We start from the raw sequence: 70,423 nt of genomic DNA on the forward strand, positions 1-70,423 counted from the left end.
ACTGTGCAAAACATTATACGTTTTTTTAATTATGAATAATTTTAATTTAATCATGTTTATGTGGAGGAATCCATCTTGGTCAGGAATAGTACTGTCACCTCCCATTTTTACACGTCACTCGGCGGACCCGCGGTTGAGCAAGTTTCAACGCTTTGTTTGTCACGGCACACTATTTTCCAACATGGTGACGACTGGTGCTCTGTACGAAGCAGAGAGTGATGAAGTACTTAGTGACAGTGAGGGGAGTTCTGTGGAGCTATCATCATCTGATAGCGATATGGATTTTTTTAGAAGAGTTTCTTGACAGAAACCGGACTTTTGACGGAATCCAGCGTACTTATTTCCAGTGCAAACTCAGTCGGGTCCTACAGTATATATGTATACACGCGTGTGTGTGTGTGTGTGTGTGTGTGTGTGTGTGTGTGTGTGTGTGTGTGTGTGTGTGTGTGTGTGTGTGTGTGTGTGTGTGTGTGTGTGCGCGCGCGCGCGCTCCGCCGCAGCACGGCTTTGCCGGCGCTGCAGCGGAGCGCGCACACACACACACAGCGGAGGAGAGATCGCGCTGAAGTGACTTAAGTTATATATTTGCCCTCTAGTAAATAGGGCAGGTGGTCATTATTGTATAAATATTAAAATATAAAAGCGTTCCAGCACATGCTGGGGCAGAGGGATACCACATCACATGTGGTATCCCTCCGCCCCTCTGCTCAGTGACCATCCCCGCAAATTCTAAATAAAAAATTCTAAAATAAAAAATAACTTACCGAAAATCCTCGCTCTCATGTCATGTTCAAAACATTCTTCTTCAAAATGGTCGCTGCATATGACGTGTTTTCTCTCTGGCCAGAAGTTAGATGGCAAATCTGCTCTCTTCAAGTTGGCAATCCAGCAACGAGCCCGGTGGCTCATGAATCGGGAAGTTGAAATAAGCAATGTTTTTTCCACTTTTACCAGTTGTGTTGGAACATCCGATGGCCATGCACGTGGGCATTGTTGCTTCAGCAATAGCTCTTGGGAATGTCAGTGGTGAAGTCCTCTGGAAATCCGAAAAAATGATTGATGATCGCAGCTATGTAGAACGGCTCCTATTGACTTTGCATGGAAAGTGGAGAGAAATGCTGTCGCTGCTTCCGCTTTTCCACGCCCCAGGATGTGATGTCAAACGCCCCTTACTGCCCAAATATGGGCAGTAATGTCAGCCCCCATACACAGTGATCCAGACGACAATTTATGTTTTTATTTTCTTATTGATTAAAGATAAGTTCATTAAATAACCACAAACGTATTAGTTTTAGTTATAGCTAATGATACCCTGATTTTTCCTTGTTGACCGGACTTCCCCTTTAAAGCTCCTTAAACAGTCTAAATGACTAATAATTGGTTTATTTTTTGCAGCCAATGTTATGTTCATAGGTTGTTGTTTTTTTTCAACTTAGAATACTGAAATTTCAACATTCAGGTACAAACAGAAAGTATCGTACCTTAGCCCAGTTACCGGAGTAAATTAGTGTAACCGTTTCTTTGTATGAGCCAGACTGTAAACCCTCTCAATAATTAAAATAATAAAAACCTTGGAAGTCAGGCAAATACTGCTGTAACTGTTTGGTAAGGGGGCCAGTAGAGTACGGGTTCAAGCCCATATTCAAGAAATGGCTGAAACTTAAACTTTTTTCTGAAAATATGCTTTATTTCTTGCTAACAGTCTGACAGTTTTCAAAGACTGTTTATTGTCACCGCATGTTACTGTGGAGAAATGTTTTTTACCATTTGTTTTTATCTAAGTATCACAAGTAAGTTTTGTTATAAGAATTCAAATGTCCAAGAAAAAATAAGTTGTTTTGTTTTTGTAAAGAGCACAACAAAAATTCTGAAACTAAATTATTCAGTTTAACAATAGCTGAAAATAATAGGTTGGATGCAAATGTTACGAGGAAACAGATTTGCATTCCCTCTGCGACAAGCACATGAAGTGTTTTGCCTTTGAACAGGAGGGGAGCCAAAGATACAGCCTTGAGGAACTCCATGTGTAAGTGGGGCTAAAACTGAATAATGTTAATTTGTCTAAACTTTAAACTCCTTTTTTTTATTAGCATATCATCTCAAGGCTCTTTCCAAAGTCAGACTCCATCAGATCCTCCAGGTTGGTGAGAAAGTTTCCTCTCTAAGGAAACCCAGCAGATTGCATCAAGTCTCTCCAAGCAGCATTCACTCCTCCTGAAAGAGCGTAGAGCCACAGTGGACAGTCGTCTGCATTGTTGATGGCTTTGCAGCAATCCCTCATACTGAGCATGCATGAAGCGACAGTGGAGAGGAAAACTCCCCTTTAACAGGGAGGAGAACCTCCAGCAGAACCAGAACCAGGCTCAGTGTGAACGCTCATCTGCCTCGACCCACTGGGGGTTAGAGAAGACAGAGCAGAGACACAGAAAGCACAGAAGCTCACATTGACCCAGGAGTACTTTCTATGTTATATGGTAATAGTGCATGATGTCACAGCTAACAGAACGTCAGACCAGGTGTACCTTCTATGAAAGGAAAAATTACAGAACATGAAGTTAGAAGATGAAATGACAACAAGCAATGCAAAACTGGAGAACAGTAAGAGAACTCAGCAGAGTGAGAGAAATAGACCCTGATATCCTCCAGCAGCCTTACCCTGCCTGTCAAGTACTGTATGAATCCATCTTTAGCAGAACCTTTTTCTGCCTCCACTGCAGCGGTGAAGTTGATACGACACCTAAACCAGCGGTTTGGTCTACAGCAGGACATGAGTTCCTGATCCCTGAACAGTTAAAGGTTGAAACTTTTAAAGGAGATTTTCCTCTGCTTCTGTGTTTAAGTTGTACTTAAATTCACTTTTCATCCTTAAAAGTTAACAGTTTAAATCTAACTTTAGCTAATACAACAATTTAAATCGTCGCACTGTCTCCCTGTTTGTCAAAGAGCAGATTTTAGGATTCTGCAATAGAAAAACTACAGTCTTATTCAATAACTTAGAATATGTGATCCGATGATGCGGCCCCTTTTGGAAATAACCTTAAAGCAAGCATTAAAAATACTTTTCATTAGTCCTACATTTACAATAAACAATAAAATTCTTTTCATTGATCTGATGTTATATTCTAATCTCAAACGTCGTGTTTTTAGGAGCTATAAGCGGAAAATCATTGTAAATCAATGAAATCAAGGCTTCAAAACATCAGCCTGCGTGTAATTAATGCAATATTTTAATTTATTGAATATGACTGTAGATTGTCTTGAGTTGCTTGTCATGAGCCACGTAGACTCTTACTCACTGTAACCAGAACTAAACATGTGGCATCATTTAGCTCTTCTGCTCCTCAGATGTGCAGAAACTGTAGGTTCCTAAATCAAGACTGAAAACTGAAAAAGATGAAAGATTGAAGCCTACATTGAAGATTAACTTTCTATTTTAATATTTTTTATTGCTTTTTATGCTCAGAGTTTAAAGCTTAAATGTTTCTAATACTGTTTAAATCTCTTCCCTTTGATTTCCTGTAAGGCACTTTAGATCGCCTTGTCTTGCTGTGAAAATATAGTTGTCTCAATTAAGGTGATTCCTGAAAACTAACAACATCTCATTAGGTTTTACAGTGTGAAAACAAGAATAAAAGTAATTCTTAAAATTAAAAAACATAGAGTGGAACCTATGTTAACAACAAGGCTGTACTGCTCTGCAATCGGTGTGCTTTTTGAAGAATGTTTATTGTTTCTTTGGTTTAAAATGGCTTTTCTTGCCCAATATAGAATCAGAAAATCAGAAAATAATCTAAAATGAGGATGTTAATGGCTAAAAATGCAAAAATAATGTGCTTTTTTATAACAAAGTAATAGAAAAAATGCTTTTAAAACAAAACAGAGTACAGGAATAAACACAGTCACTTATATACAAGAATGAATATTTAAAGTAGGCCTAATAGACATAAATAGAGCAATGAAACATTGCACTTTAAAATATAGAAGAGATTTGTGTACTTTAAGGTTTATTTATGTAATATTTTCATATTTAGTCTTTCATCCAAACGTTGCTTTAACTTGTTAAGTGCAAAAACGGTTCAAAAGATAAGTAAAATCTTCTTAAAATTAGTGTTTTTGTCCTAGATTTGTGTAGGTAAATAATATTATCTGCCAATGGAATGAGTATTTTGACCCCTAAAATAAGATAATTAGACCTCTTGCACTTCAAATAAGATGAAGATGAATTGTTCCTATTTTAAGTGCAAAAATCTTATTTAATTGGCAGATTATTTTATTAATTTGCTCATCAAGAACAGATACGGTCATTTTAAGAACATTTTACTTATTTTTAGTTCCGTTTGTGCAGTATTCTCGTCTCTCTTTTCTCTGTTGGTTGACAAACTAAAAAATGAGCGCTGAGCAGGGGGGGCTGCTGGAGGCTTTTATTGTGAAGGGATGGAGGAGGAGAGACTCAGAGGCAGGACTCTGCGTTTGAACTTGTGTTTTTATTCTCTTTGCTCGGACTCACTCACACGTCGAGGGACCAGAACATGCTCTGCTTTAAAGGTGAGAGGACAGTTTAAAGAGTTTTATGCGTTTTATTTTCTGCGTAACAGCCCTGCGGTGCGTTTATGGGCGGATAAGCGGGTTTTGATGGAGGGAGTAAATCTCGATGGGCTCCAGCGTTTTTTTTTCAGGCTGCGGCTGCTCATACCGACGTTGCCGTGGATACCGGTGTGATGCCGCCACGGAGGCCGCCTGCGTCCGCTTCAGCCGCCGGGACGCTGGCGGCCTCCGTGGGTCAGGAGACGTGTGCATTCCTCGCTCCGCTGCGCGTGTTTGTGTGGTTAATGAGGGGCGACCTGTTGAGGCAGGCGGAAACATGCCATGCTGCCTCTGAGACGCGCACACAGGCGCCGCTGCAGCTGCGCCAGAGCAACAAAAACCAGGTTTTACGCCACGGTGGGGAGCGTCCGCCGCGCGTTTTCTGACTGCGGCTGTTTGGACTGGACCTTGGAGGCTGAAGGCTGAGCTGCTGTTCTTGTTCAGACCTTTTCAGATTCACGTCTGTTGTTCTTTGATAACTTTGTTTCTTCTGCAGAAATGCACTTTCCTAACCCTAAAAATGCAGTTTTCCATGTTTTTCTTCATGTATTAATGATCATCTTTGGTTTCTGTGATGATTTTATCCCCCTAAGAAGCATTGCACGTCAATTCTTCTCTATCTTCAGCCTACTCATTTTCTTTTATCCTTATTTATCTTTCCTGTTGCTTGTTTTTAGTCTTTTTATATTCATTCGGTTGCTCAAACACACCTTATTAAATAACATAAGTTATTTTTACATTCCTCTATTGTCTTTTAGGTGTTGGTTTTCACACTTTTGCAGAGCTTTGTGTATAATTTTATGGTGTTTTAGCATATTTTACATGTTTTCCCTCATTTATATCTTATCTTCTTCAGTTTCTATGATTATTTTATCCCCCTAAGAAGCATTGCACGTCATTTCTTCTCTATCTTCAGCTTACTTATTCTCTTTTATCCTTATTTCTCTTTCCTTTTGCTTGTTTTGAGTCTTATCTTCATTTGGTTGCTCAAACACACCATGTTAAATAAAACAAGTTATTTTCCTTTTCACGTTCCTTTATTGTCTTTTAAGGTGTTGGTTTTCACACTTTTGCAAAGCTTTGTGTATAATTTTATGGCATTTCAGGGTATTTTACATGTTTTCCCTCATTTATATCTCATCTTCATCAGTTTCTAAGATGATTTTATCCCCTTAAGAAGCATTGCACGTCTCTTGAATAAATTTAGTCCACATTTCAGTGCTTTTCTCATTATTTCTTCTGTATATTCAGCTTACTTATTCTCTTTTATCCTTATTTCTCTTTCCCGTTGCTTGTTTTGAGTCTTTTTTATCTTCATTTGGTTGTTCCAATGCACCATGTTGAATAACACAAGTTATTTTCCTTTTCACATTCCTTTATTGTCTTTCAGGTGTTGATTTTGCACATTTTTCCAGAGCTTTGTGTATAATTTTATAGTGTTTCACCGTATTTTACATGTTTTCCTTCTCATCAGGACGGTTTTGAATGCATTTAGACATTTGTTGTTGTGTCAGATCTTTGGTGCATCTAAAAAAATTAAACCCCTTTGCATCTGTGTTTGACAAGAGTCATCTCAGGACTACTTTACAAGACACACAGATCCAGTTCATAGTTCAAGCAAATGCAACTATAACACCAGACTTAGATGAATTTACATAGAGTTCGATTCAGGTCCACCTGTAACACCAACTGATACAAAGTTATGCATGGAAGGCCTCATTCTGAGCAAGCATGTGGCAGCAGTGGGAGGAAAGGACTCCCCTTTAACAGAAGGAAACCTCCAACATAACCAGGCTAATGTATAGACTCATCTGTGAAGACCAACCAGGGGTCGTGAGGACAGAAAGACAAAACAGGGGGGCAGGTGCACTTTCTGTGGGACAGGAAAACAATATACAAAATTAATATCGGCAATAGTTCACGCAATGGTTTCATCTAAGAGAGAAACACAGTTATATGGCGAATCAGTGAGCCAGGAGTACTTTCTATAAGAAAGAAAAGCTGAGTTAGGGTGGCGCTCAGAACAGAAACGGTTCCAGGTTGAAACTCCCTACAGAAACACTGGGCCAGGTGTACTTTCAACTAAAAAAGTTAAACAGCATAAATAGAAAGGCAGTAACATGTCTGCATTAGCTGATTCCTCTAGAAAAGGCATTTCTTAAAGTTCAGAAGCACTGGGTCAGGAGTACCTTCTATGTGGGGGGAAAAACACAGAGTTAATGGCAGCAAATGATGCATAAATGTGGCGTATCGGCAGAAAATGGCTGCAGTGAAAGTTGCCACCGATTCCCCCACCACTCTGACCCGATTTAATTCAGTTTGGTCGTCTCGTTTGTTCCAGCGTTTCGAGTGTTTTTAGAGATATCCCCAAAACTCTTGTTTTTGCTGCTTCCTGCTGGCAGATTTATCTGCAGGTAAACCAACACCAACATTCTCTGTTAGCTTTTAATGTCGGCAAAACACGAAAGCCTCCGTCCTTCAGTCATGCTTCAATAAATGCAAAATCTACAGAGAAATCCCCCTAAAACTGTGCAGGAAAATAACCGTAGTTGTTCACATCCAGCAGGTTAACAGTATTCACAATGTTTTGGTTCAGTTTGAGAAGTTTTCCAGATTCTCAGAGGACTGCAAGACGTTTGACTGTAAATTAGCTGCATTTTATCAATTTATCCGACAGAGCATTTTTCTCTAAAGTAATTACGGCCAAACGGACTCAGATAAAAGCTCCTGTGATCCATCAGATTTAAAACTTCGCCTCCAGCTGAAGGTTCCTCGCCGAAGCGAGATGCTGCCTCCCAGAAACGGGGATTAGGCTGTCAGGAGGAACGGGAGCGTGCAGGAACAGGCTGCAGACTAACGATGGGAATCGTGCTCCCGCGTCGGTCAGGTGACCCAATCAGCTGATAACTGGGTCAACGTGACTGACCCTCAGACAGGAAACTCCTCTGTCTTCTCCCTCCGAGGGGGATTTCATCTCTCTCTGCTCCTGCTTAGGGCGCTGGGAAGGTTTAGCGCTCGCCTGGAGGAGCGTCTTTCACCTCCCCTCGGTTGTTTCCTCCCCCGCGTGTCTGTCAGTAAAACAATCACCTCACAGAGCCTCACTTTTCCCCCGCAACCCAGACCTGCTGATGGATTCTCACGCAGGCTTCCTGGCAAACAGCTGCCGCTCATTCTTGAAGATAATCAGGTTGTCGTTTTAATGTCAGCGTTTTTAAACTCAGACCTGAAGTCATGTTTGGGGTAATTAAGGTTTCCTTTCGGCTGTTTTTGGTTCTGTTTACATGGGAAAAGGTGAATATATGGTTAACGAGCTTCTTTTTGATCCGGTTTGTGCTTCTTGCTGCACCCACAGACCTTCTTCACGGCCGAGAAACACGAAGGGAAAACTTCTGTAACACGACAAAAAAGTTCAAGGGGTGTGAATACTTTTTCCAGGGGCTGTAGTTCCATTTCTTCTTCCTTTTTTAGTTTCATTTTGTCAGATTTTCCATATTTTATCGTTTGTTTTTGCATTATTCATGTTTGTTGTTGGTACTTCTTTTTTCATTTTCTCTGGCTTTCTATAGTTTGTCAGTTTGTTTTTATTTCATGTTTGTTGTTGGTACTTTTCTTGTTTTTTGGATGCTTGTAAAAACAGAACAGTATTTTTTGTTAAGTTTGGTTGTTTTACTTTAATAACTCTCTTGAAGGAGGAGATAATTCTTTAAACCGATGGTTTCTCTCAGCGGTGAACTCACCAGGGTCTATTTTCAGCGGTGGATTAATCCATGTTTGAACTTGTCGGCCTGTCAGCTCGTTTAGTTTTTTTTTTTTTAATCTTCCAGAAGATAAAAAAAAAGTTGAACGTCAGCAGCTCTGAGCTGAAATGCAGATGCTGGCCTTCTGGTTCCTGGTTCCGAGGGTCAGAGATGACCCGGTAACGCGGCAACATGTGGCGGTGAGCGTGGAGGTGAACACCTGCTCAGCGCCGGGCCATCTGCAGACCTGGATAATCCCCGTTAGCAGATTAAACCTGCAGAGAGGAGCTCGGCCCACAGAGCCCGCTTCCTGCTGGGTTCGTCCTGTCGTCGGACCCGAGGAGACGGAGGAAGGTTTGGGATGTTTGGAGGTCTGTGGTTTGTCCTGTGGAGGAATGAGAAGAAGCTGCTTTGTAGGGAGCTGGATGTTTTATCAGGGGAGGCGGCCAAGAAGATTTTAATCACGCCTGCAGAGAAAAACAAGCTGAGCCAATTATAAATTTTTTTTAATCGTTTCTGGAAATCAATGAGTTGGTTTTCACTTTCTTGGGACGGATCTTCTGGATTAATTCAGTGTCTGGATGAACGCTGAAGAATGAAAACCCTCTTTTTAACGTCATTCTCACTGGTAGCTGCTGGATTTTTACTTCATTGAATGCAGCGTGACCTTTTTTTTTTTTTTTTTTTTTTTTTTTTTTTTCTCAGGACGGTTTAAAGAGCAAAGGCGACATTTTTAGTGTATTATTGTTGTAGTTTGAGCAGCTAAAGAGAATCTAAAGACCAAAGCAGTCGCCCTGTCCTAAAACAAACGTGGTTTGGGTGTTATGGGCTGTTATGATGAAAAGTTTGTTAAAATAAATAAATCTGTGCTGATATGCGACGTTTAATTGGCATCTAGCCAATCGGGACGCAATGATTTCCTACGTTGAATGTCTGGGGGGCGAGGGGGCGGCCCCCGGGGTTTCCTCACAATGCTGGAACGGGGGACCCGACGAAGAGCGGGACGAGCTTCTTCCACGCAAGATGGCCGCCCTCCAACCAAAGACGGAGGGCAGCCTGAGGCGGCGCCTGCTCAGCGCCAAGATCTACCAGCAGCAGAGCGCCATGCTGGGAATGAACGGTGCAAACAGGCCAGCGTCGCCTTCAGCAGACAGAAAGCCCCCACCGCCTCACCTGCAGTGTAACCCCTGGATCCTCCCGCCGCGACAACACGTTCACCCTTCTCTCCCGCCGGAGGCTTATGGGAAACTCTTCTTCTCCCCTGAAACCTGTGAGAAACCTCAGGTGCAAACCTCGGCCCTCCAGGTGCAGCGGCCCTCTTGCCCCATCCTCGCCCAACGCCGTCGAACTAGTTCCTGCCCCCCGTCTCCAGAGCCCCGCCCCGGCTACGCCTTACCTGTTCCCTCCTCTGTGGGCGTCGTCAACCCGCCAACGGAACCAGAGGTGCCCCCTCAGTACCGCTACCAGCCCACCAAGAGGCGGAAGACCAGATTCTCTTGGTTCAGACGCTGCCAACGGAGGAACTTGCAGCAGGAGGCCTTGGCCACCACCCCCCTCCTACAAAAAGGTACTGCTTTGCGTTTAGAGAATGGTATTTTAACCTTTTTGTTGTTGTACAACGCGTACCGGGTTCTCCAGGATTCAGTGCATTCACTGATGCCATCCTAAGGTCCAGCATTGCCTTTTCAGTCGTTCTCGTCTCCAGTTTGTTCCAGAATGTTTTCAGTTCCTCTGATTTGGCTGATTTTGCTGGCATTGGTTATCAGAAACATGTCTGGATGGTCTGACCCGCCTGCGTCGGTTCATCCTTCTCTTTATGCAGTGAGGAGTCGCCCCGTTTGGTCCCAAACACCACAGCCTGACCAGCTAGCCTTCTCGCCTTGGTCGCAGGCGTCCAAGGTGACCCTACTGGTATCGTTACGGTGCCGGGGACCATTTTTAAAGTCATGTTCTGGGTGTCATCTCAGTCTCGACTGCATATTTACCTGGTATCCTCTCACGACAATGCGCCCCTTTTTTTACGTAACTCCCAACTTTCAAAACTTCCGAATTGCCTTCAAAAGTTTGCAGCATGACTAGATTATCAAGATTACAGTAATGGTCCATAAAATGTCCCTTGTTGGTGTAGTGGGAAGCGGGTCTTTGATACTGCAAAAACGGATCTAAAAATAAGTAAAATGTTCTTAAACTTAATGTATTTATCTTTGTGTTGAGCAGTTAAATAAGATTATCTGCCAATGGAATGAGTATTTTGACCCCTAAAATAAGTAACTTAGACATCCTGCACTAGAAATAAGATGATGAAGATGAATTGTTGCTATTTTAAGTGGTAAATCTTATTCCATTGGCTTTACCCGCTAAAATCAAAGACAAATACACAAATTTTAAGAACATTTCACTTATTTCTAGTTCTGTTTTTGCAGTAGGGGACCTGGGTTTGAGCCCTTGTTGCGTCAGGACAGCATCTGGCACATCTGGTGAGTGTCGACAAGGAGGGATTGAAAGGACTCACCGTGGTCCTGAAAATGGTCCTGCACTGCTTTGAGCTCAGCTTGGTCTTCCCTTCCTCAATCTTGGTTTTGAGTTGGTTTACGTGGTCTTGACTACTTGGTTTCTCTGAACTTTTACCCATAATTTTATACTTCTGTATGAGTTACCTTGGTATTAGTGCTGACTGCCTGATTCAGTTCTGGCTGAACTAATGTGGACTACACATCGTCCTACGGTTGGACCCAAGCTGGCCTAGCTTTGCAGGTAGTTGATCCTGCATCATTCCAGAAGACAATGGGTTCTGGTGATGTTGTTGTTTTTTTATCTCTTAGACTGAACTGGCAATGCTTAGGGGGACCAGAAAGCTCACTGTTTGCTCCGTTTGGCTTCTCCAGGTAAAGTGTCGCCTAATCAGGAACGTTTTGGTCTCAGCTAGAGGCAACATGACAGGATTGTTTTGGCCTTCAATGTGACAAAAGGAAGAAACACTGTGGCTTCAATAAGGAAAAACCAAGAAAGTGCATTTACTCTTTTCCCCCTGCAATCATGTAGAGAGAAGTCTGTTCTATCTGTTAAGGGTACACGTCTGTTCCTACATTTAAGGCTTTCTGAAAATAACTGGATGGTGTAAATTTTGGAGCTCCTAATGAGGTAAATGATGCTGCAAACCTCGGAAATCCAAACTAGGCGCCGGGAACGAGGTGAACTCGAGTAAACAGCATTAACACAGTTGGAGAAGATGAGAAAATGCAAACAGAAACAGCAACAGAAGTCCAGGAATCTAATGTGTTGACTGCCAGGAAAGCGGCTTTGTTTGTAGTAGCTCTGATAAACGTCCTTTAAAGCTTTCCTCTCTGCATGGAAACACTTCCTTTAACTTGTTGGGTTCAGAGTTGCAGCCTCTACATGTCACATTGATTTCAGACGCCCTCTTACTGCTGTGTCTTGTTAAATAAATAGTTTTATCTCATCTTATTGTTGTTGATGGGACGAGCTGCCATGTTGGGATCCAGGAATCGGCCTTAAAACATTTCTCCGACTTTCCAAAGAAAAAAGTCCGACTTTAGCCGCCGTTGATTCGTTTGATTAGAAGCTGGGATTTCCGACTTCTGACTCTAACAGGAACGCATAATTAGATTGACGTGTCACTCTGGGCAAACGCCCATATTTGTAAAATACTGAGTCTTTTAGAAGCAAAGGCCTTCACAGACGCTCCGTTTTGGCAACATGTTGGAAAATAATTAACCCAATCAAAAAAAAAAAGCGGGTTTTCAAAGATTTAAAGTGGATTTGCATATTTTCTCCCTGTAAACTGCAGACCATTTGAGCAACAGAGAGGGATTTCTGCTCTCTGATGGCGAAGAGTTGCTTGTTTTATATTTCTGTGACGGCAGTGCTGATGTAGAAAAAGGAGCACACGACGCATTCAGACACAAGTTGTTTTAAAACCACTTTCTGCACACATTCATAGCCGAGAAGCAGGTTTCATTCCTCCAACAGGTCTGACCTGTAGAACCGAAGGAGAAACGCTCGTCATGTTTAGCCTCATCAGAGCAGATGGAGATTATTTAAACCAGGATAATCTGCCTTTCCTTCTCTTTGGCCCCAGCGGACCTTTTACTTTTTCTACCTCCTTTATTATTGATCATTGCATCATATCTGCTGTCTAGAGGGTCCGCTTGTGGAAGATGTTCACGCCAACCCGAACTAGAAGGATCTGAGTCTTAATGTTTGAGTCAGAATTAGGACGGCGTGCAGCTCCGTTAACGGCCTCTCGCTCGCAGCGTCCGATCAATAATTCATCACAGGTCCAGTCCGCTGTTCTTCTCAGATAACACGCAGGAAGTAAACACAGCGGCTCTCCGTGTTTGCTCCTAATGACCTCCTGCGGGCGTAATCTTCTCCTGGGGTGTATTTGTGTGCCTGGATTAGCAGCAGCAGCTTCATACGCTGAACTGGAGGCTAATTCCTGTTCCAACAGGTGAGCGTATGGCTGCAGCAGCTGCCGCCTGTCAGCTTCGCCCGACACACCTTCAGCCATTTTGTTCGCCAAGTCCAGGTAAATACCTGGGGAATAGTGATTGCACCCTAAACCCGGCAATGGGATTGGTGACTTTTGGTGGTTTTGTGAAATCATCTCCTGGGGGGGTTTTTGGCCCTCTGGTCTTTGCAGAATCGTTTTGATTCAGCCGTGTTGGAGGATTTTGGCGCTTTCAATGTCTGCTAAGATCATGAAACAGCAACTCAACTAGATGCGGGCCTGGACTTTGACTAGGACATCCTGAATCCTGTGATCTGTTGATGTTTTTCAAGTCGTTCTGAGTGTGCTTGAAGTCCTGAGCTGGTGGCCTGACATTCTCCTTCAGGATTTTCTGCTAGGCGCCATTAGTTTTACCCCTGCCCAGCGTGCTTTAGATGTGCCTCTGATCCAAATGATCGCCGGACCTCCTCAGCAGCCACAGAGGCTGAATCAGGTGTATGGCAGCATGGAGACACCTAAAACCTGCAGGACAGCAGTGCTGGTGGACCAGGGAACCACTGATCTGGGTCATGAGGCAAACCATCATGCTACCACCGCCATGTTTGATCTTCGTTATGTGGATGTGTTTCTGAAAAGATTTAACGGGGCTCTAACCCTCTAAAATGTTCCACTTTTGACTCTTCACCCTACACGCTGCAAAAAGAGAACTTAAAGTAAAGTTTTCCTGAAATGAGTGTATTTGTCCTAGATTGGAGCAGGTAAATAATTTTATCTGCCATTGGAATGAGTATTTTTACCCCTAAAATAAGATTATTAGATAAACTGCTCTTGAAATAAGATGATGGAGACGAGTTGTTCCCGTTTTAAGTGCAGAAATCTTATTCCATATGCAGATAAGATTATTTACCCGCTCAAATCAAGGACAAATACTTATTTCAAACATTTTTACTTACATTTTGTTCCCTTTTTGCCGTGCAGAACGTTTCCCTAAAGGTCTGGGGAATCATCAGGAAGTTTATTTAGTTTTTTTTGGTAAATGTAAGATGGGTCTTTATGTTCCTTTAGGCCAGCAGAGGTTCTAGTCTGGGATTTCTCCAGTTTTTGCCCAGTCGTCTCTCTTTCCTGTTGCTGGACGGTGACCTCTGACCTTCATTGAGGCACTGAGGCCTGCAGAGATTTAGCTGTCGTTCTGGGTCTTCTGGGACCTCCTGGAGGAGTCGTTATAAGCTCCTGGAGTAGTTCTGGTGGTCCAGCCTCTCCTGGGAAGGTTCTCCTCCGTTCCAGGTTTTCTCCACGCGTGGACAAAGGTTCTCACTCTGGTTCAGCGCGTCCCAAAGCCTCAGAAACGCATCTGTAACCCTTTCCAGACTGATGGATGTCAACAAATATTCACTTCTCATCTGTTTTCCATTTCCTTAGATTGAAACATGATGTGTTAATTCATGCAGTCAGACAGGTTCCATTTAAGTAAAATTGTGATTCAACAAGATTTAACCTAAAAGCCCAAAAATGTGCTTAATCAGAATTATCTCATGACTCAGCGGTTTTGACGGCTCTTTTCCTAATTCAATTTGCATTTACGTTGGTTATCTTTGTCTGCACGGCTCAGTCCTTGAGAACATAGTCCAGAAACCTTTAGACGGAGAACTGGATGACAACCGTAAATCAGAGGCTGAATTACCTCCTCGTCAAGTTCTCTATGCGGGTAATAATCCAGGTAAACTGTTCATAAATGGTAAATGTGTTAAATTGCTAAATATCCAGATGTAAAGAAGCCAGGGTTTTTGTATGTGTTGGCGTGACCCCCGCCCTTCCTGGCTTTTAGTGGGAGAACGACGACGGTCCCAATTTAAGCCCCTTGGTGCTAAATATAGCCGAGTGAGCTAATGTGTCCTACTTGGTGTCTAATTAATGGAACTAATTACAACAGCGGGACGTGGAGATGAACAGACAGCGACTCCGTCAGCCTTCAGCTCCGTATTTAGCCGCTCCTTCACGGCCCACATAGTCGACACATTTTCCAACTGGAACTGGCCCAGTTTGACTGGTAGGATGAAGGTGAACTCAATTATCCAGGTAAAGGCTGATCACAGCGGCTCCACGGCTGAAGGACAGGTCCTGACCCGTCAGGCAGGACTGACTGGTTCGGTCGGAACAATAACGGAGACGGCGGTGCCTTTAACGTCCACATGCCTTCTTAGGGTCCAGCTTCATCAGCTGTAATCTAAAAGGTCTCTCCAGGGATAAAACGTAACTACCTGTGGTGCCTGTGGTCGCCGTTTCAAGGACAAACTGGACCCCGTGTTGATTATTCATGCCGTCTTCTGGCTCTTAACGCACAACTTTGAGACAGATGGCGTGTGTAACTACAGAAAAGATCAGAATATGGTTGATCTCATAATCAAATAAATAACAGTAACTATAGAGAGACACAGTATAATCTCAAAAAGATGAAAACGGTTAAAAAAACGCTATTTAGTGCTCATGAGACACGCAGGAGGTTATAAACCTGCTAGAAGCCCACAAGACAAAAAATTAATAAATAAAAACACAGAAACTCAAATCTAGGTCAACAAGGCACAAATAAATCTGGCTTAAATTATTCAAATTTGACCAGTTCCCAATAAATATTGTGAGACTGATTGAAAAGGGCATTAAAACAACAGGAGAAATGGGTAAAAGTCTGCAAAAAATATAAAATGTCTGTAAAATCTCTGAGCAGATCTGCAAAGCGACCCATAAAAAGGCATAAAACGAGACATAAAGAGGCATTTTCATTACTCAACCGATGCCAGCTGGGCTCATTATTTCCTGTATCTGGATTTTTTTCCCCCTCTTATTACGGTTTAATAAACCCTGAGGATGAGCCTGGTCCTTCGCTGATGAGCTGCCCCCACAAAGACAAAAACACAAGAACACAGAGAATAAAAGATAAAGCGTCTTACATCAGACCCACACACACACACTTTCCCTTCATCTTCAAAGCAACACAATCCTGCAGCATTCGCAGGTAACCTTCGTCACCTGGTGACACTCATGAAGGGCGCGCACGTGCGCTGGCGTCCTGCCAGCGTGGCAGGTGTGTGCGTGTGAGGAAGTAAGACAGGGAGACTGGGGCGAATAGGAGAGAGAGGAGTGGGAGGAGAGCAGCGTCGCAGCGAGCGGAGCTGCATTACTGCTGCTGCAGCCTCCGGAGTGAGTGAGAGTGTGTGGTGGGTGGGAGGGGGGGCTGCTGTGTGGCGTCGTTATGGTTCTGATCGGAGCGGCCATCAAATCCGTCCTCAGATACCTCACCAGGACCACAGGTGAGTGGCGCAGTATTGATGATGAGTGGATTGGAAACTGGGTCAGAGAGGATCAATACTGATCAGTTCAGGATGTAATCCTGCTCTGTGATTGGCTGTCGGGTTGCATGCATGGTGTCAAACATAGTGGAGGTCAGCAGTTTTACCTGTTTGAATTAATCTGTCCCGTGAAGTACGTGAGTGACGGTGCAGGGAGCTGATTGATGGGCCCCTCATGAAGGACCCGGTGTTTAGTGAAGCGTCGCTGCAGCTGCTCTAGGAGCCAGGAAACCTCGTCAGGGACTCTGGGTCTTCCCAGGGGACCAGGAGCCCACATAGACAGGGGCGTGCACAGACATTTACCAGGGCGGGGGCTCAAGCCCCCAAAAAGGGTAATTATTCATAAATTAAAAAGAAAAGTAGGATGTCTTGAACTTCTATATTTATTATTGTTAATGCAATCAACGCATGTCTAAGAAAATGAGAGACTGCAGTTATCAGATTAAATAAAGTAAAAAAAAAAAAACTCATTTAAGATCTGCTTCTAAATCTGAAAATCTGGGGGGGGGGATAATTTAATATATTTGTCCATTTTTTGTTTTGTTTGCTTTTTTAATTTAATGCAAGAAAGTTGCACAGTTCATGCTCTTTTCTGCTATTCTCATTAACTTTTAAATGATTCTCAAAGATTTCACAACGTAGCCTAAATGTACATGTAATGTACACCCATATGTCTGGAGACGTGTCCAGGTGGAGTCCCATCTCTCACCTTTGGGCGTTTGTCAAGCTTTAGGCTCAATCTGAGCACCGTTACAGATTCAGGACTTTAGCCAAAGCAGAAGTGTGTCGGCGGCCGCCATGATCAGTGCCGTCCAAATAGTGCAGTCAGTAAGATAGGAGGTAGGAAAGGAAGCCTGGATGTTTCCCTCTTGTGGCTAGTTTAGCCTAGGAACCCAGCGACGTCCCTTACTGGCACTAAGGAGCTATAAGGAATCCCACAATCCTTTGCCTGACATGACATATAAGCACAGCCCCCTACATGGAAATCAACGAAAATGTCTGGAGAGAAGAGCGAGCGCTTTGTAGTTCATGTTCAAAAGGCTGTAGGCCTGAATTTGACTCTCATCGTCCATGTTTCCATCACGCAACGATGTCGGAGTTAAAGACAGTAGTAGTATGAGTAGTAACAGTAGTAGTATGAGTAGTAACCGTAGTAGCAGGAGTAGTAACAGTAGTAGTATGAGTAGTAACAGTAGTAGTATGAGTAGTAACCGTAGTAGTAGGAGTAGTAACAGTAGTAGTAGGAGTAGTAACAGTAGTAGTAGTAGTAGTAGTATGAGTAGTAACAGTAGTAGTAGGAGTAGTAACAGTAGTAGTAGTATGAGTAGTAACAGTAATAGTAGTAGGAGTAGTAACAGTAGTAGGAGTAGTATGAGTAGTAACAGTAGTAGTAGTATGAGTAGTAACAGTAGTAGTAGTAGGAGTAGTAACAGTAGTAGGAGTAGTAGGAGTAGTAACAGTAGTAGTATGAGTAGTAACAGTAGTAGTAGTACCAGCAGCAGCAGGAGTAGGAGTACTAGTAGTTGTAGTAGTAGTACCAGCAGCAGCAGGAGTAGGAGTACTAGTAGTTGTAGTACTAGTACCAGCAGCAGCAGGAGTAGGAGTACTAGTAGTTGTAGTACTAGTACCAGCAGCAGTAGTAGTAGTAGTAGGAGCTTGTGTTTTCTACAGATCAGGTCATGGCAGAATCTCACAAGAACTCATTAAATGCCCGTCAGATACCAAAATCCTTCTGTTGGAATGTTTTATTTGTTATATATTTTTAAATATTGATGAGTAAAGAAAAAGGGTTCTTTTCTAATCTAGGGCAAAGTGGTGCCACTAGGGGTCCATTGTTGCACTGCCTGCTCCTGAGATTACACATTGATCACAGAAACTTTTCAGGAAACACATGGAAACCTTGAAAACTTTGCAAAGGCCCAAGGCCACAGGAACCTGCTGATGGTTCTCAGATTCTCCTGCTTTTGTCTTTTAACCCATCATACCTCCTTTATGTTCCCATATTTGGCTCTGGCGACAAATATTTACAGCTTTTGAGGATCTACAGCACTGGTTGCCCAATGTGGGACTGAGACTTTATTATTGGTCATTAATCACCTAGTGGAGGTTCTCCAGATGGTCTCAAAACACCAAATCTAAGTTTTATAATGGGGACCAGTCGTGTGGCTCTGCCATAACTGTTACAAGGTCTTGGGTTTGTTGAATTATTAACAATATTTGTATATTTAAAACAGTAATAGTTATATTGCTGCTGTAACAGACATGCATCACATTGTTTAGTTCTTGAACAACATTTTTACGTCTTTGCACCTGAACTCATTAAATGAGCTCCCTAAAAAAAAAAAAAAAACTTTGGGACTCCACGAACCTGATCTATAATTGGTAACATCACTTTATTGTCCCACAGTGAATTCTACAAATGTTTGGCTAATCCTCTTAAAGTTTCCTGGAAAAGGCTTCAGAACTTGTGGTCTTATATTTTGGGGATCTCTGTAACTTCTGAAACATTCCTGGAAACGTTGAGTTTCTTTGTGGAGTTGTTTAGGGCGCTCTGACAAGTGTCCTTCCTCGTCTATGGCCCCTAGGATCTAGTCAATTCTTCCTGGACCTTCGCTAAGAACAGCTGAAAACAGTCCATAACGGCAGTGCTTCTCCTCGGTGAACATCCGGGTCATCTCAGACGGGGTCATTGCTGACAGTAGAGGCTGAAACAAGCGCTGACGAGGATCAGAACCTTAACTGGAATAAAATCGTATTAGATTACTGCTCGCTTTACATTGGATTGATTTTTACACGTTTTTCTCTCATAAACTCATAAATTCTGCTGAGGTTACCTCAGACCAGCGGCATGTCTGCAAACTGTGCCAGATATGACAAGCTAACCAACATTGAACTCTCAAACGGAGCAGAACCTATAGGTGACGCGAGTTTTAGGGTGAAGCTGGGGAGTTTACATGGACACCTTCGGTCTGCGTTGTGATTTGTCTCTACGGTGGTGATGGAGGATGTGGTTGTTCAGCAGCTCCTGGTAAAGGGACAAGTCCTCGGTTTCAAAAACACAAATCTGTCCATCCAGGCTTCCCTGGTTCTCCTTGTGACCCGCTGTTTTTGTTCTGGCGCACCCCAAAGTAGAACTAATCCACGTTATAAATTGAGTTAAATTGTAACTGGATATAGAATGGATTAATTTGATTATTCTTCCTTAGTCTGGCTGGATTGGGTTTAATTATGCTGCCCATAAAACCAGAGCTATCAGGACCCAAAATGGTGGAGGGCCTGTTAAAGCAGCTGGTAATCCTGGGGAAATCCAAGTGGTTATTTACTTTTATGCATCAGTATTCTGGCTCTGACTTGCAGCGAACCGAAAGCTAAAGGCCACACGTTTCCACACATCTGTCCACTCAATCGTCCTGCGAGTCAAACTGCTTTTCCTTCAGATTAAAAGCCCCAGAACCCGAGGTCACCTTGAGGAGTGCTGAGAGCCGCAGCTTCCCCTCTCGCCGTGTGGGGGGGAAACCTGCAGAAACGAGGCGAAACGCACGGAGGGGCCTTCATCCTGGCTAATTCCCTCTTCCTCTCCGTCTTTGTCTTTTGTCTCTGCAGCGGGGGACGGGGACGGTAAGTGGTCCGTTCACTACAGTACCCAGAAGCCTCGGCAGGGCCTGCGCTTCATCCCCGGGAAACGGCGGTCTGGCAGCGCCGATGACCTGCGAGGTAAGGTGACTGACTGGCCGCTGGTACAAGTTTGGTTTGGCTGAGGTTTCAACCTCTGCTGGCCTTCTGTGTGGACAAGACATCATGAAGGCGTTTTTTTACCGATAATATATTAAGAACCAGATGCTCCATGTGAGGAGATGACGTCTTGCAGGTTGGACGAGGGACGGCTCCAGAGTTTTCTTCCATCCTGAAGGGAAACGATTCAAGAAAGAAAAAGAGTTAAAAAAAAAAAGTGCAGCTTTCATTTAAAAATGAAACAAGCTGTGTCTTCGCCACAGGCAGCACAACACTGTTTAATCCCCGGAGTTTAAGAGCCTTTTATGTCTGAATGACTCACGTTATAGAGCAGAGGGATTTATAGATGGGTAGCAGCATGAAAAGGTGCTGCATAGGAGAGAAAAGAGGCTGAAAAGCTGTAAAAAATAAAGCGCCGGCAGCACAGCTGATCAGGACCTTTTTTAAAAAAGACTGAAAGAAATCCGTCTGCTTGGCTGGAAAGTGGTAAGAAAGGAAATCTGGAGCGGTGCAGGAAAAGAAACATTTTATGATGGATCTCTGGGGGATGGGGGGGAAGCTATTGGTCAAGGTTTCATGAGGAAGTTTAAATGAACGGTTAATTGATCTGCAGACATAGGAGATTGGACTGCAGAGGGCTGCAGCAATGCAGTCCTGCAGCTGCTCCAGCGCTGCTCCCCCCCCCCCGTCTGTGGACGACACTGATTTACTAACCCACTGATCGCCTCTTGATTCCCCCAGCTTCCTCTTCTGTCTCCACAGCGTGCAACGGCCTGACTCAGCATGACACCTTTAAGCCCCGCCCGCCGAGTCCCACCTTTGCTCAGTACTCCGGCTTCGACCAATCCGAGGGCAGCACCCGCAGAGGGTGGCGGGGCAGAGGCAGGAAGATGGTGAGCGGTGCTGGTGATGATGTGAGGTTGTGTTCCTGCTGGAGACTCATGAATATTGACGATGCTGAGCCGACTGCGGGGGGAAAAAAAGACCCTAATGAGTCATGAAGTGGTGACTAGCCCTGCAGGGCTTATTTTATAGGAAACACAACCAGCAACACAATTAATTATTAATTATTCAAACACAGGCCCTCTTCTGCAGCTAATTGGGCTTTTAATTAGGGCTCTTCCAGGTCAATTAGTGGCTCCTATTGGCAGATATGTGATTTAAATTTTACATTAAACTTTTTTTCAACCTGGTTCTTTGACATATTTCACGTTAAAGGCTGCGAAGCTCTGATTTCAATCATTCCCTTTGGCTGCCCTCCTTTACCCCGCAGCTATGCAGATGTTTGGCCTCTACCGCCCCCTGCTGGTCAAACACTCACACTGTTCCTGCACCATTGTGCTGCATCCAGGAATCTCTAATTTTATTTTTATTTTTTTATCCTCTTTCTCACACTTTTGTCCGTCCCGCTCGCCTGTCCTCCTCTCAGAGGTCCAGAGTCCGGGACTTTCTCTCTCAGACTTGCTTTTCAGTTTGTTTCAAGTTTTCACTTTGGAGGAGAAAGGTAATTAGGAACCAAACCTCTTAGCTGAGATAGATAAAACTATACCCGTAGCTCCCCTGTAGTCCACGCTTGAGCAGCAAGCCCAAATAAAAGGAACAAACCAGTTTCTGGTCACGCCGAGCTCCAAAATAAACCCTTTATTTTGTTCGTCAGTCTTCAGCGTCTTCGGATGAAGATGAGAAGTTCTTCCTCGCCCACCCGCGCCCCATGACTCCGCTGGTCCTGAATCCCATCAGCCTCACGTCCGGCTGGGATGAGCTGGGATCGGCCAGCGAACAGAGCGCCTACGTGGAGACGGAGCCCGGCCAGCGGCTTCCTACGCCGGAGGAGAAGATGAGGCGGCAGGCGGAGGCAGTCGCAGCCGATATAGTTCCCATCAACGTCACAGGTACAGCTGCTCAGCTCAAAGGCACTCTATCTAAATCGTAGCCTCATAAAGCAATACCGTGAACCTGACTTAGATGGTCCAGATGCTCCCTGGCAACCGTGGGGCGAAAGGCAGGCAGGGTCTTCCCTCCCTTGGCCACAGGGAGACCCCACACTGCAAAAACGGAACCAAAATAAGTAACATTTTCCTAATATTTGTGTATTTTTCCCTTGATTTAAGCAGGTAAATAAGACTATTTGCCAATGGAATAAGATTTTTTGCTCTACAAATAGGAACAATTAATCTTTATCTTATTTCAGGTGCAAGGTATCCAATTATCTTATTTTAGGGGTAAATTTACTCATTCCATCGGCAAATAGTCTTATTTAGCTGCTCAAACCAAGGTAAAATACACTCATTTCAAGAAAATTTTACTTTTAGTTCTTTTTTGCAGTGCAGCTGGGATTCAAACCAAGAACCTTCTAGCTGCAAGGCAACAGCAACACCACATAGTCTCTGAACGTAACGGCTTGTTTTTATTTACTGAACCGAATCATTTGTTTCTTGAATTACTCAAACTTTATGGAGCAGAGGGGTTGTCACTTAAACTAAGCAGAGATTATGTGACAATTCGCATTGAAAATGAAGGTTTCAGCGCTTTATTCTTTGCTTTCTTAACAAACTACCAAACCCGAACCAATAATTGTTGATACCTAAATAAAACACAAAACAAGTAGTCTATACCTTGAAGACAAAGAGTTGTCCTTCCTGTATCTAAAACAAAATCGCAAAACTTAAAGAAGTAGTTGGATTTATTCAGCGTAACAAATCATTTTGATTTGCAGAACGCAATAAAACAATCTAAACCTGCATTGTAAAAAGGGAACTAAAAATAAGTAAACTTTTCTTGAAATTAATGTATTTGTCCTTGGTTTGAGCAGGTAAATAAGATTATTTGCCAATGGAATGAGTATTTTCACCCCTAAAATTAGATAATTAGATATAATGCAATGGAAATAGGATTAATTGTTCCTATTTTAAGTGCGGAAATCTTATTCCATTGGCAGATTATTTAAACTCTCAGCTCAAATCAAGGACAAATACACTAATTTCAAGAAGAGCCTACTTACTTTCGGCTCTCTTTTTGCAGTGTGATCAAAGATGGAGGGAGAATTGACTTGAAGATGGACACATGGTGACCAGCTTCCTTGTTTAAAACAATTAAGTATTTTTTTTTAAATAAAGATCCAAAAAGCCTTTGGTTTCTGAAATGATCCTCAATCTGTTCACTTCTATTTAATCTAGGGGGGCCGGTGTGACTGAACAGCCGTTTAAGTCTCAGTCTCAGTCACAGTTCAGTGTGCTGACGAAATGCTGAATAAGCAGCTTTTTCTTTAGGTTTCTGGGTTTCTCTCAACTATGAACTCCAGTTTCTTATGTGCCAGACTGGCTCCTGATTTTCCTCCATGTTCTCAGGGGTCTGAGCTTCGTCTCTTTTAATACACCAGCAACATTCACTGTGCCCTGACCTTACACCAGAAACATGGCTTCCTCTCTCAAGCCTTCCTTAAACTGGTGGATTCTCTTATATTTTACACTGAAATTAGCACAATTTGACGTGGACTCGTACAGTTTTGTCTACAATTTAACAAAGTTTAAAACCCCGAGCCTTAAGTCTGTGTTTAATGTCTCATTTTGTGTTTATTTGCTTTAAGGCGAGAGTTTTGACCGACAGGCCAGTTTTCGGAGAACGCTCTCCAACGCGGACTCGCTGAGTCGAAGACCTCACAAGCTGAGCCGCCGTAAGACCGTTTCCGCCATATCAGACGACGTCATCCCCAAGCGTTCGGTTTCAGCCGGTCTTCCCGGTCAGTACGCCACAGTGGGTCGCCCTTCCTCCGCCTCCTGCTCCCCGTCGCCTCGGCACAAGAGCAGAGACGTGGATTGGGAGGAGAGCGAATTAAGCAGGAAGGAGGGCCAGGGTACCTCCAGGAGAATCAGAGCTCCAAGGGGAGAGGGCCTGTCCAGCCTCATGGCTTCTCTCACCTCCTCACCAAATGTCTCCTCCAGCATCCACAGTATGCCCACCGCCTCCTCCCTGAGCTCTGATGTCGGCTGGAACAGCCCCGACTGCAGCGCGCTCAGTGCCTCTTCATCTTACAGCCAGGTCAGTTCAGGAAACGCGTAAATCACACCGAGTCAACTAAGGATCGAGCTTAAGATTGTGTGTTTGTTTTCCTCTTCAGGATCAGCAAGGTTTCCCAAGCGACCTTCAGCCGCTGTTGCCCTATGACCCCAATGCCAGAGTCATACCCCAGTCCCCTTCCTCCTCCTCGTCTTGTTTGCCTGCTTCCCCTGTCAACTCCTGCATCTCTGACGCGCCCAGTCAGCTGCAGTCAGAGTGGTCTTATCCCAGCGATGGGCCTTTAAACGAGGACTCTTCTCACTACCTCTCCTCCTTGTCCATAGCTGACGCTGTGTCCCAGTTTAGTTACCAGACTCTGGAGGAGCAGACTCAGCAAAATGCCCAGAACCTCTCTGATGGAGACTCCTGCAGTGGAGAGAGCTGGAACTACAGGCCTCTTTCTCCTTGCTCCAGCATCCACAGTGGAACCGCCCAGGACCCAAGATGTGTCTCTGAAGAAGGCTGGAGCTGTGACCCTCTTCTTTCATCAGGTCGATCCACCCCTTTCTGCGCTGACAACACCTCTCTTTGCTCAGAGAAGATACCCTCATCGCCCCCGGCGAACCGGGAGAAAAGGAAGTCCGGCACTTCAGCCTTCTACTCCCGCACCGTCACGCGTAGCATCTCCCTACGCAAGTCCAAGCGTCCACCTCCGCCACCGCTGCGCTGTGACTCTTTAAGGCGCCGGCCGAGTCGCAGCAAACCCCCTCGTTCCTCAACAACCCCGCGTCCTGAGCGGAGCCTTCGCGTGGATGGCGGTGCATGCCCCGCACCCATGTCATCTCCTCAGACCTTCCCTGACCCCTGGGTGCCCCGGAGCAACGCAAACAGACGTCAAGGTGATCTGAACTGTGGAACAGTCACAAGCTTTGAGCCTTTAGGTCCAGACTCCAAGAACGAAACTACTACTGACTCTGACCCTTCCGGCACCAACCAGATGAGCCCCAAGCACTGCTACATGGTTAACCCTGGATCCCCGGGCTCCAATGACAAACAACTTAAACTTGCTCTCAACCATCCACCAGACTCCCCAGCTGCAGGGCTTCAGTGCCTTGCCTCTCCATCCAGTGGTTACTCCAGCCAGTCTAACACCCCCAGTCCTGGTACCCCCATCTCCTCACCCCTCAATCCTTCCTCCCCTCTTACAGCAAGCCCTGGGGCATTTTCCCTTCCTCCGACTTCCCCTTTCTTTACCTCATGCTCTCCAACCTTTCCCCATTCCCCCTCAGCCTCTTCCCTGCCCAGGACCAGGTCTCGGGGCAAAGAGAGGACAAAGCCACCAGTGCCACAGAGGAAGTCATCACTTCTCTCGTCCTCATTCTCCTCCACCTCCTCTCTCTCCTCTTACACCTCGTCTGATTCCTTAGCAAGACCTCCGCTTCTACCCAGGCCACCTCCTCCTCCTCCGCTTCCACAATCCACTACCCCCACCCACACATTCTCTGTCCCAGTGTCTCATCTTCCTCCACCACCACCACCTCCTCCACTTTCATGGTCCAGTGCTTCAGTTCCTGACTTCGGCCTTCATGCTCCTTGCCTTCCACCTCCTCCTCCTCTTCCACAACCCAGTCCTGCAGGCACTCAGTTCTGTCCACCTTCTCCTCCTCTACAGCAGGCTGCTCCTCCAATCCCCGGGTTTTTCCTCCCTGCCCCTCCAGCCATCACTTCCAACCCTTCACCTCTTCTGCAGTCTTCCTCTTTTCCTCATCCCCTTACCACTACTTCCATGCCTGGGTTTTGCCTCCATGTTCCTCTACCACCACCTCCTCCTCCTCCTCCTCCACTTCCAAGGGATCTCTCAGCTTCACCCCTACCCCCTCCTCCGCCTCTACCTGTCTCCACCCGACCTCCTCCTCCTCTTCCCAGTGATCTCCCAACTTTATCTCTACCCCCTCCACCACCTCTCCCTGTCTCCACCCGACCTCCTCCTCCTCCCTACTCCTATGCTGTCAGGCAGACCTCGTATTGTGCTCTGGCCTCCACAGTACTATCCAGCTTTGATCCTCCGCCAACCTTCCCACCACCTCTCCCATCACTCAAATTATCTGACATGCCTGACTTACCTCCTCCACCACCTCCACCTCCTCCACCTCCTCTCCCTGCTCTCCCAGAATCATCCTCTTTTATTCTCCCAACGACTCCAGGCATATCACTGAGGCCCTATTCTCTACTGATCACTGCCCAAGCATTGCAGCATGTCAAGCTTCGCTCAGTCAAGAACCAGGGAGTACTGCAAGACAAACAAGACCCCGCTGACATCCAACTTCACACCGAAGTTAGCGCATCAATAACTAACAGCAACCAAAGGGAAGAGACTCTGCTGGACTGTGATGTATTGAATGAGGTGTTTCTTGACAGCCTGGCTAACATTGATACAAGGATGTCGGTACCAGGAGCAAAACACACTGTCTGTAATGTTGCCAGCAATGAGGCAAGTCCTTTAATAGCTAACAGCAGTACCCAAGTCAGTACTGAAGTGAAACAGCCAGAACCTCATTGCAAAGACCCAAGAACAAGTGAGAGTGGCAATGTCATTACAGAGTCAGGTGAAGCTAAACTTCAAAGACTGCAAAACAGCTTGGCTAACCAGAAAGACCATGGCATTAAACGTAACAAAGAAGTGACGCAAAACACACAGTCCAATGGGCAGAGTAAAGACTTTGACATGGATCCCCCTCTGGCAAATGTCAACGTCTCCAGTCCTGAGAGCCCATGGGTAAAAATGTGTCCAGATGATGACGAGACATATCAAATTAACATTAGTAGCCCGGTTCTCCCATTGGAACAGCATTCTTCAGAAGACAACTTTGCACAGCATATGGAGAGATTGAGAGAAAACGAGACCAAGATAAATGAATATGATAGAAATGAACAAAATAAATCTGATTCAATGATTCAGACTGATGTGAGAAGGAATAAAAGAGATGTTCAGTTAAGTAGCCCAAGGAAGCTCTGCTCCCCAGAGAAACCTGTTCCACCTAAGAAGCCTGATCTTGGCATACTGGGTCTCACAAGCTCCCCAAAGGCCAGAGGGGGACCAGGACGGCCAAAGAGCCCTAGGGAAATCACAGAATCTCCCCCTATGCTTAACACTTCAGATTCCTTTAACACACAGTTGTTTACATGTTCAACTAGCAACATGCCACCGCCAAAGCACTTGATAAACGGCTCTGACCAAACAGAAACACCCGGATGCTCCAACTCACCTGCCAGTTCCCCTCAACGACAGAAGCTTCAGTTTTTACACAAGAAGCCTGATCTTTTGTTGACCACTCCCAAAGTGGCAGAATGTGTTTTTGCATCCGAAAACACCGGATCTATAGCGACTGCAGCGACCAGCGATCGTTTTGAAACCCAGACCCCAATGGAAACCAGAAATACCTTAGAAACTATGGGCAACTCGAGGTCTGGTAATATTTTCAACAATGCCTGCAAGTCTCAGCTGATCAGTATCTATGACACCAATTGCTCTTCGGGGTTAATGGGGATGGGTCCCTCAGGAATCCATGAAATAACTCCTACCTGGACAGAAGGAATCCAAACTGGGGTTCCTGGTCCCTGTTTTGGTCTGATCATTGGGAATAAGCAACAGGATGATGAGATAACCAATCATAGGAGGATTATGAAGTCTTCGCTTGCTGAAGAGGAAGAAGATGACGAGCAGGACAGAGAGGAAGACAAGGGGAGGAAGAAAACAGTCATGATGGTGATGACTTCTTCCAACAAAAAGGGGAAATTAAGGAGGAAGAGGAGGAAGAGGCGTCTGGGCAGACAGTTGTTGATGATGTCACCAAAAACAGAGCCCGCTCCCTCATTATCATCATCATCATCATCATCATCATCCTCATCCTCTTCTTCATCATCATCTTCATCATCAGAAGATGAAAAAGATGTGACAAAGGAAAACAGCGTCAGGCGGATGAAAATCAAAGAGTCCAATCAAGAGACAAGCGACTCTGAAAGCTCCTACACTCTGATTGGTCAGAGCAGGTTTTCACTCAGCAGCTTGCTATCAACAGAGAGCCTGCGGGGGGAGCTGTCACTGCCAGACCTCCTGATAAAGGAACCAGATGAAGAGGAGGAGGAACCAGGAAAGGAAGGGCACCGGCAGACGGGTGATGAGGTCAAGGAGACGAGCGGATCTTCAGATGGTGAGTTGTGGACATTGTGGTCACGGTTAAGAACCCCACGGAAGTTCCCCCATCATACCTCAGTTTGTCATGTAACAGTGGAGTGGTTATTTCTAGATGGAGGTGATGTACTTATAGGATTATGATGTTTTGAGTAGATGTAAGGTATGTTCTGATGGTTTAATGTGACAGCGGGTGTTCTAGATCTGTCACTAGACGGATATGGCAGATTTTATATTCATGAGAAAAATAATACAAATACTGCATCATCTTTTTCTTTTGTAGAGAAGTGAATTTTACATTTGAACCCAATAAATGGCTTCTCTGAAGTGAGCCAGGGCTTCACATCTACTGTTTTTTTTACCAAGTAAAGACTTATAACCACAGAATAAACCCCTCTTTTACTTTTAATAAACCGAGAACCTTTAAAATAGCTGAAAATGTGAAACCTTGTTCCCAAGTCTAACTTCCAACTTCGAAGACCATCAAGCCCGACACTGGGCATATGTGCTTGGTTTAATTCTGCATCAAGACTGAAACTGAGCCAAAGAGACCCTAAAGCACTAGAGGAGCAACCATACAGTGAAAGTACATACTTAGAAGTGACTATAAAATCAGTCTACATCATGGGTCCCCAAATTGGGGGTCGGGAGCCCCCACAGGGTCGCAAAGTGCCTCTTGGGGGGTTGCAAGATGATTTGATGCTCATGTGCCAAAAAGTTTTAGTATTTCCTGCACTATATTTGAAAAAGTTCTTGTTAAAATATGACTTTGTTATAATTTTATAACTGCCCCCCCCCCTTAAAAAAACGGGGTTACCAGTCTCTGGCGCAGTTATTTTGGGGGTCGTAGGCTGAACAGTTTAGAAAGCCTTGGTCTTCTGGCTCCCCTTAAACATTAGCCCTGCCCTTTAATAATAAGAATAGTCCAACTACTTTAGTCCTCATGTTTTCTAGGTCCATGAACCGGTTGGTAAACAGCCAGTGGTTACGGTCCATAATCGTGAATCTGCTTGTCCTACTTGATCTTGAACCCATGGCCTGGTCAGAATCTTATGCATAGGGAGTCTTAAGGATCCGTGTTGCACCTGGTAGAGAAAATGACATGCAAGTCACCTGGTGATCAAGTTGACCTGGTAACTGTGCAGCTGCCCTCATTGTTCAGATAAACTGTAAAATCTGTCATTTCGGTGCTAAATAGAAGGTTAGAATAGCTGCTTTTGTAGTTTCTACGGTTCTTCTGTAGCGGTAAACCCTTTGAGACTACCTCTTTATTAAGTCTATTTTAGACGTGATAAGAATAAGGCCTAAAGAAAAGGGAAATAATAACCAGCTAGAGTGTTTTTCCCCCCAGACGATGTGTTTGTCAACGTTTCGGCGGATCAGATGTTGGTCTCTGGCCGGCCCCGAACCACAGAGGATCTGTTCACCATCATCCACAGGTAGACTTTAACCCACACTGTCTGTCTCCTAACAAGCACCAAGGCACATCTCCTCATATCTGCTTGGTCCCTTCCTCTGCCTCTGGAGCAGTGCAGTCTGGGAAGGCACAGCCTGAACACGTTGGTAACCAGGTCGCAGGTAAACCTCCTAACGGGGCAGTGAATGTCTAGATGGCGCCGTTCTGACTCCTGGTTCCTGTAGCCTAGCACGGTGACGTGAAGGTAGCCCTGCTTAAGCCCTTGTTGCCTAAACATGTCGCTTACATAATGTAAATATACCCTTCTTCCTTCGAGGTCCATTTGCCTCCAGTCTTGTTCCCTTGCCTCCTTTCCCTGTCACCTGTGGCTTGAACTTGAGCCCTTATCCTCCAGCTGGGATCCTGCATTCAGACATTTCTCAGGCGTGTCCGTTTCAATCCGTCCGGCTGAGCGACCGTAAAGCCGGGCGAAACTCCCCAATTTGGCGTCGATTGGGTCCAATTTGGGGCGGTGAGAGTAAAGATTCTGCCTGTGATCTGCTAAATGCAGTCCGGTTGAATTCACCCGAATCAAACCTGGTGGAAACAAAAACCCGAAACTAAATAAAAAATGTCGGACACGCCTTCTCAAACGGACCAAACCCAAGTATCTAACTGTTCCTTTCTGTCTGACTTTCTTAGATCAAAGCGAAAGATGCTTGGACGAAGAGACTTGGGAGAAGAGACGCAGTGTGTCCCCTCCTCCTCCTCATCCTCCTCATCCACCTCTTCCCCCCCGGAGACGCCCACTGATGCCCCGTCCTGCCTGACCCGAGCAGCAGGCTGCAGGAATCCCCGGTCGGCCAGAAGCGAGAGCTTCAAGGCTCTCCTGCTGAGGAAGGGCAGCCGAGTCACGTCATCCTCCAGAATCTCGGCGGTGGAGCGTCTTTGTGTCGGTCAGCTTCCGCCTCCTGTCGCTGACCGCCAGAAGACGTCTCCTGATCGGCTCACAGCTGGGAGCTCCTCCCCTGCAGCGGGCAAGCCCAGCCCCCTGCTGACCGTGAACCTCCCTCCTCTGTCTCCCTGCACGCTCTCCGTGACCTTCGGTTGGAGGCGCCGGGATCCGAAGTACAGCCAGCTCCTTCTCACGCCCTCCTCTTCCTCACCCTTCCTGCTCCTCTCCTCCTCCCACCTGCGGCACCGGTCCCTCGCTCCTCCCTGCTCCAGCAGCCGGCGGTTCGCCGCCCGCTGCCGCCTCTTTGCCGCCCCCATGACGGCCATCTTGGAGGCGGAGGACGAGGAGGAAGCTGGGGAGGTTTTCCTTCAGTCCAATCTGGTGCCGGCTTCTTAACGGAGACGTTTCCAGAAAAACTCTCTGAAATGTGCCGATCTGCCACAGAAATCTGGACCCGACTGAATTTCTCCAGAACCCAAGCTCATTGTGCGCTTTTATTTTGTTGCCCTCGTTTAGGTTGTTGACTGTTTTTGCACTTTACTGTTAATGTTTTTGTAACCAAACTCTGGAGGATATTGTAACTTTAACTGAAAACTGACTGGTGTCCCTCTCATAAAGTATTTGTTTTCCTTGAAATTATGTAATTATTATCAAAGTAGGACTAATAACCGAGTTAGAAACGAAAGCTTTCCATTAAAGTCGTGTCTAGCTGCATATAACGAGTGTCCACCGTTGTCTAGGGCGCCAGGTGCAGAAGCTTTAAAGCAAACACGACTATTTACCGTTTCTCTCTATTTTTTTTTTCTTCTGACCTTCCAGTCCAGGTTTTAGTTTTGCTGCCTCTTCCAGAGCGGGATTGAGCCACATATTTTGATATGTGGCTCAATCAGGAATACGCTGAAAGCAACACATTGCATGCTTTCTACAAATCTGGCAACATTTCTCTCCCACATTTTAAGTTTTACGTTTTTGTGTAGATTTTATAGCTAATTAACTATGATTACCCATTGCTTCTTCTACTGCTGTATGAGTTATGCGTTAACAGACTGGTGCTGGGGGTCGCCATAGCAACGTGGTTCTCACATTATCCAATGGGAGGACAGGAAGGTGATGCATGTTGCCGCCTTCCGGCATTTCCCCTGAATTTTCCCAGTTTACAGTAAATAAACCTCAAAGCTGCTCGGTGTCAACAGAAATGGTTCATATTTAATTAACCTGGAGGCGGTTAAATCAGAGCGAATCTATCACGTCGTTAAAGCCAAATGTTTTAATGTTAGCATTTAAGGGGGGTAAGAAACTCACTATTAAGCTTTTATTTAAGACTTGAAGACATAAAAAAACATATTTACTATTAGTGTTTTACTCTTTTTATACATTGTCATATTTCTAAAAGTTAAGAGTGTATCAAATGAAACATTTATGCCGTCAGTCCGTTAAGATTAGCACAAAAAAGAGGTATTTTTAAGCGAGATACTGTAATTAAAGTGTTTCTGTGTTGTTTTTCTGTTGTAATTATGTTTTATTTGGACTTTTTACAATTTTAGACATTTCTAAGCTTGCTTTCCTGCATAATCTTCTGCTTGAAGAAGACTGGAATCAGCCAGGTCTTGTTTTCCGTTCTGTATATAACCCCGTTTCACTTCACTTTCTTATCTTGTTTCCATGTTTTTACCTCATTTCTTTTTTGTAACATCCTGAAAAGTGACGGTTTCTGAGCTGGAAGACAAACAGGCCTGGACACTCGTTTGTGTCCTGGGTGCGACGGTAAGCTGTGGATCAGATGTAGTAATGTAAAGGAAAGAGGAAGCACTGTGAGACAAAGCCTGAAGTAACAGGAGATGGGAGCTGAATGTGTTTAGATGGAGGACAGAGACAGCAAAGAAAGGAAGACTTTATATGTAAGGCCACATATTACTGAAAAAGGAAAACTGAAGCAATAAAGAAAAAACTCTGAAGACTATTTGTCTCTTATTTCCTCACAAATCTGTCTTGTTCTGATTCTGCTTCCTGGTCTCGGTTCTGCATGTCTCAAAGTAATCATTTTAGTCGTCTTGTCTTTATCTCGTCCAGTTAAATCCCATCGGCAGCGATCTAAGGTCGGCTTTAGTTTCTTCAGGCGTCATTGCTGCCAACGATGGGTCTCCCCCCAGGAGGTCCGATCCGGGCGATATTTGGTGCCCACCTCCAGACCGGGTCGTCCAGAACAGCAGAAGTTGTGACAGCGTGGGAGGAGAGGTTGAAATCAGACCCTCCTTCTGTGGCTTCTTATTCATTTCTCTGCATCTCTCATTATCATGTAGCTTTTACATATTCTAAAGGAGTAACGCGTCTTTTTTAAGTGTTTTGCATCCGTTTCTTTCACCTGTTCTGTGAGTCTGTGAGTTCTGTGGGTCGTTGACGGGCTTCTGGCAGAACCTGCAGAGATGAATCGATGCTCTGAATCAACTGGGAAGCCTTCAGGACGCAGGACTCTGCAGGCCTGGTGAAAGGATGCGCTTCCTCTCGCCGCTCACTTGGTGGCGATCTTGAGCCCTTTCTGCTCTGCAGAGACTTCTGGCTGGTTTATGCAAATCCAGCATCAGGGAAAATGTTCGTTTTCTTTGTGTTTTCGGCCTGTTTTACAGAAGCTAAATCTCCCGAGGAGGTCCTGCGTCCCGGTGATGGAAGCTGACTTTATCTTCAGGCTGTTTAACTTGAGAGCAGAGCTAATCTAACGGGTAGAAGCCCAACTATCCAACATCTTAGAAAGTGAAACCAGAGCAGTCCTCTGACCTCCTGACGAGGCTGAGGAAGTGTTTGGAGGCTGCTGGGGGTTCTTGGACGTAGTCCAGCGGTTCGTTCTGACAGGCTGAAGGGTCTGGAGATGGTCTGAAGCGTGCTGAATGAGGTTTCCTCTTCAGATTGTTTGACTTCAGCAGGGAAGGTTTTGTGGATTTTCTTCTATTTCAACTCCAGGTTTCTCTGATTGTTTCCAGAGAATGAAAGATCTCTGGAAGATGCGAACGTTTAAGAAGAAGAACCAGGAGGAGCTGGAGGTTTAGCCAACATCTTGATCCTTAAAGCCGGTCCCTGGAAGAGGTTTAACAGAGTTTCCTTTTATTGCATTGTGTTAGAAATAAAGGAAGAGTTTCTTTTTTTTTCAGAGCGGCAACAGAAACTTTGGGGTTTGGCTTTCTGCTGCTGACCTTCAGAGATGGACGCCTCTGCAGCGATGATGACGACGACGATGGGCGCCAGAACCCAAAAATACAAAGGGAACACTTGCCGTTGTGCACTGAAGCTTTTTGCTTCATCTGTCCTTCAGTTTTTAGCAGAAAACCTTGGAGTTTGAAGCAGTTCTTTAAACGGACGAGGATCTGAAGGTGGAGCCATGGAGAGGAACGTCTCTGTTCAGATGACGCGGTTCTGTTTGCGTCTTCCAGCCGGACTGAGAGTCGGAGCATCTTGGAGTCTTGTGCTCCACAGATGGTTGGATGCTGCCTGAGACGGACAGACAGACCTGCCTGCAGTAATACTTCGACCCTCATCTCTGGATCTGAGATATGGATCAAGCAGAACCTTGATAGAAACAGATCCAGATTCAGATTCCTCTCTTTGGAGGTTCTCTCGGCACACAGAGACCCAGAACTTTCTAAATATAAAGCTTGACCCTGCAAGGTCTGGAGTCCCCCAAGAGGAGCAGTGCAGGGCTGCCTTTGGACCTGGTACCTCGGTTTTTAAAGGACTAAAGAGACTGAGAGATGGATCAAACCTTTTAACGTGTCATTTTTACCGCCTCCAACCCTCAGCCTGAATCTTTTTACGGTCCAGAACATCTGAGCTGCTTCCTGCCGCGGCAGGAAGCGTCCTGAAGGCTGCATGTTTCCACCCGGCCGTCTGGGGAACAAGCAGCGTCTGTTCCTCTCGCCGCCGCCGGCCGTCTGCCAGGACCTGAGGGGGGTCAGGTTCAGCAGACAGACCGCTCTCTGTGTCGGCGTTGGGAAGACGCAGCGCTGCCGTCGGTCCTGGAGGCGAAGGCAAACAGGAAGCGTTATTTGTCGCATCGCGTCTGGCCCCGCGGCCTCGGCTCCGGCCCGACACAGGAGACGGTATTGATCCGCTTTTAAACGCAGGGGGCCTGTGCGGCTCGTGACTGCGGGGACTCTGGGGCTCCCTGGGTGGACGTTGGGTTCTGAGGTCCTGGTTCTGCCGGGAACAGAGCAGAGAACCAGCGTGGAGCCACTCATCCGCAGCTGCAGACGGGTTTATTGGGCTGGACACTGGAGTGCTGATTTTGCCGAAAAACTGAAGTCACTGGCCGCCATCTTGCTACTCCCTACTCTCGCAGAATCCCATAGGATTTGGTTGCAACAACAAGCAGTTCTCTAGCTGAGTGAAAACGTTTCATAGGTAATTCTACAGTCAGTGGATGTACTAACACTATCAACTACTAGGAAATTATGTGCTGAAATATTTTACATGTTATTCATATTAAATATATATATATATATATATATATATATATATATATATATATATATATATATATATATATATATATATATATATATAATATATACAAGTACGTGTATATGTATATATGTATATATAAGTATACACATATGTAAATATATGTTTTTGTATATTGTTATTTATGTATTTATAAATGTTAAACATATATATTTAAATGAATAAAATGCAAAATATTTCAGCACATGACTTTCTCAGTACTTGATAGTTTTAGAACATAACATAAAAGTATATGGCATTTGACATTTTAAAAGTCTTAAGCCCCCCCTGAACATGAGAAAATCCTCGTTATTCGATGCTGTAGCGCACATATTCCCTAGTTACTGGGGGGAAATAGGGAGTACCAATATGGCGGCTGGTGGCTTCAAAGCGACTCGTTCTAACAGACGGTGATTAGCACTCCAGTGTATAATATAGCTCAGTCATGTCCGGGCGTCTCTGGAAACTAAGGCCCTGTGAGCACGTAGTGTACCACGGCCTCTGGTGACCTTTGACCCCGGCTCTGACTGATCGGGCTTCGTGCGCGTCGCTGTGAACGCTCAGAGCTTCGCTAATGTCTGAAACTTGAGCCAAAATCATCACGGCCTTTTGTTTTTGCTTCATCCTTAGCTCCTCCCTGAAGTCCAGGACGTTCTGACCGGGGCGGTTCTGGCCCGGTCCTGCAGCGCTCCGAACCAGAACCTGCGAGCCCGCCGGCTTCCTGTCTGAATCGACTTTGAGGAAATCTCCTGTGAGCGTGTCTGTGCGTTCCTCCTGTCCCCATGGGAACATTTTGTTGATGTTTGCGGAGCGGCGGCTGGCAGAACGGAACGAGTCCCGAGTCCAGACAGCCACACGGAGTTTTGGTCGTCAAGGAGCATTTTAAGCGACTGAATCAAGAGAACTTTGAGGTTTTCGGAGGGTTCCTTCACCAAAAAGGCGGTGAGAACATCTCTGGTGTCATGCAGAACCTCCTTGCAGCCACTTACCAGCTCTACCCTGAGCTGCAACTAGCAGCGAAGGGAAGGTTGCCTTGTTTTATCTGATAGCTGCCTCCACGGTGCGTTAAATTCTCTTTTCATAATCACTGGCAAATGTAAATATCTCTGATGCTCTTAAAAGCCTGAAGGATGCCGTGGAGAGCAGCCAATCAGGTGAGGACACATGCTCCAGGTATTCAGAAATGTTTGCAGTGCCGGTCTGAGATGCCGGACTGCGTTTGGGCCGTGGATAAAGATGAGAAATCATATGGATGGATGATTCAGGTTGAAGGTTCTGGGTCTGATCCGGGTCTCCCAGTGGGGGTATGTCCATAAACGCTCCACAGAAAGGACTCTGGATCACAGAACTCCTCACCTGTCTCTCAGGTAGCCAGTCCACCCGTTCTACAGAACAGAACACGCTCATTTCAGCCGTTTCTATCGAGGTTCTGATTGTCTGATTGATCCACATCTCAGAACCAGAGGTGAGGGTCGGAGTATTACTTCAGACCGGCCCGTCTGTCCGCACAGGGCTCCAAGCTGCAGCCGTCATGGCTGGAAGAAACAGAACCACGTCATTTAAACAGCAGAATCGGACCCTGCCGCTCCTCTCCGTGACTCCATCTCCACATCCTGTCCATGAAGACCACAAATGGGAGTCCAAGCAGCGCCTGGCTGTGACCCGACCTGTCAGACGTTCCCTTTAAAAGGCAAGAAAAGCTCCCAGCGGTCCAAATGCTGGTTCTGAGACCCGGTGGGCCAAGCTTTCTCCAGCTTTGCAATGGTTTCGGACGTTTTCTGCCTCCCAGCGGGACTCTCTGGCCGTTTCATCCCACTTTGAGCTGGACGGCTGTTGAGGTCCTCAGTGGGCCTTCCATGAACTCTGAGGCCAAGAGCTCTCATATATAGAAAAAAACAATTTAAACGTGTTCTGCTGTGTTTACACTTCTCTATAAGCAAAGACGCCTCTGGGTGAGGAAAACTATTACTTTATAAAAACCCTTTTCAAGACGATTTGGTCTGAAGAGTCCGTTGAGGACGATCTGGACTTTCTACTCTAGAGAACCCACAGATGGGTGTTCTAGGTTTCTCCTGCAGCGTTTCACTCCTGGCTGTTGTCGTTAAATGAGGAAAGGGTCAAACAGGCTCGAGAAAACAGGAGCTGCAGACGGATGCTCCGCCTGCCGGGTCTCTGGCTGCGGTCCGGACGTTTCACAGAAATCTGGGATGTTGTTAATGTGAAGGTTTATCAGAGCTTTAATCTGAAAGGTTCATTTAAAAGTTGAGTTTGGTGGAGCCCCCTGGTCTGTTTTCAGTGGCTCGCATTGTTCATTTTCCTTTTTTAAATTGTGTGTTCCGGTTTCTCCACCCTGGTTTTGTGAACAGCTTTTCTCTTTTTCACATATCCCCCATGAGCTGAGGAGGAGGAGACGCTGGAAGGTACAGACCTGTCAGCCCGTCCATCGCCACCGAAGACGAGAGATCCCTTCCCAACAAACTAATCCTAATCCATTCTATTATTGATTTAATCTGTTAAACCTCCTGATTTTCTTCAGTTCTTCCATTTGTCACATCACATTTTTCTTCCTTGCAAATCTGCTATAAAAACAGTCTTCAGGCTGGTTTCATGTTTAATTGTTCCAGTTAAAGGTTGATTTATGTCCTCAACAAGTTTGTCCGGTTCATCCAGACATAATCCACACCTGTCCTCTCGTTGGGTCGGCACCTCTGGGCCTCCGGTGGAGAGTAAAGAACTTGCGTCTGCAGGGACTGGCTCAGGTTTGGGAATAAGGCTTTCAGCATTTGTGAAAGAGCTCACCTTTGAATTTTTTTACTATTTAAAGATGAAGGGATTCCTGAAACACTGTAGAAAAGTCTCTGATGTTCCTGTGGGTCGTTTCTAAGAACGTTAACGTTCTCCGAATGATTTCACATAAATTGCTGTCGCTGCAGATGCTCTTTGGGTTTGCAGGTTTCCGCCGTCAGAAAATCCTTCAAGATCTTGGGGAGAACTCTCAGAAGAAACTTTTCTTTAAAGGAGTCCATCAAGTTGAAGTAACATAACTGGGTTCTTCAGGGTCTGACCAGGAACCTTTCAGAGGTTCCTCGGGTTCTGCGTCAGCGTTCAGTAAAGTCTGATTTTTATGCTAAGCCTTGGAGAAGCTCTGGAGTTGTTGATCCTTTAGTCAATGGGTCCAAGGTTGTTTGGTTGGTTCCACGGTTCCTCAGAGGAGTTTGGGAAGGTTCTGCTGTTATCCTGCTGTTTAAACATAGAGGTTTCGTAGTTAATGGCCTAAATATAGGCCGACCAGACTTGAAATGTTTTAGATTTCAAATATTTCAGCAGGTAAAACGCTCTAAAGTTTTTAATGAATGCATTTAGGTTCCCTGTGTTCTTGACAGAGACTATGGTAGAAGTTGTGAGTCTAGAAATCCAATAGCAACCTTTTTATCTGGTGAAAAACAGACTTCATGTGATCATGAGTCAATGTCTGGCCAAACTCTCATGGTATTGCAATACTCTACATCAGACTTGGTCTCTAGATCTCATTTTCAAGGACTCTTAGTCTCAATGTGCCGGACGCTGATAGAAAAAAAGGGTCAATAAAAAGTTCAATAAAGTTTTCCTTCCTTTTCCATTCCAGCCATGTAGGTTAATATTACAGTCATTACATCCTCCCAACCAATCACAGCGCAGACCCAGGAACGCTCCGTCACTAAGCTCCGCCCCCTTCAAAGAGTTCAGAGAGCATACGTTCTTTTTTATCTTTTTTAAAAACTTGTAGTTTTGGTAAAAAGTTGGTTGAATAAAGAGTTGAGTTTGAATTCAGTGTTTGTGTCTGTATCTAAAAATAGATAATTAAGCAACAGCATAAAATGTCCAGGGCTGCACTTAAATGTTTCTATATTGTTGATAATTATTGATATTGATTAATATGATTCCTATTTTATTTTATCAATATGCTTTTTTCTATATCGTCCAGCCCTACTGGGCGCTGGATTTATTTCTCCAGACAGAAACAGCAGAACCACCCTTTTTTTATTTCTGAAACTATCGGAAACTCCAGTCTACGCTCAGATGCAACAAATCAGGCTTTTTACTTTTTACTCTGGACATTTCAAAGCGACTCCCTGTGCCTCTGCAGGCTGACTGCCACTGCAGAAATAACTTTATTAAACTGCATGATTAGGATTGATAACAATGGCCTCACACTGGTCTGGTTTGGGTCTGGCTCAGTCTTGATCCTGGTGTTGCTCCGGTTCTGGTCCCGGCTTGGCTTCCTGTCCTCCACTCTTGTCTCAGGAACTCATCAGTTTGATCTAAAATCCTCGATTCATGCAGGAACATTGGTTCCTAAGAAGGATCCAAAGTGGATGGATGAAATGCTGACCTGAAGCTCGTTTATCTGACGTTTCCAGATTTCAGGAGTCATCAGTGTGGCTCCAAAGGCGTCAATCTTCTTCTGAGAGCTGCAACAAATGATCTGTCATCTTAACGCGTCCGTGAAGACGGTTGATGGTTCCCGCCGGGAGGTTGCCCAACGTTCTTGGAGACGATCCAAAGCCGGGAACGCGGCGGCTGCTGCAGGTCGGCATGTGAACGGTGGAGTTAATGGCTGGGAGAGAAAACTGCAGTGACCTGCATGAGTAAACAGCCCCCAGTGTCAGGAGCAGGCTGTCATTCTTCAGCAAAACCCTCCCTTTAAACCTTCTGCAAATAACATCAATGTTCCCACACGCACGCATTGACCCCCCCCCCCCGCCTTCATTCCTTCATTCCTGCCAGATCCACGCTGGGTCGCCCTTTTTCACCACAGGACGGGCAAACGTGTTCACAAGAAAAGCCCGTCACGCACGCATCGACCTGGGCCGAGTGAGTTCAGAGCCGGCGGAGCAGATGAGCAAATAAGGGTGGAGACTCCAGCGGGCCTCGGTCGCTGCTCGCTGGATTGTTTTGGAGCCCGCTGCGTTATGCTGGTGCGTAAAGTGGCTTCCAGCTCTGAGCTAAATGTTTTTTTTTTAACAGTCTGATCGTTTCAACACCTGGACGCTGCACCGCCGGTTTCATCACCCATCTTACATTTATTATTGCTCAAATTCATTCTCTGGGGGGGATTTAATGCAGTGGAACGACAGAGAACGTTGTGTAATTGTGAAGTGGAGGAGAAGGAATGTGGCAGAAGGTAGCCTTTTGGCTCACGTTCAAGCTTCTGTTTGTCAGGAAACTAGCGCTGAACTTCCCTTTGAGGAGATTATTCCTGAGGCCGGGACAAGGGGGGCTGGCACCACCTTTGCATCGTTGTCTATTTACTTTCTAGCTGTCTTGATTATTGTTGGTAACGCGTTTCCATATCCGTTAATTCCTTTGCATTTAGTATCTTATGTTCTGTTGTTTGTGCTTCATGTCTCTTGGTCTTTTCTCCCTGGTTAGTGGCCTCTTTGTATCGCAGCTCGCTCTGTGTTAAGTAGTCTCCTTCCCTCAGCCTCCCTGCTTTCCTCAATCTCTGGCTTCTTCAGTATTTAGGCTCCTGGTTTGTTTGTTTTCTTGCTGGATTCTTCTCTTCTTCTCTCTCTCTCATGGCCTCCATGCATGTTCGCCGTGTTCAAGTGTGAACCTGCAGGCCGCCTTTTTTTTTTTTACAGTTAAACATCCGGCACCACGCTGAGTTTCTGTCGGCATTGTGGTTGGGCTCAACGCTTACAAAACATGACGGGAAGCTGGTCGGTGGGAAGATGGATGGAGCTAGAGGACAATCCTGGAAAAGAGGTTCACCTTCCTAACTTTTTACCCATCCTCTTGTTCTGGAGGATTTGAGTTTGAGACCACTGCTTTAGAGGAAACCCCGCTAGTTTGGCCTAGTCAAAGCCCAGACCTAAATCTGAACTTTGACTGGAAGAACGGGAAAAAGCTTCAATGCAAAGAGATAAAAAAAACAAGCATTTTCACTTTCTCCACTGAGAGGGAGTGCTGCGCCGCCTCTGCAGCCAGAAGCTCTGCTGCCAGTCTGTCATCTGCCGCGCACCTTTGGTTTAAAGCGTGTGCACGACGCAGACGCGCACGCACCTCCTCCCGCCTCCTCCTCCTCTTCCTCATTTCCGTGATCGGCTGGAGTTGAGTTGCGCGTGGAGAGCCGAGCAGACGGAGGCTTGTTTCCACCGAGTTTTTTTTTTTTTTTTTTTTTTCCGGAACCCTCCGATCAATATCTGGTGAGAAGGAGCCGCGGCTCGGGTCAGGACTGCTTTATTCTCCCCTCTGCAGCTCAGAGGCATGAGCCGGACCGGACCTTTGCCCGCTGCAGCCTGCAGAACCCACTCAGTCTCCTGGTGATGATGATGATGATTATAAAGGTGTCAGATCCGTTTTACGCGCTCCGGCAGCCCCGCGCCGCTCCAAGATGACGCGGGGACTCGGGGCACGGCACGCCGGTGGGATCCACACGAACCTGGGATAACAAGTCAAGGAGACGCCGGAGGAAGCGGACCGATTCCGGTCCAAGAGAGGCGGGAAGGTAGAACCCGGGATCAGGGAGCGGAGCGCCGGGGAGAGGAGGCGCACCGAGCCGCGCCAAGAGCCCCAGAGGAGAGGTAACTGCTGCGGGGAGACCAGGGGAATAGTTTTTATCTGTGAAAATACGCCCAGAATTTAGGATTGGGGCTGAAAACATGAATCAGTTTCAGTGCAGGTCCCTGCTAGAGGCTGCTCTGGTGGCAAACCTTTCCTAAAAGAAGACCCTGCAGAAGTTTCTGTCAGCCTGAGGCAGCTGAAAGACTTGAACTGTATCTTTTAAAATGTTAGAAATTTCAAAAAAATAATAAAGTTTAATTTGGGGAGCGTGTGTTGGGTCCCCTGCAGGTCCTCAGTGATGCTGCTGCCGCGGCCCTCTGTCCTGTCCGCGCTCCTCCTCCTCCTCCTCCTCTTCATCCTGCTGCAGACCCCGGGAAGCTGCCGCGATGCGCCCCGACACCGGGACAGAGTCCCCCGGCCCCGGGCGGAGGGGCGCAGGGACCGCCACAGCCTGGCGCAGCTGATCGGTCGGTCCACGGGTCCGAAGAAGCCGGGCAGGTCCAACCAAGGTGGGTGCAGAAGCCGGGAATACATGCGTAGCTCTGGGTCTTGGGAAATGGAAGCTCTAAATCCCAGTTAATTTGTGTTTAACTAATAACAAAGGTAGCTCTGTGCACTTTCCATTTATAGCAAATTCCAACCAGCCGCAGTTAATAAAGCAACCAAAATGGTGAAGATGAGGTGATATAGCCTGTAGATTGAATACAGAAGTAGTAAAGTAGTGTGTGAAGAAAAATAAAAACAGGAGAAAACCTTTAAGGTTGGCTCCAAACTTTCCAGTAAAAAGAAAGGGGCTCCTCTGGTTGGAGCAGGAGGAGCAGAGCATGAGGGATGGAGGCGTTGGGTTCACCTCGCAGGCGATCTGAGCCGAGACAGGAAACCGGGGAAGTGAGCGATATAACGCTCCTCAGGTTCTTACCCGGGGTCCTGATGGGAACGGCCTGGAGGAGTTTCTCTGCATCCCAGAGGGACGAGCCGCAGCTTTGCAATGATTCAGAGCTGAAATAATCAGCTGTGGGTCAGAGATAAGGCCCGGATTGGCACATGTCCACGAAAGAGCAATGTTCTCACAGGAAAAAGTAATAAGGAGGAAAACGGGAATGTGTTTTTGAGCCGTTAAGGAGGAAATGTTGCTGCATCCTCGTCTTTATCTCCTCCAGACTGGATGTCAGCGTGGAACCAGCTGCTGCGGTCTCTCTGACTCCTCTTCTTCACAGAACTGCTGTCCAGTCAGAGACCGGCCATTTTAGGCCCAATCCACACATTTTGATTCCAGAGCCGTCCTGTTTTATCAATTTCAGAACCAGCTTGCATGTGTTTGGTATATTTGTCCTGTCGGATCACCCAGCCGTGTCCAAGTCTTTGGCAGCAGAGCTGTCGATTTGAGGTGAAGGTATTTATTTTGGAGGTAGACTGTCGGCACACGTCAACCTATTTTCCCATCCCTGTTTAAATTTAATGTCAAATCAATGCGAGAAGTCTTGAACAGGTAATTAAATAACTTAGACTGTGGAAAGTTTGCACTTTGACACTTATTACTCTGATAAATAAAACACTTCTTGGTTGGAAGTCCTCGTCGTCATCTATTAATGCTGGCACGTTGCATTTTTTGTCAGTTTTTCATTCAATTTATGAAAATGTATTTAAATGAAGCCCACAAGGCACTTTATCGGAGTTTAAAAGGCCAACATTACCAGCTGATCTGATGGAGTCGACCTTTGATGAAAACATGGGGGTCATGGTGGGCCGTCTCTGTCCAGGGTGCTGATCGTCATTCACAATCACTTTTTTGTTCGTGTGTTAACCTTCCCGAGTCACTAGTAGCCTTATCGCCTCCTGAGGGTGTTTGTTTAGGAGTCGTAAACATAATGGAGTGACCCTCGTCTACGCATGACTCCGGAGACCTTTGGGTTTAACGACGCCTCGTGGGAAGCAGTCAGAGCTGCTGCCCCGTCTTTAAACAGCAGTTTATTTGTGCCGCCAGATGCAGTGTTTGCATGGCCATGTCACAAGGTTGCTCCTCAGGAGGTTTACTGTCAGTTTTGGTTTTTTTTCCTCACATTTCCCACATTTTTCTTTAACCTGTGGAGCGCGGTGGAGAGTTCGGAGCATCTCAGTTTGGATTACAGCAGTGGGTCCTCCTACTGTGCGCTGATATGCAGTAAAATGTTCTTTTGGAGGGTTGTTTTGCTTCTTGGCCTCCTGATGAAGTTGCTACCTTTCAGGCAACAGGAGTAACTTAACAGTAAAAACATTTTATTCCTTTGAAAAGTTGAGTTAGGAACCATGATCTAAATTTAAGCATGTTCAGTTTTAAAGCCCAGGCTAAGCAGGGTGTTGCTTGCATATAGTTTTCCACTTGAAAATTATCTTTCCGTCCATTGAAGGATGGTTTAGAAATTATTTATAGGCCTTACCAGACTGGTGGGCAGCAAAACCTGTTATTGACTTACTGATTGTGTGTTTTTGTGCATTTGATGTCAGATATAAAGCATTTTATAACCTAAGGTGTCTGTTCAGCATGACTGGGTTCTGGTCAGTTTTGGGCTCATGTTGAGGTTCGGGAAGTCGGGCAACCTCTTGATCACATCCTGTAGCAAAATGTTGGGTGTAAAAGAGAGGGATTGTCTATAATGAAAGATTAGCATGTATTATTTAAAATAAGTAGTATACTGGGCTGGGTCTGAACGGTTTGTGTTTTAAAAGACGTCTTATGCTAAATAATACTAATAATACTTTCTGTTTTTCCTTTTTAGGTCACCTCAGTGATCCAAAGCACAAGGAAAAGTTCATCATACAAATAACAGGTATGAGAATCTTCTAACACAGCACCATACAAGTCAGAACCTCCGTTTTTAAGAAGTTACGTGCTTTTATTTCCTAAGACGGAGAACTTTAACGTAGGACATGACACGTTTGATGCTTCGTCAAGATGCCTTAGACGTCAAACTTTTATCTTGAAATTAGAACATGTATAAGAAACGGCAGGTCTACAAGACACAGAAAGGTTCTCACTCCCTTGCTATCAGATCTTTAATCTCATAGCTATGAAATATTTTTATGTATGGATCTGGATGGGACCTCCTACTATGGCATCCGTATAAAATTGGTTCCTAAATGAGCTTATTATGATAAAACTATCTTGCTTTCTGTGCTCTAACTGCAGCCTAAAGCTGAGCAGCTTCCTCTGCAGCCTGAACCCAAGCGTGTCGCCTAACGTCTTTATCTATTGAAGTATTTTTATCCCTAAAATCAATCAAGTGTGGCTAAGCACCGATAATAACCATGGCATTCTAATTCATAAATGTAACCAACATTTTTATGCCTCAAGTCAGTCAAGCGGTACAAAATATTTCTGGTCAGGTGACCTCAGGTATCCGCCTCCTTCTCTCCGCTCAGACTTCATTCCTTTCATGTCACGAGCTCTCTGCCTTCCTGGTCATGTTCTGAGTCCATTTTTAACACTAATTCCTTTCAGAATCCCCTTTTAGCACTCCAGATGTTACAGGAGCATTATACCGGCTTCTTTGTACCCACTGTCAGATAATTATGGCAGTTGGGTCTAGTCAGGGTGCAGCGTAGGAGCATCTATCTCAGTAATCTACGTGTCTAACCCCGTATGGACAAAATTAACCTCACAATAACTCATGCTACTCATAATCCTGCTTTTAATTCCTAAACCCAACTCATTTAATTCGTTAAAACACAGTCAAGACTTAATCATTGTTCAAAGGTAACATTCTTCTTCTACTCTAAAAGTATTTCTAGTATTTTTATCTAAAACAATGAAGTGCTTCTATTGCTTAAACCAAAGTATTTTTATTTAAATAATCAATAATTATTACTAAATGTCACTGCTAAATAATCCTTAATCATAATTCTGACCAAAAAATGGCAAAAACTGTAATAAAATACAACGAAATGCGCCACAGGGCTTAAACTAACACTGCTCTTCCAATGCCTAAGCCTAATGCGTACTTTTGCTAAATATCATCACGCAAAAACACGTTCATGAACTTAAACTTAATAAAGCTTATCAAGTGTTTTTCACCTATAATCCTGAAGCCCTTTCATTTTAATGCTTAACAGTCAACAAATGGCCATATTAAATGCATTAAACTTACAATCATCTATTGAATTCAATTTTATTTTATCTATATAGCGCTAATTCACGACACACGTCATCTTGTGGCACTTTACAAAGTCGTCTGCAATGGTTAAAGTTGGCCCATAAATGCTACAGCTGAACTTATATTAACTTAAATGGCTACAGCTAAGTCAGCTGGGAGTAAAAAGGGAAACAACAGAGAGTTCCTTAGAACTTTAAATCAGTTCCCTAATAGTCATGAAACTACACGTAATGGTCAAGCAGTTCACAGACAAGCGCAGCCGGCTCTTATCAGACGTCAACACGTGTCGAGATCGGAAAGACTTGATTGTTGCGGTTTAAAGTCACAGACGCTGACGATGTTCAAAAGATTTACGGCTGCCACAGGAAGCAGAGCTTGACTGATGTGTGCCTTTTCATGCCCTCAGGTCCTCTTTACTTCAAACCACGGTGCCGAAAACAGTTCAACAGACTGTACAACAATACCAGGGACTGCACCGTACCCAAGTGTAAGTAGCAACTCTACGTTAATTAGTTTCTCAATTTCACTTCCCTTACTGACTCTCAGGATTAAAAGTCAAAACACTAATTTCCCCCTGACTTCAATACTCAACTAAAGCTGTAATGATAACTCATTTTAAGCAAATAATCAGGAAAATATCCAGTCCAGCAGTAAAGTCTGGGGTTTGTCGGACAATCAAACCCATATTTGACACAAGGTTTACAAGACGGATGCATCTCTTAACAAGAAGGGCAAAAAAACAAAAACATTTCAGGTCATAATCAAATTTTTCCAAAACTCTCATACAAAATCTGTATCACGATTAATAAATATGAGCAATTTTGAGTGAGAACGTAAAAAAAAATGGCACTAAACGAGTTGATTTTCCCATTTCAAAGAGCCTGAATCACTGAACCAATTCTGCTTCAGCTACCTTTCATAATGTCCCCGTTCTGCAAAAGATGGAATCTGAGATTTAATCTAAACCTTAGAGTGGTTGCTAAGTATTTGTTAGTGCGTGATGTTACTGCAGGGTTTTAAGATAAAGAACAAGAGAAGGCATGTTTTAACACTGTACACTGTACAACACTGCTATCGTGTCACAACAGCTGCAGTGCTTATTATTTTAAACCATGCATGTAGTTGGATGTTTGTCTTGGAGAGAGAGGCGGTGAATGTGTAGACACAAATATGCGCGTTCCTCTGGGAGGACTTTATTATCATTTAGTCTGTACATCAAAACATTCAGCATTACACCCTGTTGGTGTGCTTGAGTTGAAATGTTTGTTTATAACAATTTTCCCCTAAATGTTTCATCGGTTTAATGGCATCAACATAACATCCATGGAAACCGGTATCTAAAGCTGAAATAGTGGGAATTTTATGATTACTAGGGTTTCATTGGCTCGGCCTGCTCCTCTTGTATACACGGCTACAAAACTTTGTTGCTTTGTTGGTAATAAGCCAATCATTGGTGCATTTAAAGTAAATAGTTCAGATAGTATAGAGTGCTAATTCTATGGATGTCAAGAACTACCTTAAGCCTAATTATGGCTAAAACCAAAATTAGCACTTTAGCAAGTATTTAATTAATATTTAAACTTACTGAAGTGTATCCATCCTAACAAATTGCAATCAAAATCTGACCATGATAGTTTCCTTACGAAACCAAAATAGCCACTTGAAAGTTAAAGTATATTTGTAAAAACAACCAAATAGCCTCTGCTGGCCTAACCTACCGTTGTTCTTCTGCTGCCAAGTCGTGGTGCACAGTGTGGAGATAGTATGAACATTGTGTGGCCATTAATAAGAGGAGAAAACTCATAACCAAACCAGACAGAGTGTTTTTTTTTATGTCTTATCAAAGAACAGCTATCTAACATCTAAACCAAATATTTTCATGCACCGAATCAACTGAGTGCCACTCAGTGTTCATTCCAACAAATTGTGATCCAAGTCCAACCATCCAACCTCATTTTTAATTCAAAACCAAAGCAAGTAAGATGTTTTTTTTTTTTTTTATGAAAGGTAATATAATGCAAATTGTTTGGGTTTAAATATTTAAGTGAATTTTGCCAACCTTTTCACCAACCGCCTCCCTATAAATGTTCATATGCTCACCACCAGATGCAGTACATTTTATCTAATTGCTGTGTTAACATATAATAAATAAGAAAGAAATAAGAAACGTGTAGCTCAGACATAAATTCTCAGTAATGATCAAATATGGCATGAAGACATATTGGGACCGGTGTAGGTTCGCCATGTTGTCTCATGATTATCTGAAGCTGCTCTAAAGTTGGACATATGCAGACGGTAAGGGCCGTTGTGTGTCCCTGCAATGCGTTGTATCTGTGACCGTCCCCAAAGGTGCACAGTTGTCAACCTGTGTGTGTGTGTGTGTGTTGGGGTGTGTGCAGCTCAACTTTCTGCTATTAAAGGTGAAAGTTACAGGAGCTGGGAAGGTCCAAACTTGTCCACAGGTTGTTTACATAACCCTGACGGTTTATTGGCTGATGCTCGTCAGACTGCACAAGTGGGAAATTGTTTACTTTAGTTCAGTTTTCTTTACCTCACCACAAGGTGTTGGTGTCATTGTGTATCAACGGAGTAAACTTAATGTACCATGAAAGTAATGACTAAACCGTACAGACCTGACAGGGCAAACTGATTTACAACTTGTCTGATTCAGTCATGTGAATCCTCTAATTCATCGTTGTGTTGCTTAGGTGATTTTTTTTTAAGTCTGTGTTTGTTTGTTTTTTAATAAATCTTAGTTATTATATGAATCTACAGATTAATTTGTCTGGACAAAATGCACCCATAAGAGACAACGGGTCAGGTATCTCAGAGACAGCCTGGTCCTTCAGAATATGGTGAGACACTGATGTCATACGGATACACTCCCTTGCTGGCGAATGTACATTTTCAGTTCTATAAAAGGCTGATGTAGCCCTTATCCGGGGCTCTTCCTCGTTTCCCCTTTGGCTTGTTTAGATTAAACGTGTTAAAGTATAGTTTCTGTTTCAAGAGTCATTTCTTTCTAAATAAGTTTTTTTTTATCTAAAAAGACCGCTTCTCAAGGGTAAAGGATCAGGAGGACCATCTTTAACAACAACTGGTTTCCGCCCGGTTTCGGACCGGGGACCTTTCGCATGTGAAGCAAACCTGATAACCACTGGGCTGTATCTCCAGGAATACTAAAATTCAAGTTTAAATACATCCATCCATCCATCCATCCAGACAAGCCAGCCAGCCAGCCAGCCAGACAGCCAGCAACCAGCCAGCCAGCCAGCCGCCAGCCAGCCAGAGAGACAGCCAGCCAGCCTCAAGCCAGCCAGGCAGAGAGACAGCCAGCCAGCCACCAGCCAGGGAGCCAGCCAGCCAGCAGACAGACAGCCAGCAACCACAAGCCGCCAGCAAGAGACAGCCATCCATCCAGCCAGCCAGTCCCAGCCATGCCATAATACATCCATCAATCCATCAATCCATCCATCCATATATACATCCATCCATCCATCCTCCATCCATACATACATCCATCCATCAATCCATCCATCCATCCATCCATCCATCCATCCATCCATCCATTCATCCATCCATATATACATCCATCTATACATCCATCCAACCATTCATCCATCCATCCATCCATCCATCCTCCATCCATCCATACATCCATCCGTCCATCCATCCATCCATACATCCATCAATCCATCAATCCATCCATCCATCCTCCATCCATACATACATCCATCCATCAATCTATCATCCATCTATCCATCCATCCATATATACATCCATCTATACATCCATCCAACCATTCATCCATCCATCCATCCATCCATCCTCCATCCATCCATCATCCATCCATCCATCCATCCATCCATCTATCCATCCATCCATCCATCTATACATCCATCCACCATCCATCCATCCATCCATCCATCCATACATCCATCTGTCCATCCATCCATCTATACATCCATCCAACCATTCATCCATCCATCCATCCATCTATCCATCCATCCATCCATCCATCATCCATCTATCCATCCATCCATCTATACATCCATCCATCCATCATCCATCCATCCATCCATACATCCATACATCCATCCGTCCATACATCCATACATCCATACATCCATACATCCATCCGTCCATCTATCCATCCATCCATCCATCATCCATCTATCCATCCATCCATCCATCATCCATCCATCCATCCATCCATCCATCCATCATCCATCTATCCATCCATCCATCCATCTATACATCCATCCATCCATCCATCCATCTGTCCGTCCATACATTTTCTAACACATCTATCCCTCATGAGGGGTTGCTGGTGTCTATCTCCAGCTGTCAATAGGCGAGAGGCAGAGTTCACCCTGGACAGGTCGCCAGTCTATCGCAGGGCAAGTTTAACATTTGAATGTCTGGTATTCAATATATAAATGTGAAGAAGTTTTTTTAAAGTAATAATTGCAGCATTGTAGAAAAACAAGGCGAGTTATTTTTACGCCGAACATTGATCAGGTCTCCGGGCTAAACGTTATTGTCTTGTGCCGAGCTCGGCTAGGTACACGCTGCTCCTCATGACGCCAAAGCTGCAGGTCCTGTCTCCTTTTAGAAGCTGCTTTTCAGTCACGCATAAACAAGCCTTGTTGTTCCCTTCTGCTGCAGTTTATAGAAGATGTGCTCGTCTGCTGACTCGACTGGCCGAAAGCCCTCGCTGTGCTGAGAGAAAAACAGACGCAGAGACGGTAAGACTGAGCATCAACTCTCGTGTGCGCAGGGTACGATATACATCCAGAGTTCAAATCCCAGAGAAGGTAAAACTACATCAGCCTTAGGGGTATATGATGCAATTTAACTAATGCTCAACAACAATGTTCAGAGCTTTCAGGCTAATGCTCTGATGACAAGAACGCTTTTGTCCTTTCCCAGAGGTGAAGAAAAGCAAAGAGTTTGGTTTCTGTCCTCTGTTACCAACCCAAACACGGGGTTAACGTCTTTATCTGAGATGCCTGCAGCGCTGCAGGCGAACCGCCTGTTCAGAGGGGAGACCACAAGACCACAGAAGAAGAACAACTTCTTCTGCACAATACAGACTTTGTCAAGCATTCAACAAATGCCCGAGAGACTGAATGTGGGAAAAAACAGCCACAAAATTGCTTTTCAAAATCAGTTCACAATCTGCAAATAATAATAAGAGCATTCAGTCCAGATTCAAAACAAAGCTGACCCACGAAACTTGTTTGCTTCCGTTTTTCAACCAAACCAAATGCACTGCAAAGAGGAAACTTTAAGTGAGTAGAATATTCTTGAAATTGGTGTATGATTCCTTGATTTGGAGCAGGATTAATATTTTGACTCTTGACATAAGATAATTAGACAAACTGCACTTCAGCGACATTTACCGCGATAACGCTGGACATGAGATCCATAGCTAACACCGTCGGGAAAGTTTAAGTTCATCACATGTTGATCCTTTTATTCATCCAAAAACTGCCTTGAATGACCCGTCTGTGGAGGGGAGTGAGATCCCTTTAACAACCGAAGAACCTTCCGGTTCAGAACCTTGCTATCTGTAGCTGAAAAGATGCAACTCAGGTATTTGTGAAAGCCAAAGAAGAAGAAGTCTGCCACACCTGCAGGCCAGAGATTCAGGTGAACCTAACAACCATGAGAGGAAGTGTCTAGAACCTGGATGTTCTCCACAAACCCAGTTGTCTGGAGAGAGGATAGTCGAGAAACGTCCTACATGAATGGTGCTCATGTGTTTTTTTGTAAAGTTGGGATTGAGAAAGGAGGATGGATGGAGCACTGTCGCTTCATGCTTGCTCAGTATGAGGGATTGCTGCAAAGCCATGGACAATGCAGACGACTCTCCCTGTGGCTCTCCGGTTCCCCAGGAGTGAATGCTGCTTGTCGGGACTTTGAAGCAATCAACTGGTTCCCTTATATAGGAATTTTTTGACCAATCTGTATAATCTGATTGAATTTGACTTTGTAAAGTGCCTTGAGATGACATGTTTCATGAATTGGCGCTATATAAATAAAATTGAATTGAACTGGAATGAATCAAGGTGATATTATGGGAAACTAGACCTTTAGGAGCTCTGGGTAAACACTCTTTCTGGCATCTGTCTCACCTCACAGAAACACATGGTGGCCTTCATCTTCACTGTTTCTTCTCCCCTCCACAGCCTTCGTCCGTCCGCTCTGCTCACCGGCGGTAGATGTTATGACGCCGGCAGAAACTCGATGTCAATCTTCGACCAGAGACCAAACTGTTTCACATCCAGCAACAAAGAACTCCTGGACTTCTGCCGCAGCTTTGCGCCGCCTTCGGATGAACTCTGACTGATCTGAGAACCTCCATCAAAGACTCCTGTGGTCCAGCAGCCTGAGCCGGGCTGCTCTCCTGTACTCACCTGGACCTGCTTAGACTACCTGAGCCTCTCACCTCAGTCTTTACTTTAAATAACTCATATGAATTCCTGATACCGAGGCTTTTTTTGTTTTTGTTTACCAAGGGTTACTGCTGCTGTGCCGCCGTCTACAGCAACAAGCAACCAGTTTTTAAAGCGGCAGCAGCAGTTTTACTGGTTTCTGACGGAAACAAGCCTGGGACTTTTTTATCAGTGTTTGATTTATTCTCGGACGATGGACCACGGACGTTGTTCTGCGTGCCGTTCAGAGCTGTAGGGCAGACGGGTCCTGAAAGTGTTCAATGGTCCTTATTGCATTAAAGTAGCTGGTCATTTTAAAGGTATTCCGGTATATATTTATATTGATGAAGCTGCCTCCCTCTGTGCAATATGTACATACTGAAAGAGGAATAAAGACACACGTTTGATACATCTTTGCCTCGTTATTCACGTCTGATCAATAGCGAGCTGAAAGGCGGATGCTCTTAGTTTTGTCCTGGCTGTAGGAGAAACAAGCCGACGGGTTTCACCTCCTTTACGTCGTCCTTTGAGCCTCTTGCGTCTAACCGGGGAATCGCGGTGGCGTCACGTCTTCGGAGGATTTTCCCACGATGGCGTCACAGAGATTCCTCCCAGGTTAATTAAGACAGCGACTATCCGGAGAGGCGTGCTGAGTGACGAACTGGTTTGAGATGAAATCCCGATTTGACTGCTGGAATCTTATTCTTCGAGTTTGGTTTGATCTTTGATTGTCGCCACATTCTGGAAATCGACTGAAACCTTAGTTTAGTCTTTCTGTGGACATAGACGTACATAAGACGTCAGATCAGGGGGTGAAAGAGTTTAGTTTATGGTCATTTTCACATCATTGTTGTCTTTAATAATTTTAGGTCTTTGTGTTCTTTAATTTTAGTCATTTTCTTGTCTTCACTGTAGTTTTACTTTAACTAGATTAGTTTGTTTTTATGACCACATGACCTCAGTTTACTGGGCTATTTGGTATTTTGACCATTTCTATCTATTTCATGGCATTTGATGCAGCTTTTGGTTGTTTTCTCTCATTTTGTGAGCATAATTGTTTGGTTTTCCTTTCATTGGCAGACATGAAGCCACTTTCTTTAGATTTGTGGATGTTTTCTGATTTCATACCAGTTTAATGTAGGTATATGTAGTTTGTGTGGTAGTTTAGTAGTTTTGATTTCCTACGTCATTTCTTGGGCAACATCAATTGAAATTTCTCATGATTCTTGAAAAATAATTTCTCAAAATTCTGAGCATTTGAAGTAGATTTGCCATTAATTTGCATCCATCTATGCCCGTTTTTTTGGGGATTTTTTTGTTATTTTAGGTTAAATTGCATCTCTTGCTGGTATTTATTTGTTTTATGTAACTTTTTTATTGGTGTAATGAAGGTTTTTGTCTGTTGGTGGCAGTTTTCTGTTACTATGAGCTCAATAACGCTTGAACTGAGCTTTAGTGTCATTCTATGTTCTTTCATTTAGCTCTCTTGTTAGCATTTGGATTGTTTTATGATAATTATTGGGATTTTGGTTGGAGTCAGTTCTTATCTTGGAACATATTTATAAAGTATTTCATCTTGTCATTCTTCCACGACTAAAGGCAACGGCCCCCCGCCCCCACCTGTTGCCTGCCACCTGAAGATGAGGTGCTCTGCCTGTGGGCGAGGCAGAGCTGAGTCAGGCGTGCGGGCGAGGCGGCTGGAAGCGATCCGAGCCGCTGCTGCCGCCGCCACCACCGCTGCTGTTTGTCTCCGACAGGCCGAACCACATTGCATGTTTGTTGACTTTGGCTCCTGGACAGTTTCAGGTTTAAAGTGAACATTTCCTCTCGGAATGAACCTTTCCCCCTCCTCACAGATGCAAACAGGCGCCTTCACCTCCGGATGCGTCGGTTAAGCGTTGACCTCCGGTCTGAGAAACGGCTAAATAAGGAGAAAAGCATATTTATCGTGTATGCGGAGCCTTCAAAGTGGAAAATAGGCTTAAATTATGTAAGAGAAATGCTGAAACATGTTCGCAGCTGCGCATATTTGGTGTGTTTGTTGCCACAATAACTCGTTAGCTAAGTGCTCGCATCTGGACTTATAATAGCTCTAATGCAAGTCTTTCGACAAGGTAATGATCAGTGTGAGTGGCTGTCGTTTTGCTCAATATGCAGTGAATGCTCGCAGTCATTCTGTAGCAATTAGGTAAACTATTAAAGGTGTGTGCGTGCGTGCGTGTGCATCCCTGCTGTCCGACCAGCTCTGCTGCAGTTTTGGCAGCGGCTCGCATTTATCTCATCACACTGCAGCAGTTAGACTGTCAGCAGCCATCTGTTGCGGCAAGTTCTGCTGCAGGTTTTCATTTAGCTTCGTTTTGGGATTCTCCGGCCTGGATCCAGAACGCCTGATCGGAAACCCCCCGAATGCCAGCCTCTGGGTCACAGGCATGGTGTAAGTGAAGCTGCTGGTGAGACACAGCTCTGGTTTAGTGGGGGGGGTACCTCAGTATGAAGCAGAACGGGATCAATGCTAGGTCTGAGTTTCCTGAGACTTTCTATAAGTCAAGACTCTAAAGGTCTGCATCCTACAGGAAGGTAGAAATCCATTATTTCACGTTTAACGCCCATGGTTGTAGTTTGGTTTTAGCTCGTTGCTATTTTCCACCAGGAATATTTTACGCCTCACCATAACGAATATTCAGCACTCCCAGGAAGTCTTCATGGGTCTCTCCCACCGACTTCATGTGTCTGACAACGCAAAAAGAAAAAGGTTCTTTCTTTTCAGCGTATCCATCAAGAGCAACCAAACCAGTTGGCCTCCAGGTCTGGGAAATAAAAAGGGATGAAGCCAGACTCATAGGCAGGGGTCTTAAACTCCAGGGCTCCGTCCAAGTACCCTTAATGATGCCTCCTAGCTCCTAGCTCCTAACTCTATCGCTGATTTCAACTTTTAACTCTGACGTCATTACGTGATGGAAACATGGACTACAAAGTGCCGATCTCTTCTCTCTGGACATTTTCGTGGATTTCCATGAGGGTGCTTTGTTTATATGTGTTGTCACGCAAAGGATTGTGGGATACCGTGACCCGTCGCGGGGTTCCTAGGCCAAACTAGCCGCGGGATGAAGCATCCAGGCTCCTTTTCCTGCCTCCCTCCTTACTGATTACTATTCGTACAGCACTGACGCGCTTCCACTTTGGCTAAAGAGTCCTGGCTCTATAAGGGCGTTCAGATGGGCCGCAGCTCTCAAGGGTTGCTGCCCTGCAACATTGAGATGTGTCCCAGGTCCATCAGACCTGAAACAAATGGCTGAACAACCCACTGGGCATGCATCGGGTCCTGCAGAGTCCTGCCAATGACCCAATTGTCTGAAGCGGGGAGACATCCCAAAGCTGCAGGACAACCGCAGCTTTGGGACTGAAGAGGCTTTTGCTTTAAACTGGTTCCAGTTATATGTCTCTGCAGGTCAAGTCAAACCCAAACAGGCTTTAAATCAAAAGTCCAGCCTGTCTGCTGGTTCCAGTGACACTTTAAGTTTTAATCTGCTCAATAAACCCACCGAGCGTCGAGTTGGAATATCAGTAAAACAACACGAGCATTTATAGTCCTGCAGTTTGCTTTCTTATCGGTTGCCAGGTAGGATAAGTGGGTCAATGTGTAACAGAGAGCAGACCTTCACAGTCTTTATTTGCAGCTGAATCTACAAACACATCGTCGCGCTCCATTCATAAACACCGTCTGGGTTTTTTTTACACCGGCAGCCTGTTGGCTCCTGTTGCAGCTCCGCTTACAAACGCACTCAGGGATCAGAAATACCAGCCGGGATTAAAATAGTTCCCAAATAGTCTTTGAAAACAGCTCTTATAATTAGGCGGGTGACATTAAGACGAGCATTTACCGAGGTAATGACACAAATCTGGTGTTTATGTCTACATTATACCTTTACGGACAGACGTTCTCCCCTTGTGTCCATCGTTTTGATCTCTCTCTCTGTTTTTTGGCTCTGGCTGTCAGCAAACTTAGTTTTTAATCATTTTAATGTATGCGGTGATGTTCCAAAGTTATAGTTTTGCCGTCATTGTCTAGTGCCAAAGGTTGCTATTCTTCCCAGGAAGGAGTCGACGCGTTGCCGCAGGTCGTTTGGACCTGAGGAGACCAAGGTAGAGACGTTTGACCATAAAGCTCAGCACCATGTTTGGAGACGAGCGTGAAAGGCCAAAGCTACGTTGGTGGAGGGCCTATGACGAGGGGACTCTGTTGGTCGGTGTATTTGATGAGCAGGAAACCCAGTTTACTCTGAAATCGTCTCTTAATTCATCATCTCTCAAAACGATGCTGCGGAGTCTCCCCTCCTGCTCCGAGGCCATTCAGGGACAAGCGCCTGATTTCCAGATGACTCCGGCAAAGTTCAGCAGGAGTTTGCTTTTCACGGGACGTGGGAGAGACCCCCGGCTTCTCCCGGCCCCACATGACACCGCGTCCACTCTCACCCTTCCTGTCTTCAGGCCGATGGAAGCGCAGCGGCTTTGACTTCTCCAGCGAAACCCCTTGAAGGACCGCCGCTCCCGTTGACTCCTGTTGACTCCTCGGGCCTCACGTGTCGCCCCCTGTGTATTTATAGCTCCATCGTTGCACGGAGCAGCATAACTGGGAGGTCAGCGAGGGTGAAGTTATATGAGCAGAAACAAAAGGAGAAGGAGCAACGAGGTGACTAACAGCTGTGGCAGGTAATGACTAACCTGCGATGAATTATTCCTGAACTTCAGCCAGGTCTGCTACCGTCTACACACACGGGCTCACACTTTCACAGTGGCTTCTTTAAATAAACACATTCCAGCTCTTAATTTAGGCACAGAGTAACACACACACACACACACACACACACACGGCTCGGCTCGCATCGCCGGCAGCAGGGCTGTGACTGACGGCCCGGGGGCGTGGGCAGGTGAGGTGCCTTTGCGTGTGAGCCGTGTTCGTTAACAGTCGATCACTAATTGTTACGGTTGCGTCCCGGTCTGTTCGCACACACACCGCAGGGTGTTTCTGAGGAATGAGCAACGTTCCTCACGTTTTTTTTTATTCTTCTTCTTTTCTTCCAGGATCCAAGATGGCTCCTGCAGACAGAAGAAGAAGAAGAAGAAGAAGAAGAAGAAGAAGCTGGAGGCGGGACTGAGGCCCCGTTCTTTTCTGCAAAACGACTCGGTTAGAGTCGTTTGGACAAAGGGCCTCAAGTGTTAAGTCAGATCCTCGGTCTGGACTTTGACTAGGCCATTCTAGGATCAAAGCTTAAAAACACTTTGTTCTAACCCTCCCATAATATTTCTGGACGCATTATGCAGCCACCACCGTGTTTCGCTATGAGGATGGTTGGTTCAGGGGGAGGGGAGGCCCAAAGTTAAACAACGTCTACCAGATGTTTGTTGTGTCTCTCAAGGTTTGTACCAAGCTGCACACACAACGTCTTGTTGCTCCCTTTCAACCTTTTACTTCTGGCCAATCTACCAGGCAGACTATAGTTTCTGCAGCAGCTAACCGTTGCTTGTCCTGTTGACAAGCTGTGGATCTCTGCAGCTCCTCCAGAGCTACCGTGATCTCTGGTGAACTCTGAAGCCCCCGAATATCACGGGATTTTATTTAGGTGTAGTAGAATAAAAGTGATGAATAGGAATGCCACATTTTTCTAAGATTTATTTGTAAAAAATAAACTTTTTACACTTCGTAGTCCTCCACTACTTTAGTTGCTTTCGGTTGCTCTACGTCACAGGTTTCCAAAGTGGAGGTCACCAGGTGATCCAAAGTTACTGACGTTACAAAAATTACTGACGTTACAATGTCAGTGTTACAACTAACTTGTTTGTATTTAGCAAATTTATGCCTTTAATCATGAAAAAAAAAGTTCTCATAAAATGAACAACTTTTCAACATCAGAAAACGTCTTTCTTACCAATATGTGACATTATTCTCAACATTTTCTAGTTTTTTTGTGTAAATTTATTTATCTGTGGCCTCCTTATTTAATCTACATTTACTGTATTACAATTTTTAATTGTTTTTGGAAGTTACAAGAATAAAGTCGTAATATTAGGTCTACAAGCATAGAGAGCATTATGAGAATAAAGGCATGTACGAGAATAAAATCGTAATTTACGAGAATAAAGTCACTCAGTCGTTTGCATAATTATTTTAAATTCCTGACGCTAATAATAATTAGATACTGAGTTGCTAAAAATATTTAGCTTAATTGTGAAATTTATACCAAAGTATAACTTTACACGATGCATCAAATTCCTTATTTTAATACAGGAAGGAGAGTTTTCATCCAGTTGCTACAATATTCTTGCAATTGCGTGAGTATGTTGTCATAATTTCTGAAAATGTCCCAAAATAAAAAAATATGTGACCCTAGAAATATTATTTTACCGTTAACAGGCTGAGATGTTTGGGAACCCTCTGCTCTGTATCATAAAAATACCAACTTAGCACATGTTGACACTTTCATGGTTATGTTTGCAACAAAAACAGAACTAAAAGAGGCAAGAGACAAAAAACAAACGTATAAATATGGGCAAGAATGAACAAATCTGAAGTACAGTATGCAGAAAGAAATGATAATCAAACAAAGTGGGTTAAAAAAATCAATATAAGTGCTGACGTGATGTAAAACTCCAGATGTTTCCCAACAAAATGTCTGAAAATGTCACAAGCTTCGCTGAAAACAACCAAAATAAAACCTGATTACACGCAAAAGATCAAAGTGAGACCGACCAGCCTGATAATGTCAAACATCCCATCACAAAACGTAAGTCTGTTTAAAACGGGGCAGCGGGTACAACTGCGAGACGGAAACCGGCAACAAGCTGAACCAGAACTACAACCATGAGACGGTGAAACGTGACTGGAGAAGCAACATCGGGTGAGAGAAGAACAGCGAGACGCTTTAAATCCACCATAAATAATGTGGTTAAAGCGCTGATGGCTGCTCAGAAGGTCCCCCGCTTCAGGGTCCGTCCATGATCAGAGGAGAGGACGGCCTCAGATGAACTCATCCGTTAAAGGCTCGTTAAGGACCTGGAAGGACGGGTCAGCTGTTAAAGGACGGTGACAACAGATGTCAGGAACCACATTCATGGAGGGTGGACTGGAGAACCTGGAGGAGGGAGAACCTGGAAGACAGCAGCCTCCAGGCTCCGTTAGGGGGACAGAGACCCACTGAGGAGTGGGAGTGGGCAGGCCTGGAGAGGCCCGTGGAGTTTGGGTGGCCTCGCACAAACACAGCCTGAATGGAAACACATTAGGGAGAGTGATGACGGCAGTCGGAGTGCTGTTTATCCTGCAGGCTATTTAAAGAGGAGGAACCGTGGAAAATGATAAAAAACAGGAGGAGGAGATGAAAACTAGAGGAGAAGAAAGAAGGCGGGGGTCAAAAATGGAAACCTGCTGCCACCGTATCACCGTTATCTTCACTTTCTGTTGGTTTCTGGCAACTTTCCTTTTTGTCTGAATGTTTGGAAAAACCATGCACAGCTATTTATAGAGCCACTTAGTAAAGATGTGTCCTAAAACGCTGACATAAAGGGCGCAGAGATCAGCTTAAAGGTGACCATCAAAACAACATGGCTTTTATTTTTCTTTCATAGTGAAAATATTCACAGCAAGGGAATTAAAAAAAGAAAAACGATGAATCTTTCTGACCCCAGAGGTCGTCCTGACGGGGAAAGATTTAGGACTAGCTGGGTTGGAGGGGGGGAGTTACTGCTGAGGTTACGGCAGGCGTCTTAAGACGAGGAAGAAAGCAGGAAGACTGGAGGATGTCCAGGCAGAAATCTGAGGAGACGTTTTGGAAATGAGTCCATCTGACAAGAAGCAGATGGACTGTCTGCTTCATTTAGGTGGAGCCACAGCAGATCATCTCTCTGCAGACACTCCTTCACCACCCTGCATGGTCCTTCACGGTGGTCTTCCTCTGTCCCTGGCAACCAACATCCTGCCTCCAACAGTCCTACAGGTAGATGATTGTCCTACAGGTGGATAATTGTCAGGCAGGTGGATGATTGTCCTGTAGGTGGATGATATTCCTGTAGGTGGATGATTGTCCTAAAGGTGGATGATTGTCCTGCAGGTGGATGATTGTCCTGTAGGTGGATGATATTCCTGTAGGTGGATGATTGTCCTAAAGGTGGATGATTGTCCTGCAGGTGGATGATTGTCCTGCAGTGGGATAATTGTTCTACAGGTAGATGATTGTCCTGTAGGTAGATGATTGTCCTGCAGGTGGATGATATTCCTGTAGGTGGATGATATTCCTGTAGGTGGATGATTGTCCTAAAGGTGGATGATTGTCCTGCAGGTGGATGATTGTCCTGCAGTGGGATAATTGTTCTACAGGTAGATGATTGTCCTGTAGGTAGATGATTGTCCTGCAGGTGGATGATATTCCTGTAGGTGGATGATATTCCTGTAGGTGGATGATTGTCCTAAAGGTGGATGATTGTCCTGTAGGTGGATGATATTCCTGTAGGTGGATGATTGTCCTAAAGGTGAATGATTGTCCTGCAGGTGGATGATTGTCCTGTAGGTGGATGATATTCCTGTAGGTGGATGATTGTCCTAAAGGTGGATGATTGTCCTGCAGGTGGATGATTGTCCTGCAGTGGGATAATTGTTCTACAGGTAGATGATTGTCCTGTAGGTAGATGATTGTCCTGCAGGTGGATAATTGTCCTACAGGGGGATGATTGTCCTGTAGGTTTATGATTGTCCTGCATGTGTATGATTGTCCTACAGGGGGATGATTGTCCTGTAGGTGGATGATTGTCCTGTAGGTTTATGATTGTCCTGCATGTGTATGATTGTCCTACAGGGGGATGATTGTCCTGTAGGTGGATGATTGTCCTGTAGGTTTATGATTGTCCTACAGGTGGATAATTGTCCTGCATGTGTATGATTGTCCTGTAGGTGGATGATTGTCCTGTAGGTGGATAATTGTCCTGTAGGTGGATGATTGTCCTGTAGGTAGATGATTGTCCTGCAGGTGGATAATTGTCCTACAGGTAGATGATTGTCCTGTAGGTGGATGATTGTCTTGTAAGTTGATGATTGTCCTCTAGGTAGATAATTGTCCTACAGGGGGATGATTGTCCTACAGGTGGATAATTGTCCTGCATGTGTATGATTGTCCTGCAGGTGGATAATTGTCCTATAGGTGGATAATTGTCCTACAGGTGGATAATTGTCCTACAGGTAGATGATTGTCCTGCATGTGGATAATTGTCCTATAGGTGGATAATTGTCCTACAGGTGGATGATTGTCCTGTAGGTGGATGATTGTCCTGCAGGTGGATGATTGTCCTGCAGGTGGATGATTGTCCTACAGGTGGATGATTGTCCTACAGGTGTATGATTGTCCTGCAGGTGGATGATTGTCCTGTAGGTTGATGATTGTCCTGCAGGTGGATGATTGTCCTGCAGGTAGATGATTGTCCTGTAGGTGGATGATTGTCCTGTAGGTGGATGATTGTCCTGCAGGTGGATAATTGTCCTACAGATAGATGATTGTCCTGCAGGTGGATGATTGTCCTGTAGGTGGATGATTGTCCTGCAGGTGGATAATTGTCCTACAGGTAGATGATTGTCCTGCAGGTAGATGATTGTCCTGCAGGTGGATGATTGTCCTGTAGGTGGAGGATTGTCCAACAGTTGGATAATTGTCCTACAGGTAGATGATTGTCCTGCAGGTGGATGATTGTCCTGTAGGTGGATGATTGTCTTGCAGGTGGATAATTGTCCTACAGGTGGATGATTGTCCTGTAGGTGGATGATTGTCCTGCAGGTGGATAATTGTCCTACAGGTAGATGATTGTCCTGCAGGTGGATGATTGTCCTACAGGTGGATGATTGTCCTACAGGTGGATGATTGTCCTGTAGGTGGATGATTGTCCTGCAGGTGGATAATTGTCCTACAGGTGGATGATTGTCCTACAGGTAGATGATTGTCCTGTAGGTGGAGGATTGTCCAACAGGTGGATAATTGTCCTACAGGTAGATGATTGTCCTGCAGGTGGATAATTGTCCTGCAGGTGGACGATTGTCTACAGGTGAATGATTGTCCTACAGGTAGATGATTGTCCTGTAGGTGGATGATTGTCCTGCAGGTGGACGATTGTCTACAGGTGGATGATTGTCCTACAGGTAGATGGTTGTCCTGCAGGTGGATAATTGTCCTACAGGTGGATGATTGTCCTACAGATGGATGATTGTCCTGCAGGTGGATGATTGTCCTCCAGGTAGATGATTCTCCTACAGGTGGATGATTGTCCTGCCGGTATACCACTGTCCTGAGGTGGATGATTGTCCTGTAGGTGGATGATTGTCCTGCAGGTGGATGATTGTCCTAGAGGTAGATAATTGTCCTACAGGTGGATGATTGTCCTGCCGGTATACCACTGTCCTGAGGTGGATGATTGTCCTGTAGGTGGATGATTGTCCTGCAGGTGGATGATTGTCCTAGAGGTAGATAATTGTCCTGCAGGTGGATGATTGTCCTGTAGGTGCATAATTGTCCTACAGGTGGATGATTGTCCTGCAGATATATCACTGTCCTGCAGGTGGATGATTGTCCTGTATGTGGATGATTGTTCTGCAGGTGGATGATTGTCTTGCAGGTAGATAATTGTCCTGTAGGTGGATGATTGTCCTGCAGGTGCATAATTGTCCTACAGGTGGATGATTGTCCTGCAGATATATCACTGTCCTGCAGGTGGATGATTGTCCTGCAGGTGGATGATTGTCCTGCAGGTGAATGATTGTCCTGCAGGTGGATGATTGTCCTGTAGGTTGATAATTGTCCTGTAGGTGGATGATTGTCCTGTAGGTTGATAATTGTCCTACAGGTAGATAATTGTCCTGTAGGTTGATAATTGTCCTACAGGTAGATAATTGTCCTGTAGGTGGATGATTGTCCTACAGGTGGATGATTGTCCTGCAGGTGGATGATTGTCCTGCAGGTGTCCCTCTTTCAGATCTGCTGTCCCACTCCTCTCCACCCGCTGCTGTGGACCATCAGCAGCAGCAGCAGCAGCCTCACTGAGGACATCTGCTGACCGAAGAGGAGAAAGCAGCTCGTGTTTTAATTTCTTTTTCTCTCCTTTTATGTCTTAAAAACAAAAATCCAACATCTATCATGTTTATATAGCTGGTTACCGAACAGAGCCTCAAAAGACCAAATTATTCCCCAAACCCTGAGAATTAAAACTCCATCAATCATCAAAGAGAAAGTTTCCCAGAGATCAAAACCTGAATTTTGTGGTTGAATAAACATGCAGGCATTTGTAGCCATTTTAAAATAAAATCAAATAAATTAAATATCCTTGAATGTTTTCTGACTCTTTTTTTTTCATTTATAAGCTGCATCAATATTAAACCAAATTCTTCTAAAAAATGCTTTGTGTACATGAAAATAATTTTTCATTCTAGTTGGACAACAAAAGCATCTTTTATCCGAATTACAGCAAGAAAAAGATGGACTAGATCAACTTTGAGCACAAACAAATCTTTAGATTGTCACACGTTTGTGATTAAATGTACTTATAAATATAAAAAAACAGAAAGAGCTCTGTAACGTATAAATTAATATTTAGTGTTGTTATGACTGCAGATACAGCCTGAAGGCACCACCTGCAGGAGATTTATGCATGTTCTGCAGCTGCTTGCAGAAATGAAAGATTCAGAAGAAAATGTGACTGTAGATTAAGCATGATACAGCAATATTCACAAGAGTAGAAAATAGAAAAAGTTATTTCCTAATAACACTTTAGGAATCTTTGATATCTGGATGCTGTTTTATCGTGTTATAAGCGGAAGACAACGGACGGTGTTGTGAAAATGTTTTGGACAATTTAAATTAAACATTTTGCTGTAAATTACTTTATATCTGCACGACTATTGCAGAGCTTTTAGAAAAACTTACCATAAATATATATTACGTTATTCATTGTAATTTACTGAACAGTTTTGGAATTAATGTAATTTAATAAAATTTAATACAAACCACAATCTCTGTGATTTTCTAAAAATGTTTTGACTGCTGTTTTATTGTGTAAAACATGTCACTGCTATTATTATTATTATTACATATATATATTACATACACATATTTTAATATATATATATGCCAACATATTACATTTATCATTTTGATTTTTCATTTTGATTTCTATTCAGAATACATCACTTTGTGTAAAACATGTTACTGCTATTCTTCTTCTTCTTCTTATTATTATTATTATTATTATTATCATTATTATTATTATTATTATTATTATTATTATTATTATTATTATTATTATTATTATTATTATTATTATTATTATTATTATTATTATTATTACATCCAAATACATATATGCAAAGATATTACATTTATCATTTTTAGTTAAATTCCTATGCCAAATGCATCATTTCGTGTAAAACACGTCACTACTATTTCTTATTATTGTTATCATTATTTTTGTTGTTGTTGTTGTGTAGATGTAGTAGTAGTAGTAGTAGTAGTAGTAGTAGTAGTAGTAGTAGTGAATACATATTACTGTATAATAATATTTCAACTATTATCAGCAATTAAATTGATTCATTTCTGAGAAATTTATTTTTTTGTATTCAAAATGCTTAATTTATCTCTTTGTCATTTTACTTCTTTATTCATTTTTGTTTTTTTACTTAGTTCAGTTTTTTATTTAAATTTCTATTTAATTTCCTGTAATGCAGGCCATGCGGTTAATGACGTTTGAGTCGGTTTGACATAAATCAATACTTACATCAAACATCCACAGAAATATGATTATAGTTTTATTTTTCATTTAGCTACGTCACAAAACGAAATAAGGTCACGCTTGGTTAGCCTGACAAACCAGACGGAGGGCAAACAGGTGCAGCGTCACGTGAACGCGCCTTGTGGGGGCGCAGAACGGGAACGCGCCCAGCTGAGCGAGCGTCACACCTGCGCGTCAACCTGTCCGCGTGCCGTCTGTCTCTTTAAGGGCAAATTAGTGTCCGCCTTTCCTAACAGCCTCCACCTTTCCAGGTGCGTCTCCTTGCGTTGACGTAAGCGCGGTCGTCGCGCAGCTTCCGGCTGTCAGGTGAGGCGGAAGAGAAAAGAGGAGACACCCCGTTAGCCCACCTGTCGGCAGGTGAAGCAGCACAGAGGAAGAGAGAAAAGTAAGTTAACGTGGAGGAGTCGTCGCCTATAATCTGAAGACGGTTCCCGTTCTTTTGTTTTTGTTCCGGTTCTGTTCCGGTTGTCGGTTCCAATTTCTCAGGTTCTCCACACCTGAGTCCTGCCGCCGCAGGCCCGCTGCGGTTACAGGAGCAGCTTCTCTACAGGTGTTCTGGGAGGGTCCGACTTCATGGTCCTTTAAACGGCTACAGGAGTCCGGCCCGGTCCGGTCCAAACTAAAACGGACCCGGGACAAGGACACAAAGCTGCAACAATCAGCTTCACATTTCCTAGTATTTATTCTCTAATATTTAGCTTTATGGCGTTTCTCTCTTAGTTTAACGTTTCAGATGCTTCTATCTCTTATACATTATATATTTAATTGGTATTTTAAATTAGTTTTATAATCCTTATTATTTTACTTTTTTTAAATTATTATTTAAAAAATTACACAATTGTGCCTATTTTCAGTCTTTTTTTACATCTTTTGGACCTCTTAGGTGACTAAGTGGTGGTCATTGTATACATGCTGGACACAGCAAGTTCTCCTCACCTTAAATAATATGTATAAAAAAATAAAGTAAAAAAAAAAAACTTGAATGAAACACTCGGAGAAGGCAGATGTTGTAAATTTACCACAAAATGACAAGCAAATGAGAGAAAGCAAATGAGAAAATAAAATTATACTTTGGTCCAAAAACATGAAAGGAATCACCTGGAATAACCCATAATACTCAAATTAGTCACAAATAAATCAACTTCAAACTAATGAATAAAAAAAAATAAGATAAGTCAAACTTGTACAGAAAACATATGTCAGCAGAAGTGCAAAATGACAAATTATTAATGCTAGAAAAGACAATTCAACCTGAAAATAAAAATGGGAAGTATGCCTGAAGGAGTTAAATACAAATAAAAAAAATGGGTGACTTGTAAGAAACATCCTTATAAAATGAACTCTGATCCTTTTTTTTATGTTGCAGCTAAATGTTTCCTGATTTAAAGGAACCAGCGCTTGTTTTTGCACATCTCAGGTTTGCTCCAGGAGCAGCAGGGAAACTAGACGCTTCCTCTCTGTGTTTGGTTCTGGTTCTGAAAGAAGTTTGTTTGCTGCACGCTTCAAACCTGACCGGTTGCTCTCGGCTGTATTTGGGGCCCAATTGACCGGCAGTGTCCAGGTAAACGAGCCGGGTTTGTTTCGTAAACTCCTGGTGGATAGAAACCGTCCCTAAAGAGACAGAACCGGACCAACGAGAGAAGAACTATAGTTCACTGTGACAAACCCAAACTGGGTCGATGTTTCGACCCAATCACGACCACAGACCCGGTATCAGAAGTCAGGTCAGAATTTTGTCCCTACTGAGCTCCTGTTAGCTGCTAATCTGGTATAATCTAAGGGGGTTGGGTCAGAACCATTAAGGCTCTGATGGTTGAAGCTCCTCTATCTGGTTCCTGGTCGGGGAGAACCTTAGAAAGGAAGCACCAGTCCGCCTCACTTTGCATTCTAACAAAAGAGAAATAAAATGGTTGTATACAGGAGATGAACTTGTGCAAGGCAAAGGAAAATACATAAATAGATAAACAGGCATTTACATTAAAACCAGTGGAAGCATAAAAAACCAAGCTCCAAAAGTATAAATGCATATAACAAATGTATTTAAGGATTTCAGCAATGAGACAATTTCTTGCATCATGTTAACTTTAACATTTTGTTGAGTCAAAGCACCAGAATCTGTGACGTCACTGCAGATTTTTTGTATATGTCCTTATTTGTGGATTAACAAACTTAAAGAGGAATAGAAGATTTTGAGTTTGTTTTTAAAACATTAATGAAGGTTTTTGATTTTTGATTTATTTTTTTGCCATTTACATACATGTATATGATATCATCCCATAATCATAATATTGAACCATGTCAGATGTATCCTTAGCAATGTCATTGTTGTATGTCAATACTGGATTTATTTTAAAAGGTGTTCTATTTTCTATTTTAGTGCTCAACCAAATATGCAGGTTCTGCCAGAGTAGAAGAGATGTTTTCTTAAGAGTTTCTGCTGTTGGGTAATATTCATCATTTTAGATTGTACTACTTCTACTTTGGGTGGAATCGGCCATTTGAAATATTTTCCTATGTTACATGAATCATTTAATGATCCGTCTGACCCGCTGGGTCCCTTTTGTGGGCGGGGCCGGAGGTTCTGGAGGCCGGTGTGTCACCGAGTCAGGAATGTGCTGCTGCAGCAGGAATGCTGTCGGCTCGGTGTGGCGGCTTCAGTCGGGCTGACCGCGGGTTGAGACAGAACCTTTTTTAAAACGGGTTCAAAGAGGATTTGGAGCATCGACTGATGAGGAAGGGTTCTAGGTTGGGTTCTAACTGGACTCAAATTTTCGGCACCAAATAATTAATCAGTAAGTTGACTGAGTAAAGAGGTTCTAGATAAAGCTTCTGTTACTAGAGATTGCACTGCAGAAGTATTCACACCCCTCAAGTGTTTCCACGTGTTGCCACATTGCAGCCAATAGACATCAATGCGTTCCATTGGGGCTTTATGTGATCTGAAAAGTGTGGCGTGCAGAAACTTGACCACTTAAAAAGCACCCGTCCCTGAAGTTGCTGCTGCGGGGCTTTTAGGGTTCGCCTGTAAGACCTAGAGATGCTCCGATACGATAACTGGGCTGAGCGTATCGGCCGATACCGACGCTACCATTGAATGAACCGTGTCCCTCGCCGTGTGAGTAAAGGCGTCAGGCTCAACGTAAACACTGTTTTTGTTCTTTAACATGGTGCTTATTTAAGTTTGTGGTGTTTACTTTACCAACTTTACCACCTCCCCTCGCAGTTTTGGCTTTGCAGACACTGCATGTTGCAGTCGGACGTGTTGGCATATTGAAATGTTGATAAACGGCAGACTGGGCTTGGTGCTCATCACTAGCTGCTGTGCTGCAGCCGGCGTCACAAACATAGAAGTGACTAGATTGCTGTAACCGTATTGTTGTATGTCAGGGTCTATTTTTCTGTTTTTCTATTTTTCTCACTCTACTGTTTTCTACTGTTCGTCATTTTAGCTTTTAACTTTTCTCTCTTTCTCTCTTTTTTTGTTTTTGTTTTTTCTTCATAGTAGGTACACCTGGTCTGGCGTTCTGTTAACTGTGACATCATCCAGAGAAGACGGCTCACCCGCTACTTCCATCTAATGTAGAACAGATTACTGGATCAATGTGTGCTTCTGTGCTTTTTTGTTTCTCTTGTTGTGTCTCTGCTCTGTCTTCTGTAACCCCAGTCGGTCGAGGCAGATGACCGTTCATACTGAGCCCGGTTCTGCTGGAGGTTTTCCTTCCCGTTAATGGGGAGTTTTTCTTCCCACTGTCGCTTCATGCTTGCTCAGTATGAGGGATTGCAGCAAAGCCATGGACAATGCAGACGACTCTCCCTGTGGCTCTACGGTTCCCCAGGAGTGAATGCTGCTTGTCGGGACTTTGATGCAATCAACTGGTTCCCTTATATAGGAAATTTTTGACCAATCTGTATAATATGATTGAATTTGACTTTGTAAAGTGCCTCGAGATAACATCTTTCATGAATTGGCGCTATATAAATTGAATTGAATATTAATAAAACAAGACATAACTGGATCGGCCTCAAATCCGTTATCTGACGCAGCTAATTGGTCGATATCGGAACCGATATCCAATCTGGGTATCGGATCGGTGCATCTCTACTACAACCTTTAAAGATCTGCAGACAGCTACAGCTCTGTCAGTTCTGGTCTTGGGACATATTATATGTTGGATTAAGGTCTGGACTTTGACTAGGCCATTCTACCACATATATATCTGCTCTGATCTAAACCATCTCATAAGATCTCTGGCTTTGTGTTCAGGCCGGTTCTCCTGCTTGAAGGTGAACCTCCACCCCAGCTTCATGTCTCCTGCAGGTTCTCCTCTAGGAAGGAAAGTCTCTTGAACTCTCAATATTTACTTGTGGGGGCCCCTTTGGGCAGGAAATGCACTGAACAGTGGGTCAAATAAAGGATTGAGTTGCCTCCATAGCTGGAGGGCCTCTTTGGGTCCAAACTAGAACCAAAATGGGTTCTAGAGAATCTATGTTCCTGTTAAGCTGAGAACTACTAGTTTTGTTCCTTTCAAGAAGCTCCCTGTGAGCCGAGGCCCGCATGGTACCCATCCAGCCTGAGCAGAACCCACATGCGGCTCAGTGTGTGCATGTTGGTTTGCTCCTTTGTTTGGAGACGAGGCGTTAACGTACTATTTACAGGCCGTGTTCTGCTCCCTGTCTGCAGTGAATCCCATCCCCACCAACCTGACGTCCGAGGCCAAGAAAGCTGCCAAGATCCTGAGGGAGTTTACTCAGATCTCCAACAGGGCTGGACCGGACAAGCTCATCCCTGGTAAGGCAGCATCCCCCCCACCGGCGGAGCTCCTGACCCTGCAAACTGAGCTTTCACCAATGTCTCTGCCTTTCAGCTCATATTATAGCCAAGGCCGAAGGTCTGGCCATCCTCTCCGTCATCAAGGGAGGCTTCATGATCACCGCCAGGGGAGGCAGCGGCGTCGTCATCGCCAGGCTCGCCGACAGACGTAAGGCCTCGGGTCGTTTGCCCCGCAGGATGTTTCTGTGTAGGATTCAGAGATCGTTTTGTCTGCCTGTGTTGTCCTCCGTCCCCTCCTCACGCCCCCCCGATGGCTCCCGTTCAGCACCCTTTTGGTGCGGACCACCGGGCATGGCTGCCTCGTTTAGTCCTGTGACTGCAGCAGCTGGTGCCAACCGAAGTCATCTGACGCTGTGGTTGGTGGTTTGATCTGCGGGCGTTTTGTGGTGCTTTTATATTTTAGGAGCACTTCCCCTCTTGAAAAACAAGCCATGTTTATCGGCGGTTATGTAACGGGTTTAGCGGGCGTCGCCTTAAACCCACCGGCTCTAACCAGCTCCTCTGGCCGCAGGTTGGTCGGCGCCTTCGGCCATCGGCATCGCCGGCCTCGGCGGAGGCTTTGAGATCGGCGTGGAGGTAAGTCGGACTAAGAATAGTGGCGAGGGTGTGTTTGTGATGGCGACCCGTCCTTGAATGCACCGTGCTGTGTCCAGGTGTCGGACCTGGTGATCATCCTGAACCAGCGGAGAGCCATCGAGGCGTTCACCAAAGGCGGCAACCTGACGCTGGGCGGGAACTGCACCGTCGCCGTGGGACCTATGGGCAGGTGAG

The 70,423-nt window shown here is 44.5% G+C and overlaps 4 protein-coding genes and 1 long non-coding RNA gene across 8 annotated transcripts in view; 4 read left to right on the plus strand and 1 right to left on the minus strand.

The window, feature by feature from the left end:
* Positions 1-9,034: 9,034 nt before the first annotated feature.
* Positions 9,035-25,512, plus strand: nhsl1a (NHS-like 1a; the record flags this gene model as incomplete). The annotated part of the gene is made up of 7 exons (XM_021311352.2): positions 9,035-9,888; positions 19,740-19,850; positions 20,631-20,761; positions 21,298-21,372; positions 21,526-21,760; positions 23,455-23,906; positions 23,986-25,512. Coding segments are annotated over exons 1-7 (3,186 nt in total), but the record flags the coding sequence as incomplete, so codon positions are not given.
* Positions 25,513-25,558: 46 nt separating this feature from the next.
* Positions 25,559-32,367, plus strand: LOC118557731 (Nance-Horan syndrome protein-like). Of its 2 annotated transcripts, XM_036127977.1 has the most exons (4): positions 25,575-28,075; positions 29,408-29,495; positions 29,587-29,634; positions 30,155-32,367. In XM_036127977.1, exons 1-3 carry the CDS (start codon positions 25,651-25,653, stop codon positions 29,609-29,611), a joined length of 2,538 nt encoding a protein of 845 aa, XP_035983870.1. In that variant the 5' UTR covers positions 25,575-25,650; the 3' UTR covers positions 29,612-29,634; positions 30,155-32,367. The 2 variants fall into 2 exon arrangements, with proteins under 2 accessions (XP_035983869.1, XP_035983870.1); XM_036127976.1 differs by lacking the exon at positions 29,587-29,634 and having other exon boundaries at positions 25,559-28,075.
* Positions 32,368-39,652: 7,285 nt separating this feature from the next.
* On the plus strand, positions 39,653-52,420 carry LOC105918777 (ALK and LTK ligand 1). 2 transcript variants are annotated; one of them, XM_036128435.1, is made up of 6 exons: positions 39,653-39,853; positions 41,730-41,950; positions 44,198-44,248; positions 45,978-46,058; positions 50,240-50,319; positions 51,766-52,420. In XM_036128435.1, the coding sequence occupies exons 2-6, from the start codon at positions 41,740-41,742 to the stop codon at positions 51,796-51,798; spliced, it is 456 nt and encodes a 151-aa protein (XP_035984328.1). In that variant the 5' UTR covers positions 39,653-39,853; positions 41,730-41,739; the 3' UTR covers positions 51,799-52,420. The 2 variants fall into 2 exon arrangements, with proteins under 2 accessions (XP_035984328.1, XP_021167045.2); XM_021311370.2 differs by lacking the exon at positions 39,653-39,853 and adding an exon at positions 40,550-41,461.
* Positions 52,421-55,664: 3,244 nt separating this feature from the next.
* Positions 55,665-56,789, minus strand: LOC110367046. Its single transcript, XR_004928024.1, has 2 exons — positions 56,734-56,789; positions 55,665-56,641 (listed from the first exon to the last, which is right to left on the minus strand). It is a non-coding gene; the product is annotated as an uncharacterized LOC110367046 (long non-coding RNA).
* Positions 56,790-65,019: 8,230 nt separating this feature from the next.
* Positions 65,020-70,423, plus strand: part of sh3yl1 (SH3 and SYLF domain containing 1) — an 11,656-nt gene continuing 6,252 nt past the window's right edge. Inside the window, exons 1-5 of one of the 2 annotated variants that reach the window (XM_036128136.1) lie at positions 65,020-65,206; positions 69,503-69,610; positions 69,687-69,800; positions 70,164-70,228; positions 70,306-70,418. In XM_036128136.1, coding sequence (XP_035984029.1) covers position 65,206; positions 69,503-69,610; positions 69,687-69,800; positions 70,164-70,228; positions 70,306-70,418 — 401 coding nt within the window. In that variant the 5' untranslated portion in view covers positions 65,020-65,205. The remainder of the gene's footprint in view (positions 65,207-69,502; positions 69,611-69,686; positions 69,801-70,163; positions 70,229-70,305; positions 70,419-70,423) is intronic. The other variant, XM_036128137.1, reaches the window with a different exon arrangement.

The sequence above is a fragment of the Fundulus heteroclitus genome, chromosome 24 (assembly GCF_011125445.2).
Source record: "Fundulus heteroclitus isolate FHET01 chromosome 24, MU-UCD_Fhet_4.1, whole genome shotgun sequence".
NCBI classification, from domain to species: Eukaryota; Metazoa; Chordata; class Actinopteri; order Cyprinodontiformes; family Fundulidae; genus Fundulus; species Fundulus heteroclitus.

Coding starts and splice junctions, on each gene's coding strand:
- LOC118557731 (XM_036127976.1), top strand. CDS start 25,651: ATGCCTGGGTTTTGCCTCCATGTTCCTCTACCACCACCTCCTCCTCCT. Junction 28,076..29,407: donor GACGAGCGGATCTTCAGATG/GTGAGTTGTGGA, acceptor TTTTCCCCCCAG/ACGATGTGTTTGTCAACGTT. Junction 29,496..30,154: donor CTGTTCACCATCATCCACAG/GTAGACTTTAAC, acceptor TGACTTTCTTAG/ATCAAAGCGAAAGATGCTTG.
- LOC105918777 (XM_036128435.1), top strand. CDS start 41,740: ATGCTGCTGCCGCGGCCCTCTGTCCTGTCCGCGCTCCTCCTCCTCCTC. Junction 44,249..45,977: donor GTTCATCATACAAATAACAG/GTATGAGAATCT, acceptor TCATGCCCTCAG/GTCCTCTTTACTTCAAACCA. Junction 50,320..51,765: donor GAAAAACAGACGCAGAGACG/GTAAGACTGAGC, acceptor TCCCCTCCACAG/CCTTCGTCCGTCCGCTCTGC.